Source organism: Fundulus heteroclitus, chromosome 2, assembly GCF_011125445.2.
Source record: "Fundulus heteroclitus isolate FHET01 chromosome 2, MU-UCD_Fhet_4.1, whole genome shotgun sequence".
Classification (NCBI taxonomy): Eukaryota; Metazoa; Chordata; class Actinopteri; order Cyprinodontiformes; family Fundulidae; genus Fundulus; species Fundulus heteroclitus.
Window position 1 is genome coordinate 28,750,989 of NC_046362.1, and position 62,690 is coordinate 28,813,678.

General features: G+C 39.2%; 5 protein-coding genes across 6 annotated transcripts; 4 read left to right on the plus strand and 1 right to left on the minus strand.

Moving 5' to 3' along the window:
• The first annotated feature begins 7,567 nt into the window (after positions 1–7,567).
• si:dkey-12e7.4 (SDR family oxidoreductase) lies at positions 7,568–14,172 on the plus strand. The gene is made up of 6 exons (XM_021311815.2): positions 7,568–7,828; positions 8,055–8,106; positions 8,844–9,031; positions 11,893–12,057; positions 13,039–13,149; positions 13,379–14,172. The coding sequence occupies exons 1-6, from the start codon at positions 7,676–7,678 to the stop codon at positions 13,490–13,492; spliced, it is 783 nt and encodes a 260-aa protein (XP_021167490.2). The 5' UTR covers positions 7,568–7,675; the 3' UTR covers positions 13,493–14,172.
• A 4,571-nt stretch (positions 14,173–18,743) lies between these two features.
• Positions 18,744–29,146, plus strand: lcat (lecithin-cholesterol acyltransferase). 2 transcript variants are annotated; one of them, XM_036152127.1, is made up of 8 exons: positions 18,744–18,909; positions 19,024–19,227; positions 22,977–23,133; positions 23,241–23,356; positions 23,483–23,578; positions 24,380–24,604; positions 24,749–24,944; positions 27,695–29,146. In XM_036152127.1, exons 2-8 carry the CDS (start codon positions 19,074–19,076, stop codon positions 28,056–28,058), a joined length of 1,308 nt encoding a protein of 435 aa, XP_036008020.1. In that variant the 5' UTR covers positions 18,744–18,909; positions 19,024–19,073; the 3' UTR covers positions 28,059–29,146. The 2 variants fall into 2 exon arrangements, with proteins under 2 accessions (XP_036008020.1, XP_036008022.1); XM_036152129.1 differs by having other exon boundaries at positions 19,027–19,227.
• A 2,528-nt stretch (positions 29,147–31,674) lies between these two features.
• Positions 31,675–44,614, plus strand: pla2g15 (phospholipase A2, group XV). The gene is made up of 7 exons (XM_036152139.1): positions 31,675–32,001; positions 36,179–36,335; positions 37,311–37,429; positions 40,802–40,900; positions 40,996–41,220; positions 43,004–43,116; positions 43,254–44,614. Exons 1-7 carry the CDS (start codon positions 31,860–31,862, stop codon positions 43,653–43,655), a joined length of 1,257 nt encoding a protein of 418 aa, XP_036008032.1. The 5' UTR covers positions 31,675–31,859; the 3' UTR covers positions 43,656–44,614.
• A 2,183-nt stretch (positions 44,615–46,797) lies between these two features.
• usb1 (U6 snRNA biogenesis 1) lies at positions 46,798–52,196 on the minus strand. Its single transcript, XM_036152143.1, has 7 exons — positions 51,890–52,196; positions 51,151–51,293; positions 50,880–51,063; positions 49,626–49,679; positions 48,163–48,268; positions 47,742–47,822; positions 46,798–47,070 (listed from the first exon to the last, which is right to left on the minus strand). Exons 1-7 carry the CDS (start codon positions 52,045–52,047, stop codon positions 46,963–46,965), a joined length of 834 nt encoding a protein of 277 aa, XP_036008036.1. The 5' UTR covers positions 52,048–52,196; the 3' UTR covers positions 46,798–46,962.
• Positions 52,197–54,294: 2,098 nt separating this feature from the next.
• Positions 54,295–60,372, plus strand: znf319b (zinc finger protein 319b). Its single transcript, XM_012854692.3, has 3 exons — positions 54,295–54,604; positions 57,741–57,874; positions 58,156–60,372. Exons 2-3 carry the CDS (start codon positions 57,870–57,872, stop codon positions 59,999–60,001), a joined length of 1,851 nt encoding a protein of 616 aa, XP_012710146.2. The 5' UTR covers positions 54,295–54,604; positions 57,741–57,869; the 3' UTR covers positions 60,002–60,372.
• The last annotated feature ends 2,318 nt before the right edge of the window (positions 60,373–62,690 follow it).

Sequence of the window (62,690 nt, forward strand, 5' to 3'; positions counted from 1 at the left end):
TTGTAGGATAGTGACAGATCCATTGAGATAAATTAATTTTCAGATAAATCATTAGGTTTATGTATGCTGAAGTTATGATTTCAGTATTGACCAATGAGCTTTGTCAGTTAGATGCAAGGGACGTAGAAGAGGCTAAACGTGGGACTCATTTTTGACTTTACATGGACAGTTTATCACCAGCACTCACAGCAGCATTACTCTCCTGGCTCAACAGATAACCAACACTACAGTGGTTTAATGTGATGAGAAAATTAGGAAAGATATCTAAATTACACTGTTTTCTCGCATGCATGGTTAGATTAGATTAGATTTGACTTTATTGTCATTACACAGGTACAGGTACAGACCCACCAAATGTTGCCCACCAACAGATGCTTCAGATCATCCAACAAATCAGACAGTGACAACTGAGGAAATATCAAACAGTTTTCAAATTATGATTTGAATTATTAACGGAAAAAAGCTATTTAAACCAAGATGCCATTTTATGAAAAACCTGTTAACTCAGATAGGTTCACAACAACTGGCATCAAAGCATTTTTGATCACTGGCATTGAGTTTTGTTAATGACTGCTGATACATTTTTGCTGAAATATTCTAACTGAGCCATATTAGAGGGTTTTCGAGCATCCTATGTAAGTTCATTTTAGTTCTTTGTAATTGGATTTAAGTCTAGGCCACTCCTAAATTTTGTTTTCAACCAACTAGAGGTGGATCTGCTGATGTGCTTTAGGTCATTGTCCTGCTGCATAACCAGAATGCACGTAAACTATAATTTACAGATCAGGTCACATATTCTCTATTAGGATTTTCTGTTGGAGAGCAAAACTCATCAATTATGACAAGTCATTCAGGCCCTCAAAAAAGATAAGCCACCCCAGATCATTACACCACCACCACAATGTGTTGGTAGGATTTTCTTTTTTCTGAAAAGTTAGTTTTAAATCAACTGTGACAGGATGCAGACGCTTGTCAGTCCATAACTGTCCATTTGTTTAGGCGTGTCACCTCTGTGAAGTCCTTACCGTCCGTGGGTTATCTGCTGTTATCTGGTCTAACTGCTCTCTGCAGCTCCAGCCTCTCTAATTGCTTAATCCTTAACAATGGTACATTCAAGAAGAAAGAAACAAACCTAGTTATAAATTATATTTCTATTCTAAGGGTCTCTCAGATTCTGCAACCACTTGAAAAAGGGTTTAGTCTGAAAGAAGGTACTCCAAGAGATGTGCTTGTTATTAAAGATATATAAAAAAAATAAAAACTAATGACCAAACCAAAACCTTTTGGAGTTATTACATGGTTATTAAAATCTTATCTCTCTTTATGAATTTGCAAATAAAAAAAATGCAGGTCATTTAGTTTGTATTTAAACCTTCTCTGGGCCTCAGATTTTGACCCAGACTCACTGACTCTTTAGCTTTTCGAAGGTAACAGAGAAAAGCTATACATTCAGTTTCAGCATCATCTGATCTTTTGTGAATTTCTGTACACCAGCCGACTGGATAATATACAATTTGTACTCTTCTGATACAGTTCAGCTCTTAATTTGTGCTCCTAACAACTCATGTGGGAAATGCTTGGCTCCTCTGCTGGTTGCTGAACAGGTGGAGGCCGTATAAAGAAGCTGTCTCAACTTTTTCTCTAATAGTGGGAAATTACCCTCCAGAGAACTGTATAGAGAAGTTACCTCCAGGAAGAGCCATAATAAACTATGTGTTGATTTAAAGCTCAATAAAGCTAATGTAAAGGGCTTCAGGGAGTGACAACGTTCTGAAAGTGTTCAGTGACCCAGAGTAAAATCAGCCTTCCAAGTTTCTTCAGAGTAAACTATTCAAGGTGAAAAACACATGTTCGTCTGCTCATCAAGCCATACAGCTGCTGCCACAAGCTGCCAGATTGTCATCATTGTTTGTGGTAATCCAGCTTTCCTTGTTGCTATTATTCTGTTTCCTGGTGCCTTATGATATCTTACCTGGAACTCGCCTTGTGTTTCCATTAAAGCGTCTCCACAGTCCTCAGACAAATCCCCGGTCTGCTCCTGTAGCGAATATTTTACCTGGAAGGCTTTACCCTCCACAAGAGTCAACCACCATTCCTTTGAGCATTGCTTTACGTTTCTCCACCTGGGATCCACGGCGATCACTGGAACTGCAACACCGGACAACTCACGCACACAGCTTAACCGGAACCGTCCCCAGCATCTCAGTTAATTTAATCAACAAATAAATTACAAACAATCACAAAGTGCTTACCTCAGCCTTACCTGAACATATGTTGCTTTCCTTTCATCTCCTCTAGACGTTTCCCCGGCGGGTCGGCCGACTGAGCTGCAGTTATTTATTTTCCAACGGTTGCCAAAAAAACAGCATCATTCATTTTGAACGTCTGCTCAGTGTTTGTTTGTTTGTTGCATCAGAGTCCAGAGCGTTTGACAGAGAAAAGCACCGAGTACGGTCTCCAAGATATACAGCATTGTTCTCAAACTGTCAAACTTGAACTATAGGTTTGAAAATTAACTCACATTTTTGATTTGTTGAGAAAATGTACAGGTTCAGCAAACAGTTGTAGTATTTTCAAAATAAAATGTAAAGTGTGGCACTGAAGTAGCTGGAAGGCGTTATGATTTCTTCTTTTTTTTTTTTTACATAACGCTATTATTACTAATGGACAGACTTTCTTTGATTTAAGGTAGGGACCAAATATTGGCTTTGGTGTAAATGTGTTTTATAATGCCAGTTATGTTGTTAGCACCAGGGGAAATAAGCAGAAAGCATCTGATGAAGGACATGCTGTAAAGAGCTGGGTGGATACAAATAAAGAGTACATAAACCAAAAAAAATCAACATCTTAGTTTCAATGGTTTAGTGTAAGCAAAAGTGCTTTTCTACTTTTAACTGTACCTGTCTGACTATCGATCAAGAAGCGCCTCATGGCTCTGTCCTCAGACCCATACTCTTTATTGATTACATGACCGGTCAGACAATGGTCTTTAAATTTTCCCCCTATGTAATGGTGATGGTACTGAAACAGCAATTTCCCTCTGGCATTATTAAAGTATAACTGATTCTGATTCTGATTACACTGACTGATCTGATCAAGTGACCGAGAGACATTGATTTCTGGTTCTACGCGAATCAACTCAAATTTAGCAGCTGTCCTGGCTACAAATGCACTTCTCTGGATGGCTGCAGACCGGCTTAGCTTTCGTGCTCCACATATCTGGAACAAACTACCAGAAGACTGTAAAAGTGCTAAAACCTAGAGTTAATTTACATCACGGTTAAAGACCTATTTGTTCAGAGTTGCCTTTGTATGTAAATGTTTTAGTTTGTAGTCAAATTTGTCTTATATCATAACCTACTGCTACTATTCCACTGCAATGTGCTTTCCTCTGTATGTTTTTTTTTTTCTTGTATAGCACTTTGTATTGAAAAGTGCTTTAGAAATAAACTTGCCTTGCCTTAATTATGGATGGGTCATCCCTCCCCAGCCCTGCAACAGAAATTCTTTTACATGCTTTGACATTCTGACACCTGAAAACCTACCATTGTATCTTGTTACCCAGTAAAAGCTCTGGTATGGCTACCATATGTACAAAGCTTGGCTATGTGGGATTTAATGTGCGACAAAAGTGTAACAAAATTGTATTTCTCAACCTTAAAAACCTCCATGGCCTCCCTTGTAAGTACTTCTCTTACCTCTGCCGTCCTTAGGTCACACCCAGGAACCTTATGTCTGCTGACATTGGACCGCTCTCCATCCTTCGCACCAGATGAAAAACTGTTAGCGAAAGAGCTTTCAGTGTCACAGCAGCATTTCTCTGGAAAGCTCTTCATGTCCACATCTGCCACACTCCAATTCCTGGATATATTTTTAGGAACCTGCGCATTTACCAAGATTCTCTATTTATTTTATGTTTTTACTATGCCTATTTTTCTGAATTTGGCTTATTAATGTTAAAAAATATATATATATATTATTCTCACATTCTTACCAGTAGTGCCAATAAGAGTGGAGGACGTTGTAAAAATCCGTAATATAAAACATTTCAAGAGATTTAAGAAGACCTCATATAATCTAAAGTCATAGTAATAATTTGATGCACAATGAACCATGGAGGATTTTATGAATTAGGGTTTAAGTCCACTTTCCATCAGCACAGAAAATTTACAAAGCAGAGTAAACAGAATAGCGACAACACACCTCGCCCAACTGCTGAAGTTTATTTGAAGACAGTACCGCAGCACAGACTCTGTTCGGCCAAGTCATTAAAAACACTCTCCAGATACACGAGCACATCGCTGCACCACATATTGTACCAGCTCATCATCTGCACTGGGCGCCCGGTGCCAAACTAATACATCTGCAAATGGAAGCACAGGAGCCAAAAATCCAAATGAAGTGACCTGCAGCGGACCTGGGATATCAGCTGCTTCCAGGCACCGGGAGCTTTAAGGAAATCTGGATTTAAGGGAGGCTGCCAAAGAAACCATCTGTGTGCTGGGACTGCGTAAGCTCCATCAGCTGCGCTGTCACCCTTTACTCTGCTTCTCCATCTTCGCTTCAATATTTAAAAACTGACTAAGAGCAAACAGTAAATTCCCTTTGCTTTCGGTACGCTCTTAGTATTCATCAAGGCTGAACTATGTAGTCCTTAAAGTCACATGGATTAAAAGGAGGAAAAGTAAACATATTAAGAGTCCGTGAGTCCAGAGTCATAATGGGAATTTATTACAACATAAATATGTATTACAGTGTCGCGGTAAAAGGAAAGTCTGCCCCCTTTTATTGGACAGATTTCAACTTTGATTTCATAGGAGCTAATCTACTGAGTCAGCTCTCCTCAGAGTCAATAACGACTTGCTGCTGTGCAGAGATCCAGGGGAATCTGCAGTCTTAGCCCCCCCTGGATTAAATGTCTCCCTTTGACACACTGGGTCGTTCCGTGTTACTCAGCATACTAAAATGCCTGAATGGGCATTTCTGGATTTGTTTATTATTTATTACGAAGTATATCTGTTGCTAAAATCAAGCTTCAAATCACATTTGGTTGCTCTTGAGCCTGGAGTTTCACAGGGTTCCGTCCTTGGCCCTATTTTATTCATGGTTTTGTGCTTTCTTTGGCTCAGCTTTTAGGATCGTTTTGTGATTTCTTCTGCCATTGCTATTCAGGTTTTTATTACCCAAGATATCACCTTTAAAGTGTCAGAAGGGACGCTTTACATTTAAAACATTCTCTACCGCTTCGCTGTCTGCTAATTAGCTCCAGTCCAACAGGGATAAAAAGTCCTAATTTGTGCTCCAGAGAGTTTAGTAACCCAGGCTGTTGAGAACCAGGATTTGCTTTTTGCACACATCAAACCATGTTTTTATTGCATTTTATCGTTTGAATAATATCTTCAAGGCTTTGACGTGTCGTTCATTTCTTGTTTTTATCAGTTAAGACATTTTGGTACACTGAATACTATCACATCTGGAGCTGAGATGGAGATGGTTATACGGTACATGCATACATTATTTTAATTATGTTTCTAATTGCCTTGGTAAAACTTCTCGGGATCTTATGCAGCTTTTCCAAAATGCAGCTGCTCATTTATTGGTCGCATGTCTGAGTGTTACTGCTTCACTGGCTCCCTGTTCTTCACAAATACAGTTTAAGGTTCTGAATTGGACTTTTTTTAAAGTGGTGCACCTTCATACATTTCTGAGTCTCTCCAGCTGTAGGTCACCATGAGGACCCTGAAGCTGACTGATCAGGAGTTATCATCTATCCCTATATCAAGGCAAAAACTAAAGGCAATACAGCATTTTGAGTTGAACTCTGCCTTTTCATCTACTTTCTGTGGACTCAACAGCGTTTTTAAAAAAAATAACTAAAGATTCTTTCAAATTGGAAGCCTTGTGTCTTTTTCATTTTTTTCACCATATTCTAGCTTTATGTTACTTTTATTGCATTTAACCTTGAAGTATTTGTCGTGTTTTTCTCGTGCAGTTCTGCTATGAAGCACCAAGTGATCCAGAAATTGGCCATCTGGATTAAATCTTCCTAATAATTCTACAGTTTTAGATATTTTTCATTCATCTTTCACAAACATTCCCACTTTGGCATCAGGTTTGTTTGATCAACAGCTGAGTGTTTTTATAAACTTGAGGTTAAGTTTAATTCATCTAAAACCTAGTAAAGAGCGGATCATTTTTATGCTAAAGCAGAATTAATTAAGGTTGTACTTTTTATTCTAGATAGATAGAATAATGAATTTAATATTGTAAAAACGTGCATGAAAGAAAATCTGGATACAGGAACTAGGACAAGAACAACACTAGAAACCATTAATGAAGTAAAGAAACCACAGATGTTAAAAACGGTGGAGGTGTGACTGTGACCTGGAAAAAAGGTGAGTATAATCAAAAGACTGAACGGCAGCTTGACTGGGGACCAGAGGTGGGTAGCAACTAGTTACATTTACTCAGTTACATTTACTTGAGTAACTTTCTGAGCAAAATGTACTTTTAGGAGTAGTTTTACTGCACTGTACTTTTACTTTTACTTGAGTCATATTATTACTCAAGTATTACTACTCTTACTTGAGTAAAATGTTTGGTTACTCTACCCACTGTGAGTAACTTCATGAATAAAGATCATACTAGTTTAACCAAAAATGCACCAGAGAGACAAAAACCCAGAGTTTATGTTAAAGTGAAACCTCTAGTTTGTACACAGGCTTTGTTATTTTAATGTTATTTTCTGTCTGCTGAGCTCATTTAGCCATTTGGAGGTCAAATGAACGTACAGTAAACAGAAGACATTGTCATTGGAAGTACTTTGCACTGTTCTAACATACTGTATTAACTGCTTTAAATATTGCTCTCAAGCTTATTGTTGAAACAAATGATTTACAAAAGTGTTTCTTTTGTCTTTAGTGTATCTTTTGTCTTTAAAATACCAGAATGTGCACACAACTTTACATTTTTGTCTGTCCGATTACATTATTTTTAATTATTAAATAATCAGCTTTTATGATTAGTTACTCAGCACTTGAGTAGCCTTCTCACTGAATACTTTTCAACTCTTTAGTAATTTCTCGGTAAAAATATGCTAAAGTAGTGCTACTCTTACTTGAGTACCATTCTACTGTACCCACCTCCGCTGGGGGACCAAGGCAACTTGACTCATGACCAGGGGGGCCCAAGTCCAGTCTTTGAGAGATGCTTATCCTGCAACCTTTAGCTGCATCCCTTCTCCTACACACCTGAATCAAATGTCTGGGTCTCCTTATGAGCATGTGACTTAGCCACAGAGGCCCAGCAGCAAGATTTGATTCAGAGATGCATCTAAAAGTTGCTGGATAAAAGTTCTCGTGGACAAGACTTGGACATCCCTGCAGTACAACACATATAATAATTACAAGTACAACCAAACACTAATGAAAGAGAGCTAAATGTAGAAATGATTTAAATAAATCACAATACCAGAACCAAAACACAGAAAGAAAACTGACATAACGAGCATCTCTATTTAGGCTCGTTTCAGTGGCGCCACCATGCCCCCTAGCGGAGGAGCCGCGGCACTGCAGGGATCAGATTAGCTTAAATCAGGCCGGGTACTAGAAATATCCAGACATAAAGCTAACGCTCAAAGGCCGGAGCGTCGGTGCTGGGGCGAAATAACGCAAGGATGAGTGGTGTGGCGAATTTTAAAAACTGCGGCTCTGTGCTGATAACCGGAGCCAACCGTGGACTCGGGCTGCAGATGGTCGAAAGTCTGGCGAGTGGAGGTTTCCCACCGGGCAAGATCATAGCCACGACCAGAAACATCTCCGGTGCGCAGGTGCTCTGAAACATTTAATTAGTCGCTTACATTTAATAACCTGCTTTAATTCATTCTTCTGTTAAAATGATAAAATAAATCTGAGCCACTGCGAGTTTATGAGGATTTATGACAGAAAAGCTGCACTTTAGAAATTAGCTTTACCAATAGTCACCACCAGATGTCGCCATTGTGCTCCCCTCCATAGCTCCCTCAGAAGTAACTTTTTGTTTGCTTTGACTTACAGAAACTTCAGGAACTGGCCAGAAAATACTGCAACGTCCACATTGTAACCTTGGGTAAGAATGGGAAGAGATAACGTTCATGTTGTTGGCAAATATAGAAACATGGGGTATGTGTGGGAAAACTGCGTTTAAGAGATTTTTAAAAAGTCCAATGAGACGCAAGATGGATAAGATATTATCATTGTGGCTTAAATTATTACAAATTTAACATGACACTAGAGAGGAGACGTGACTAAATGGTCGAATGAAATGCTGCGTCATAACAACTGTAAAAATCTAAACATCCAAATATTATTTAATGTGTGTCTTTGTTCTGGGATTTTCCAGATTGGGTTTTTAAGACATGATGAATGTAGAAAATCAGAAAATAACCACCAATATATAGACAGATTGACGGACAAACCATGGATACAGGTGTTCAGTTGGCAACAACTGATCGAAGGTTTTCTAAATAACATGGAAGTGAATGAAATTCAGACTTTTATGGACTAAAAATTAAGTACAAACAAAACTCAAGGACTAAAAGAAATGGCAGCAAAGAGATATAGAATGACTGTCAAGTCTATCCATTCATCAGTCCATATAAACTTTTATACTTCTTTCCATCCTTCACCCCATCAATATATCCCTCTATTAATCCACTTATCCTTACATATTTCAATTCTCTGAATCCATCCACACGAATTTGACTCTGGGAACATGGAATTTGTAAATAAAAACAGATCCGTTCAGTTGTGATTAGTTTGTTTTGTCCCTGTTTAAGTTGCAGTGTTTGTGTGTTTCTTGTGTAGATGTGGTGAATCAGGAGAGCATAGAGAAATGTGCTGAGGAGGTGGGCCAGCTGGTCGAGCAGGAGGGTCTGAACTGCCTGATAAACAACGCAGGGATCAACGTCGTGGCCGACTTTCACTCCGTCACTGCAGAGAAGATGATGGAGAACTTCCACACCAACGCTGTGGCTCCTCTGATGATAACGAAGGTAATCTGAAGCTTTTCAGAACCCCGGCGGCGAAAACAACAAAAGGCTCTCAAAGAAACTCACAGATCTGCTTCCCTAGTTTGGAGCGGGTCGTTTCTGATTGTGCAGGACACCAACACACACACACAGAAACAAAAAAAAACGACCTTGATAAAGAGTTGTTACAAAATCCCAGAGCCCTGAGCTGTCCGCATGTTATAAATATTAATTAGAAGTTTGGGTTCTGGTGGGCCTTAGAGGACGGGACAGAGGCGACGGAGGAGCAGCACCCCGTGCAGTTGAAAGTATGAGCGCTAATCAGGGGCACTGCCAGCAGCGCAGATTCTTGCTGACACAAAGTTTGAAGGACGCTTTTGTTTAAACTGCAAGGCCACAGCTCTGCACAGAGTCCCTCTGTAATGGCGGGGAACAGTGACTCACGTCGCGCAGAAATCTGCGGCCGTTCTCTGGCTGAGAGATCGAGAAACTTTCTGCTTCCATCTTGTAAGAAACAACAGAAAACTAACGCATTTGATGCTTGCAGCCTCACATTTTGTCTTCATTATCTGGGTTTCGTCTGAAGATCTAACAGTCTTTTTGGAAAGTTCTGAATATATCCTTTTACTCACAAACAGAATGATTAATCAGAGACGAACAGTTGGATGCAACCTTTTAAAATGCTGTTTTCTGTGCTTTACATAATCAATCCCTTTTTGGAGCTGTGGCTGGAAAACTTTAAGGGGAATTTTTAGATGCTATACCATAAGAAAACATTAACCCATTAACCACTTCTCACCACTGAGCTATATTATACACTGGAGTGCTATATATTTACATATATGTATGTAAATATATATATATATATATATATATATATATATATATATATATATATATATATATATATATATATATATATATATATATATATATATAAACATATACACATACTTATATATTTAATACCAATAACATGTAGAATATTTCAGCTCCTAATTTCCTAGTAGTTGATAGTGTTAGTACATCCACTGACTGTAGAATTACCTATGAAACATTTTCACACAGCCAGAAAACTGCTTGTTGTTGCAGCCAAATCCTATGGGATTCTGTGACAGTAGGGAGTAGCAAGATGGCGGCCAGTGACTTCAGTTTTTTGGCAAAATCAGCACTCCAGTGTATAATAGAGATCAGTGCTTCTCATAAGTAACGAATGCAGTCCCTTGAAAAAAATGTTTCCCAACTTTCCCAATTCTGAAACATTACAGACGTTTATTTTATTGGGATGTTTGTAAGACCGAAAGCTGTTAAATTGTGAAATGGAAGCAAAATGATTACTAAAAAAAAACTCTGAAAAGTGTTGCATGTATTGCTTTTCAGCTTAACTTTGTCAATAGTTAGTTGTTTCAATAAAGAGCATCGTTGAAAGCTCATCTTTAAGTTTTACTGTTACTTGAAATGGAATTGGTGTTAAACACAATTTACGAATATAAATCTAAAAAGTGTTTCATGCGTCTGTATTCAGCCCCTTCTAACTGATGCCTCTAAATAAAATCCAGTGCAATCAACTTCTTTCAGAAGTCACCTCGTTAGTAGCAGAGTCCACCAATTCAATCTCAGTATAAATCCAGTTGTCATGTGAAGACTCAGCGGTTTGTTAAGGAACATTAGTGGATTAAAAAAAACTTGATTAAGAACATTTAACACACCCGACAGGTCAGGGATGCAGCTTTTGGAGAGGCTTAAAGCGAGGTTAGGTTAGAAAGCAATATCCAAAGATTTATCGGCTGCAAATCCACGAAGGCATGGCTGTCCACGTAAACTGACAGGTTGGGGAAAAACGAGCAATAATCATAGAAGCAGCCAAGAAGTACACTGCAAAAACGGAACTAGAAATAAATAAAATTTTATTTAAAATGAGTGTATTTGTCCTTGATTTGAGCAGGTAAATAAGATGATTTGCCAATTGAATAATATTATTGCACTTAAAATAGGAACAACTCATCTCCATCATCTTATTTCAAGTCCAGGATGTCTAAATATCTTATTTTAGGGGTCAAAATATTAAAATTAAGGTTCAACCTTCCAGAAGCACCACTTTAAATACATCCAGAGCTACAATGAAAAGGTTTAGATCAGCGTATTCATATGTTAGAGTGGCCTAGTCAAAGTCTACACCTGAATCTTTTAGAAGGTGTTCATCGGCATTCAGCCCATTCTGACTGAGCTAGTCGGCCGACGTAGCTGGGCTAAAATTAAACGTTATTGAAGCTGTTAAGAGACATTCCTCAAAACACTTGCAGCTGTATTTGCAACAAAAGGTGGTTCTACAGGGAACTTATCCAGAGAGGTACAAACGAGTGGCACACTTTCAGATTTTTATTATTATGGTCATGCAATACCATCTGTTGGTTTTTCATTTAAAAGTGTCAATTTATCTCATTGAAATTAGAGGTTCTAAAGTATGAATGCTGTAAGTTGCATTATGCCTTTATTAACTAAACATAATTCTATTTCATATCAGGGGTATTTTTTAAGAAATATGATATGAAATTTCCTGACGTTTTGGCTGTATAATGATAATGGAGGGGTCATGAGGCCTGCTTTGAATGTTTATATGTCAACCTTTGAAATCTAAATATGAAAAGTGAAGTAGTTAGCTGCAGTGTGAGCTTGGTGCCACTAGGGGGAAGCACTAACACATGGTGTGTGCATTTGAAGGACTAATATGTGTTGCTATTTGACTCTGGTGTCTAAAAATCTAAAGTTATAAAGTAGCTGCAGCTCTTTGAATCTGCTTGCGTTCGACATAAATCTGTAAAATGAATTTCTTGTCGCAACTCCAGTTCTGAACCGCGCTGTTTTTCTTTTGCATCCTCTGTCAGGCATTCCTGCCGTTGTTGAAGCGGGCTGCAGGCAGAGGAGGGTCAGGAACAATGGGAATCCAGAGGGCGGCAGTTATTAACATGACATCTCTGCTGGGGTCTGTGGAGCTCAACTGGGGCGAGAGGGCCAACAACTTCAAATGGTACCCTTACAGAACATCCAAGGTACTGTTACTGTGGGGGTGGAACATCCAAGGTACTGTTACTGTGGGGGTGAGAACCTGAATCTCACCATTATGATCCTTTCGAAGTTTCTTTTGCTCCAAACAGTTATAGAAAATTAATCAGTAACAATGAATGAAAAGTGAAAGACTTCCATTTTATTAAAATGAGGATTAAAGGACCTGAATATACTTTTTCATTTCAATTTTGCTTAAAATGAAGAGAATGAGGCAGTCTAGAGTGCTGTTGATAGTTGTTTTGTTGAATGACGATGCATTAGAAAAGCCAAACTCAGGCATCAACGTAAAACATAATGTCCGCCCTAGACAAAGGTAATACATTGCAAAAATAGAACTAAAAATAAGTACAATTTTCTTAAAATTAATGTACACTGCAAAAAGGGAACTAAAAGTAGGTCAAATCCTCTTGAAAACAGTGTATTTTTCATTGATTTGAGCTGATAAATCAGACTATTTGCCAGTAGAATAAGATTTTTGCACTTAAAATAAGAACAATTCATCTCCATCATCTTATTTCAAGTGCAGGATGTCTAATCATTTTATCTTAGGGGTAGAAATTCTCATTCCATTGGCAAATCATTTTATTTAGCTGCTCAAATCAAGGAAAAATATACAAATTATAAGAATATTTTACTTACTTTTAGTTCCCTTTTTGCAGTGTAGTTCTCCTTGATCTGAGCAGGTAAATAAGATTATTTGCCAATGGAATGAGTACTTTTACCCCTAAAATAAGATAATTAGATATACTGCACTTGAAATAAGATGATGGAGACGAATTGTTCCTATTTTAAGTGCAAAAATCTTATTCCATTGGCAAATAATCTTGTTCACCTGCTCAAATCAAAGAAATGTACTCTCATTTCAAGAAATATTTTCTTATTTTTAGTTCTACTTTTGCAGTGTAGTGACCAAGCCTGTGACTTAACTGAGTTCAAAAAGCTGCTGCGGCTTCTTGCCTCCCCAGAGCGCCTTGAATATGGTCAGTCGCTGCATGGCTGTAGACCTGGAGCCTGATGGGATCCTCTGCATGGCGATACATCCCGGCTGGGTCCGCACCGACATGGGAGGCTCTGAGGTGAGGCCCTGCTGTGGGTACTCTTGGTGCCTTTCCTGTGTTTATAGGAAGCTCTTAAAGAGCTCTTTGACTTCATGCAAAATAACATGAAATGTGCTCTACGGGATGATAATTCAAGCTGTGGCAGCTTGAATTAGTGGGCAGATGGTGCTTCTCCGTATTCTAGGGAGCGTTAAGCGTCCTCGATAACTTGCAGTCTTTTTTTTGGTGTACGTTGTCTTTGTTCCAGGCTCCCCTGAGTCCTGAAGAGAGCGTCGCGTCCGTCTTGTCTGTGATTGGTGGGCTGACTGAAAAGGACCACGGTTCATTTCTGAACTTTACAGGAGAGCAGTTGCCATGGTGACCTGTTGATCAGCTCGTTAATGAGCAGGATCCTAACGACTCTTTTCGTCAGTGTGGATTGATCTTGACTTGGGAGAAAAAAAATAATGTGTTGTTGTTGTTTTTTCTGGGTGCTGAAAACATCATCATTTCAGCAGTTTTAATTGCAATACCGGCTGTGAAGCTTTTTTTATTTTATTTTATTTTGACAGAATCTGGATACAAGGTTTACTTCTTAGTCCAGCTTTAATTCACATGATCTACTGCTCCTAATACGAACAAGGGTAATGTTAATAATAAGCTTTTAAATGAGTTATTTTGAGCAATAAAAAGCTTAAAATTTATAATCGCATTTTAGTGAAGCACAGAGCTTGTGTGATTTAGTTTTCCTCTAAAAAGTGTTCTCATCTATAGTTGTCTCAGGAGTTTAATGCTGTTTTTTTTTTGTCATTCTTGCTGCTGTCCTGGGGCTCAATTTCTAACATTTTTTTCTCACCTTACCTGAATTGACAACACCGAATTTGGGGTTTATTGTCCTGACTTGCTGTGCAGGATTAACTCAAATTGTTTTTGGTGTTTTGATGACCCACGTTCAAAACTATTAAATGAGGAACTGCAGCAACAGAGAACTTAAATGCTTGTTTTTGGTGAGATTGTTCATTTATTAAGGATATTTATTTGAAATGCTGTCTATTAAATACATATTTAATTGATTGTTTGTTTCAGTATTTATTTATTTATTTAATCTAGGCACTAAAGTTAAAGTTAAACTGTGAGACTGTTTCAATACAGCCAACTGTAAAGGAAATTTTATGTCTTTTGAAATGTTATGGTTACCATTTACTCCAAGTTGTTTATTTTTCTATGAATACTAAAGTACACTAATAATTTCTGCAATAGTGTTGAACTATTTTTTGCACATGTTGCCCATTCTTTATTAGTAACTGTTTAAAGATGTGCTTCCATCATTGATGCTGTGAAACAATATTAAAAATTTCCATCTTATCCATCTTATTTTTTGCAATATTTTAGGTGATAATATGCTGTCTTGGTGATAAGTGCAATGTGATTGTTGGGAATCAAGTCAGGGTTAATGATCGTGGCAAGATTTCTGGATTTGTCAGCGCTCTTTAAACCAATGAACTTAAGGTGAGCACTGACTTGTAATTTATCCTCTTTTGGCCCAAAAATTAAAACTTCAGTTTTGTCTTTATTTAGCCGAATAAAAGTTTTTACACATCCAGGTGTTAATCTGTTCAATACAATCAAACAGTGGTTGTACTGAACTGTAGTCACCCGGTAAAAGACTGATACAGTTGTGTGTCATCAGCATAATTGTGATAGTGTATTTTATTGTTCTGGAGAATTTGAGCAAGTGGAAGCATGTAAATATTAAAGAAGAAGGGACCGAGGATAGAACCCTGAGGAACTCAAATGAATTAATTGATTGATAGTTAGCTATGAACACAAAAAAGGTCCTATCTTAAAGATAGGATTTAAGCCAGCTGAGCACGGTGCCACATATACCAACCAATTTTTCTTGTTGAGACAGTAAAATGCCGTGATCAAACGTGTCGAAAGCTGCACTAAGATCGAGTAAAGCTAGAATTGAGATTTTAGTGCAATCAGTATCAAGTAGGAGGTCATTGTAAACTCTCACAGGTGAAATTTCAGAACTGTGATGTTTACGAAAACCTGACTGATAAACATCAAAACTATTGTTCAAGTCCAAAAATATGTTTAATCGTTCAAAAGCTGGTCGATAATTACTGGGTATTGATGGATCCAGGTTATTTTTCTTAAGGAATGGTTTGATTACTGCAGTCTTGGGGGGCTTGTGGGAAGGATCCAGAAAAAAAGTGACTTATTAATTATTTGGATAAGGTCAGGTGCCAAAATATCCGAGATCTTTAAGAATAAAGTAGCTAGGCAACAGGAAGAGGATTTCATACGATGCATGGGTTACTGAATGAAAAGGATTCATCTTAATTAAATAATAATAATAATAATGATGTAAATGATAATGCCCCAGCATTGTTTTCACACACGTACACTTTGTTGTAAGTGCTTTGCTTCACAGCTAAGCCAGGCCGCCATAGATTTTGTATGTCGAAATATTCTTCAGGATGAGCACCACAAATTCAGGAGACCACATGTTAACAGGATCACCCAGCAGCTGGTTTCTATTGAACAGCATCACCTGAATGTGGATGTATTGGATGTTTTCTCACATTTTATTGAGGTGTGAGGAAAAATTCCAGGAAGAGACGCCGACCCCAAGCCCCTTTTTAAACAGATGGACATATGCTATAAGTTAATGCCCTGTAGTAACCCCAGATGGAAAGCTTTACCCTCCTGTGTGTGTTCAGCCTGCACTTAGATTGTGCAATCAGCCGATGCAATAGGAGGTGGACAGTGGTAGGTTGATGTTACTGTCGCACTCAGCTAAAAAAAAATTAGCCAATACCCAGGACTGGGAAAATAAATTAGCCTCGGGTTAAAAAAAAAAAAAACGTATCTCCAGCACATAAATGGCATCTGTTCTTTAAGAAACACCAGAGGTGCATCATCTAGCTGCTATACTCATCGACTGTGTTTAAAGTCAATAGCTCTTCGCTGTTTTTCATTGATTTAAACAAACAAACTGTAGAGAAACGGCTAGTATTTAGGGATGAAATAAAGCAATACATGTAGACTATAATACTTACAGATACACCCCTACTAATATCAGCATAAATGCCATTGAGCATTCGGTCATTCCTAAAACCAGTTTGGATGGATGTTAGGGACACTTGACTGAAACAGCCAACTGTATACACTGCAAAAACGGAACTAAAAATAAGTAATATTTACTTAAAATGTGTGTATCTGTCCTTGATTTGAGCAGGTAAATAAGATGATCTGCCAAAGGAATAATACTTTTGCACTTAAAATAGTAACAACTCATCTTATTTCAAGTGCAGGATGTCTAATTATCTTATTTTAGGGGTCAAAATACTCATTCCATTGGCAAATAATCTTATTTACTTGCTCAAATCTAGGACAAAAACACAAATTTTAAGAAAATTTTACTTATTTTTAGATCCATTTTTGCAGTGTATCCAAGCTTGACCCATTTAGGGTTGATTTGAGGTGAAAGTCTAAGGTGACATGTGCTTCATTCAGCGCTGGAGTCTGGCTGGGCGTCGGTAAAGAGGATGCACACCTTGAACTCAACCCTAACTTGGCAGACTGGGTCACTAAGACTAAAGGTTGTGGTTTTCAGGCTGCAGTCTGATCCCACCAGGTGGCTCTCTGCCAAGCAAAAGCACCGGTTTGTGTGTTTACTGATTATGAGCCGGAGAAGATGAGTGGAGCAACGGCGCTGTTATTGAGAGCTTAGGCTCATTCAGCTGTTGAGCATCAACAACAGCCCCTTCGCGTTCATCTTCTTGATGCCGGGTGGAGAGCAGCATGGTACCCTGGCACTTAAATCTCCAATTAAAATCAATGAAAAAGAAGCAGGTTCAGGTTTCTGAAGGCCAGTGTGGTCATCTCGCAGTGATCAGTTCACAAACACAGATTTTGTGTACATGAGTTCTTCTGGGAAAATCAGAGCTCAGCGTTCAGGTTGAAGTATATTTTCCCATGTGTTACCTTCTAATCGCCTTTCAGCTTGACAGCAGCAAGCAAACTGCATAAGGGTCCAGCAGGGGTCCTGTGATCTCTGTCAGATGCAAAAGGATTTATGACCACAGACGTCAGGGTGACAGGTCTTTAATCGTTTGCTCTTACGTTGATGCAGTTCTTAAAGTCGTTCGGATCCATTTCTAAACTCCTGATGATTCCATCTGTTCAAGCAATTGTACAACAATGGATATCACTGTATGTACAAGACACAAATCTGTTTCCTTCAGAGAAGAAAAATGGTTTTAAGTGTTCCAGACTATGTAATACGCTAAGGCTACAGCCTACCATAAAAGAAGGAAACTTGGTGACAGCATCCCTGCCAACACTGAAGTAGAAACATGGACTGAAAGGCTGCCAATCAAATTAGGTTTCACTTGTGCGATAATTTAAAAGCAATTCTTGTATAGGTGTAATCTTTTTATAACAAATCTCAAAGCTCATGTTTTAACTTTGGCCTTAAAGAGCAAGCAGCAAAAATGCCTAATGTTTATTTACTGCTCCTGGTTCAATGCTTTGTTTTTGTTATATCTATATGTTTTTATTGGTTTTAAAGCAGCACCGTGTTGCCATACGTGACCCATTCGGCTACAGACCCGACCCTCTCAAGTTACACAGGCCTGGGGGTTCCCATGGTGGGTTTCAGGACCCTCCATGGCGTCTCAAAAGATCTCGTGCGGTAGCGAAATGGCTTGTTGTTGGTGGGCTAAAGAGATTTAGTGTTTCCTTATTTGTGAAACCTATACTATCAGAGTAAAACTTTTTTGTAAGGGTTCTTCTGAAAATACTAGTTTATTGTTGTAATTTTATGGTGTTGTTGTTAAAATTTTCATAAACAATTAAAATTCCAGCCACCAAAAGGGGGTCGCCAGTCTCTGGCTCTGTTATTTTTGGGGTCATCGGCTGAAAAGGAACATCTGATATAAGCTATGCAAGTTTCTGAGAAGGGCAGCCCGCACGGAGCATCTACACACAAAGTGATGTTTATATTGACCTGATCAATCATTTAAAATATCTCAAATTAAGCTTATACTTGTGTCCAAAACTTACACGGCGCTGCCTTAATTCTTAGGAACTTTTGTTGCCTTTAATGAAGGTGTATAAATACATTGATTGATTGAAGCCAAAGATACTGCTGTACTGGACAGGAATGAATGAATGCGGTTCAGAACGTTTGGGCAATTATCAACATTGTTTTAAAGAACAAAAACACACAGACTGACAATAAATAAAAGAAAGAAAGAAAGAAAGATTCCCAAAATGATTTAGTGCATAAAACAGCAACACTTATTCTATGCTTTTTAAGGTATCTCAGTATGTTTTATTCCCTCTGAAGCTGGGTTTTCCCATGGCCGTGAAGGCAGCAGCAGAAAGTTCATGCCGTGCAGACGCATCTCAGCTGGAGGCCTGTAGGGAAGCTGCTACAATCTCACGCAAATGTTTCACTCCATGAAGCCAGCTTGAAATCCTGTTTTTTAACCAACCGGAGCGCAGATGAGCGATTGCTCGCTCTGTTGGATAATTTGTCCCATTTTTTTTCCCCACCCCACGAAATTCATGCGCCTCGGTGGATAAACGTGTGTGTGTGTGTAGGCTTTACCGCAGCGTCTCATTTTTTTTTTTTGTTTGTTTGTTAATTATTGACATCCTGTGTAAACAAAAAACGCGCGTGGTCCAGATGACCCAATAGGACAGTGGGTAACACACGCATTTTCTCTGCCTCAGCCGGCATTAATCACCCCGTGTTGAAGTCGTTTAACTCTTATCTCCAGTGTGAGTCAGCTGCGCCTGTAGTCTAACTTCACATACGGTAAAAAAGAATCGCCTCGGTGTCGGTGACCTCTCTCTGCGCCCCCATTTCTTCCTCCTCCTCCTCCTCCTCCACAGCAGCTGCTCACAAAGCGCCGAGCGGCCTTCGCAGCTGGCCGACAGAGAAGATGGGTTCTGCGGGTCGCCTGTTCTGGGCGCTGCTCGCTGTGGTTCTGCTGGGGCTGCATCACTCCGCCGGCTTCTGGATCGTCAACGTGGTTTTCCCTCCCAGCAGCACCAAACCCAAAGCACCGAGCAACAGCACGTCGCCGCTCATTATCGGTAAGAGTCATTTTAAATCCACGTTCTGTTGTTGTTGTTGTTAAAACAGATGTACAGTGCCATTCAGATTGTAGTGTTTAGCAGTTGTTACAATTCCTTTGGCCGTGTGCAATATAGCAAGAACCACACAGCATTTCAACGTTTTTATATTTTTATAAACCCCATTCAACCCCAACTATCCCTGTGCCGGCAAAGAAAAATAAATAAATAAATAAAAGTAAAAAATTGGGAGAGAAAACAAAAAAAAAAAAGGGGGGGGGGTAAGAGTCATTTTAAATCCACGTTTTATTCCTCACAGAAAGAAATAATAAACGCTTTGGGTAGGGGGGGGCATTTCATTTATGTGTTCAAATTGTATTCTTACATCTTACATTTGCTGCTTATCTATGTACCTTTCGAAAGTAATCTGTGATCATAATAAATTTGCGAACGTCTCTGTTTTATACTGACTTTAGTGTGATAGACAAACGTCATGTGTAAGTTTTAAGCGGAAAGATAAGGTGCAACCACAAAACAGGCGAAACATGTTCTTCCACCTAAAATAGTTCTGAGAATCAACGGAGAGGGCCAAGCAGGGGCGGTGCTAGCTATTTGGGTGCCCTAAGTGACCCCCACCACCACTACCACATCCTCTGCTCGACCGCGGATAAGTGGTAGACGATGGATGGACTCCAGCGGTCCTAAATGTATGGAAAAGTTACAAGAAGAAAGCCACGAGAAGTCTTAAGTCAGGTTTAGTAGAACATACTCGGGTCAGATGAATTAATTGCTGAGTATGCTATGTGTGGTGGAAAAACCAACACATCTTGAGCACAAAATCCCAACAACGAAAGACGGTGGTGCCAGCATCAACCTGTGGAGACGGTTTTCATCAGCAGCGAACAGCGACCTGGTCAGAGGTGACAAGAAGATGGATGAAGATAAATACAGGGGAAAGAAAAGGGGCTTTGAGGTTCACTTCCCAGCAGTGCAACAAGTCTAACCATTGAGTCAGAGCTGCAATAGAACAGTTTAGAGAACATTCATGTTTTAAAATGGTCCAGTCAAAGCCCTGACCTAAATTCAATTAAGAATCAGTAGCAAGACTAGAGAATTGATGTCGACAGGCACTGATCTCTCCAAAAAAAAGTAAAAAACAAAGCAACTGGAGTTGTTTTCCGTGGTTGAAGACGTTTCGCTTCCTCTCCTGGAAGCTTTCTCAATTCAAAAAGTCTGGAGTAATGTGGAGTAACAAGCTTTATACAATTGGCAAACATAAAGCTTGTTACTCCACATTACTCCAGACTTTTTTGAATTGAGAAAGCTTCCGGGAGAGGAAGCGAAACGTCTTCAATTACGGAAAACAAGTCCAGTTGCTTTGTTTTTTACTTTTTTTGAAATGACCATGACCTGGATGACTGAGAATCTTCACCAGCACAGGCACTGATCTTGTACCTTTGTGTGCAATGGTTTGTCAACGTTTTGACCCAGGCGGGCAGAAAACGGGTTTATGCCAATTTTTTTTCAGGTTTTTGTTTCTCCACTGCACCACTTTGTGTTGGTCTGTCACACAAACACTCTTAAATGAACTGAAGTTTATGATTGTGACATAAACAGGGGAAAATCTTCCACCTGAAGACACATCCCAACTCCTCAGTGTTTTTTCACATTTCACTACAAGTTTAGATCAGGATGCCGTGGGGATATCTGTCGCATTTGTTTAACCCGGACAATTCTCCAGAACGACTTTCACCGAAATCGTGTTTTCAGGGTCTGATGCTACAACACCTGACCCCCGGGGAATGGTCTTCCTTATTTGGAGCAGGACCAAATAGAGCAGCAGCTACACGGTAGATGGTAAATAGCAGCTACTCTTCAAGAGCTCAAAGGGCAATTTCTTTTTAAAAACAAGTCTAGATGTTCAGTACAGGGGAAAGGGCGATGACTCAGCCTTCATTTCTTTGTATTTACAGTTTTTGTTTGGACTTTTGGTGATTTTTGCTTTACTCTTTAGTTCAGTGCATGGCCAATTTCAGATGCGTTTTTAGCTCTGATTTGCATTGCTGGACACAAAAAGGCACAAATACTGCATAATTGTCCAAGTGATGCGTCTACACACAACAAACCACTTATGAAAGATAAATCTAGGATAAAATCACAACTGTTACATGAAGACTGGGATTCACTAGATGATCAACCAAAGTATGACACAACTCTGAGGCCCTGTGTCAGATCTGTGATGGATTATTTTAGCTGTTTTTTAGTTTTACTTATTATTTACTTATTTAATTCAGTTCTTAAGTCCTAACCTGACTCTTGCCAGATGGATTTCGATGCTTCCGCAGAGCTCCACACATCCACCTGGGATCGCTCCATTGGAGATGTATTTCAGAAGGAGGGGCCTTATCAAAAATCCTTGCTTATGATTGGATAAACCACTTGTTCGTCATCTTTACCGACGTGCTACTTTAACCTCTCACACTGAAACCAACCCATGACGCTGACGTTAGGGAAGATCAAGCTCTTGCCAAACCTGGTCCGTTTGCAAATGTGAGATTTGTGTTTTTGATCAGCAGTGGGTTTGGCATTGGATCTCTGCCATGGCTGCAATGTCGTTCTAGTCTATTTCTCATTATTGAATCATTATTAGGGTTGTTTTGGGGACTCTTGGTTTGGGTATCCATCCACTCTTTGTGTAATTTTTCTTTGGAAGGCCATTTCCAGAAAAAAGTTCAACCTTGTTCCATGTCTTCTCCAATTGTAGATTATGTCTCTCACGATTATTCGCTGGAGTCCCAAAGCCGTATAAATGACTTGTTCCAGACTGATGGATGCCATTGACTTTTTTTCTGATCTGTCCTTGAATTTCTTCAGAATTGTGTGTCACATTTTCAGTGCTCTTGTAGCCTACTTCATGTTGTCTGGGTGGCTCAATTGAACCAATTTATTGATTCTACAGGATAGCATAGATAGTCTAGGAGAATAGCTATGCTAGTCTAGTTAGCTTTCCCTTAAGAAATTAAGTCATCAATAAAATCTCCTTTTTTAATTTACTCAAGTTGTCTTTGTTGGATGCTTTTTGTTGATGATCTCAAATATTTTGGGATGACAAAAAAAAGAAAAACAGAAGACAAAACAAATCCACCAAATGTTATAGATTTATATTTAAAACATCTGTACAATGAGAGCAAACTGCTGTCAGGGTTTTTATTATTTATTGTAGCTCGTCTGTTTTATGTTTTACACCTTTTGCGTTGGTCATCCCTTTATCTTCGTTTTTGTCACCTGTCTGATGTGTTCTGGTCATTTCTCCACTTTGTGTTCCTGGTTCCCTGTCTGCCTTTAAGCCTTAATCATTTATGTAATAAATCTTCTCCAGTTCATTATGCGCCTCCCAAGCTTTTGTCTGTGTTCCGGTCTTCCGGAAAACCTGACAACTGTAACCAGAGTCAGATTGGTTGTTTTTGTGCGCAATCTTCGCCAGAAAATTGTGATTCTGATTGAGATCTTTTAAGGGTGCTCGTCTTTTTTGTTTGTTTGTTTGTTTGTTTTTTCTTCACTGGACTGTATATTATTTGCATCAATGTCACTTGAAATTGAGTTAACAAATATTGCATCCAAGTAGTCTTTGGCATATTCTCTAAATTGGTGATGAGATGGCAATTACTATTGCTAGTGTGCAGCTTTGATCAATCACCAACTAACTGCTTTCTACAGACTTTGTTTATAATTCAACGACGTGAGGTATGTTTATGATCTTTTGTGTTTAGTACCAGGGAACCTGGGGAACCGCCTTGAAGCCAAAATAGACAAACCAACACTGGTCCACTGGCTGTGCTACAAGAAAACTGAACACTGGTTTCCTCTGTGGATCGACCTCAACATGTTCATGCCGATAGGTGTGGACTGCTGGATAGATAACATCAGGTAACGCCTACCTTTTTTCTGCTTCCCTGCTCTACATTAAAATAAATCTTTAGTATTTTTGCTTTGAATTATTTAATAAATATATTTGGTCACCTCTTTCCTGTCAGACTTGTTTACAACAGGACAACACGGCGCTCATCCAACTCACCAGGGGTGCAGATCCGGGTTCCGGGGTTTGGGGAGACCTACTCCATAGAGTTTCTTGACCACAACAAACTGGCCGGTGAGATAAATTAGCCGGGGTTATTTAGGATCACTCCTGCTGTGACTCATACTAAATGGGACAGGGTTTTTGTGACATTTGAAGTGCCTTTGAGAGTAGACTGAGTCTGATGCTGATCTTTTCCAGGTTATTTTTATTCCATGGTGCAACATTTGGTCGACGTCGGCTACGTCCGGAATGAGACGGTCCGTGGAGCGCCATACGATTGGAGATTGGCACCAAGTAAGCAGCACAATTATCCATGCAGCTTCATCTCCTGGGGTTTTACACAGAACATACATTTATCTAACGCTTTTTGCGTATCATCAGAAAACGTGGAAATTTACAGACACGGGAACGTGTAGTCCAAGACTACAAACAGAAGCTCCACTGCGTATCGAGAGGAAGAAAGCAAAACATCTAGTTGATTTACAGGACAAGGTCAACTAGATCAGCTCAAAAGAGTTGCAGCTGTAACTGCAGTGAAAATCGAATATTTACCAAAACAGATGTAATGGTCAAAGATCAGGGATGGGTTTGCAGAGTCATTTTTTTCCTATGATCCACACAGGGTCAAATATGTACTGTCATATTCAATAGATTAGAATATGCGCTCCGATGAGGCTCGTTTGTTAATGTAGTTTAGACCATTTTAATACATTCATTAAAAGAAAATTTTGGTGCATCAAAGCATGCATTTGAGTAAAGGTAATCGACTATGTGTGGTCTTGTTTACTATGAGATTAAAGAGAATGTAAAAAAGGGAGGTTGTTAAAAGACAATTATATTGTGTTGTACCATTTTACATTGTAAGATTTTTAACTTTTCTGTAATAAATTCGCTCTTCTTAAAGTTAAAAAAGCCGCTATCTGCACAAACCATCTGTGCTGGTAGGCCAAACCTTTCTTGAATTACCATTGGGGGCTGCACAGAATCAGTCCAGGGGCCACAAATGGCACTTTAGACACCCCTGTTCTATAGTGAAACTGGTCGACGGGTGATTTGATCCATAAATAACCCATCATGCCCCTCCGATCTTCACAGATGAGAATGCTGCCTATTTTATACAGCTGCAGGACCTGGTTGAGGAGATGTACAACCAGTACCAGAAACCAGTTTACCTCCTGGGTCATAGCCTGGGCTCCCACTACGTCCTCTACTTCCTCAACCACCAGCCGCAGGCCTGGAAGGACAAGTACATCAGGGGCTTTATTTCCCTTGGAGCTCCATGGGGTGGCGCTGTTAAAGCGCTCAGAGTCCTGGCCTCAGGTAACGTATGCTGGAACAGGAACGGCAGCAACAGTCAAAATTATCTTTGTTGGAAGTGAAGATCAGAAACACGATATTTTTAACTTGATACTAGGTCAGGATGTGCCTTCTTCTTCTGTGTTGTTCACTTCCGTCTCACTGCAGGTGTAAATAATGGCATCCCAATGATTTCCAACATCAAGATCCGTGAGGAGCAGAGGATGGTGACCACCAATCCCTGGATGCTGCCGTCAGAAGAAACTTGGCCAGAGGACCATGTTTTCATCTCTACTCCAAGCTTTAACTACACACATCGGGACTACAAGCGTCTTTTCACAGACATCAACTACGAGGATGGCTGGTAACCACCTTTCATGCCCTTTTATAACTTCAAATCGACAAAGTGGTGCCTGTAAAACACACCTTATGGTCGGAGGCATTCGTGTTTTGCCTTGCTTCTGGTTAACACTGATATTTTTGCTCTTTCTCTGCACTAACTGCTAATGCACTGACGCACTTATAAAAAACGTTCAAGTGCTAAAATCTGAAATGACTTTTCCTGATCTCTGTGGTACAGCTGTACGATTTATCAGGGCAAATCTATAGAAACCAAAGACAAAGATGTTTAAAACCAGACATCAGCATCATGGTTATCCTTAACAACTGAGGAGAACATAAATATTAACATAATTTAAAATGTTGCTGGATTTCAGTTTTTTTATATATTTTATCTATTACCGAGGTTATGTTCATTTTGTAGCAATAATGTAACACTGTGTCTGGCCCCAGAAGCATGAACACCCAAAACACAATAACATCCGACATATATACCGACAAATCAGTCCATGATGGAAATAAAACACAACCAGCAATGACAGTCAGCGTATTAGCAGGATTACTTTGAGTGCAAATCACTAGATTACTGGACATAGGGATGGACAAAAACTTTATTTTGACAATATTGCATAAATTGTTACGTTCTGGTACTTTTTGAAGTATGATTTGCAGAACATGACTGTCATAGTTGACTGCAACTACAGATATCACTAGTGAGCAATGACTGAAGCTATGAGCATTTTACCTTTTGGGCGAAGCAATGGACTGGAAGGCTTTGTTGCTTCATTTGGCTTGAAGAGTTCATCAGGCGTCAGGAGAGAAACAGAGAGCAAGAAAACAAATGGAGGAAACCAGCAGTTAGAAATAAAAACCAGGCAGTTTACATTCAGAGGAACGTGTGGGGATAAGTGAGGCAGAGACAGGTGAAGGTAATCAATGAATTAACTTATCGTGCTTTCTTTTTGCCTCTGAGGTCTGAACTAACAAGTCACAGATTACGTCATCTCTGCCTTTTTGCGTTCCAGTTTCCCTCTTGTAGGAAAAAACATGGACGCTCGTACTGTCGTTAAAACAATAACAATTGGTACATTTACATGGACAAAAGTAGCAATAAAAATGTGTCATGTAAATAAGCCAATTGGAAAGTTGTGATTGGATTAAGCTCAATCGGAATTAAATTGATATCTGAATGAGAGGGGTGGTTTATGCCGATTGATAATCCGATCGACATGCATATAAACACTTGTCATGCTTAAATTATTCCCAATGTGGCAAACTTACCTGAGTACTCATGTGCACCCGACGCAAGCGTGACATATTTCCGCGTTGGTGAGTGGCAGAAATACGTCGGGAAGCAAAACTGTCAGGGCTCCCGATAAAACATCTCTGTTTGAAAAAAAAAAAATAGAGCTCAAAACTGTTTTGTTTCTCATTCAATAACGTTTCGAACGTAATTAGAACATTGTGCAAGTCCAGCCTAGGTGCTCGGTAGAAAAACAAACTCGTATAATATTGCTTTGTTTACTATTTTTTGTAGTCTAGCAAAGACGGAAGTAGTTCTTTGGTGTTCTTTTTAGGGGGATTTGATAACTGCGCAGGTCAGAGTGGTTCTATTCTGAATAAAGCCAGTTAACCACAGACATTATGATTGGATTAATTTATTGTGTGCCCTTATAAACGGTACAATACAATGATTAAAACGAATACGTTTTAATCTGATCGGGAAATTTTGTGTATGTAAACATAACTATTGACAATAACGCTGTTCTAAGAGCTATTTTGTGTCACGGAAGCTGGCCAGCAATACGTTAAAGCTGGATGGAGCTAAACACAGGACAATTCTTGGGTGAAGATTTACCTTCCAGAAATGAAATAAAACAACCTTAGACATATAGTCAGAGTTAAACCTGCCTTGCTTTCAATGGAATAGTACAGCATATTCATGTTAGAATGGTACAGGTAAAATGCAGACCCGAATCCTTTTGAAAATTACTTAAAAATTAACGTTCACAGACACTCTCCGTCTGGCTGACCCTGAGCTTTTCTGCAAAGATTAATAATTAAACCCTGTACCTGGTTAGCTACCAGCTTTGCGAGGAAGCTGGAGGTCTTAGAGAAAACTCATGCATGCACAGGGAGAACCTGTTAACATAACACAGAAATGCTCCAGGTGGTATTTGAACCCACAATTTAATAATCCATTTAATAATCCGTTGTCTAGTAGCAGTTTGAATGGTTAGAAATGTCACCTCAAGTCATGGAAAAAGCTTTGAAGCTTCTTTGTTGCTTTCCTGAAGGCTTTCCACATTCTAATGAAATGGCTTTTGAGTTCATCTAAACTTAAAGACGATGTAAAATAGTTTCGGTATGCTTTTATTTATTTTAAGGATTAAAACCTTTCCATTTTTTGATGTTATTAAGCTGTGGTGTTTCAGTGCCCTCTGCTGGTGATGGAGGTTAAATCAGCTCTGAAAGGCTTTGAGCAGCTTCCTGTTGTTCCCTGTTTCTCTAAAACAAAGATGTTCAATTTTTGTTTTATAAAATGCTTTACATCTAGCTATTTAAATATTCTTTTTTGTTGTTGTATATGATGATGTTGGGAGAATACAAATGAAAAACCTTTCAAACCTCTTTATAATATTTTGGAAACAAGTGAAAACTTTGAAAGCAAGAAAATCAAAATCATGTGGGTCATGTAAGCAGCAACAGCAGAAAAAAAAGCAATATTTTTTTTAAAAAAAAGATATAAAACCTGTCTCTTTTGCTGATTTGCAGGCACATGTGGGAGGACACAAAGAACCTCACCAGTAATCTCTACCCGCCCGGTGTAGAGGTGTGGTGCATGTACGGCGTGGGGCTTCCGACGCCCGTGACCCACATTTACGAAGAGGATTTTCCCGACGGGGACCCGGTGGACTTTGTTTACGCCGACGGAGACAACACGGTGGCGAGCTTTAGCATGGGACTGTGCAAGCGCTGGGCGGGGCAGCAGGAGCAGCCCGTCCACGTGACGGAGTACAGGGGTCTGGCCCACCTGGACATGGTGTTCCACGAGAAGGTGCTCAATCAGATCCAGCAGATCCTGGAGGGTAAATCCGACGTGCCCAAAGAAGTCGATGTCCGGTTGGATGTAAAATAACAGACATCACAGGGCTGTGTTTGGTTTAACCTACAGATTGCTGGATTCTTCTGTACAAATGTAAAAAAACAAGCATATGTCGGGTCATTAAGTTCAGCTATAAATTGTTCTGGACTGGAGGAGTCTGACTCTGTCCCTCTCATTTACACTGAACTATTAGTTCATCTGTACTCTGTTTATTTCCACATTTACACCATATCAGTGTTATTTTTAAAGCATGTATTCATCTAACTCAATGGTACCAACTGTTTTGTGCTTTCGATGTTTTGTGTTTTCATTAGTGTTTGTATTTTTGTAGAATTCAGAGATAAAGTTCAGTAGATTTGGCAGTTCAGTGTAAAAATTGCGCTTTATTTGTGCAAAAACGAACTTTTACATTTGCATAAGATGTTCATAGATGCATAAGATGAAGATAGATGTTTCACATCTCTCAAACTGAGACCAAGGATTCTCCAGTGTAGTCCAGATTGAAAGACGACTAAAACAAGTCAAAAGATTTTGCACATCACAAACGTCTATAAAAACTTTGATTTTCTGTGCTGATTCTAAGATTCTTCGTCCAACCTTATTTGTCACTGTTCAGAAGCATAAATCTGAGTGTAGATATGAACAGGATTAAGCGAGTTCCGATTTTATTCTATCAAATTTCTGGCTTTTATAGATCAACACTCATCTAACTTAAATAGCATGTTCTCTTGTTTTACTCATTTTGAGGAGTGGCCCTGAGTAACTCTGTGTCACATCATATTTATACCTCATGGAACCAGGATGTCACGGATTACTAATGAATTAAAAACTAAATCAAACACTTTCATCAACATAAAAAAGTGGGAATTGAAGGAAAGTTTTAGTTTATAAGAATTGATAGTTTAACCCTATTGGCTTTGTTGACAGTTATTGTATAATCTAGATTATTTTTCTGACAGTGAATAAATGTACACACGTTAGAAGTAGATTTTTTTTTCTTACACTTTTCTGTGTGACATTTGGCTTCTGCAGTAAAACAATTTCATTTAAAGTTTCTTACCCACGTTTACCAGGGTAAACGTGTGGAGACCGTTGTTTCCTCAGATATAAACAGCTAAGCCGCCAGCAGCAGCGCTCTCATTTAATCGTAAATTGGTCCAAAGCACCTGCTGTATAAACACAAATAATTTGTGCCGGTGCCCTCACAATCTCAGGGGTTGCAACATTGAGCCATTTGGATATGCGTTTGTGACACATGTTGGGTGTTTACACTGTATTATCAACTGGACTGATGCAAAACCCACAATACATCCCTTTTCAAACTCCATCTGGTGCTGTTAATGCTGACAGTTGGCTGTTCAGACATCTACTAGATAACAATATTGTGCAACTTACGATGGCATGCCAGCGTTTTGCAGACAAAATTTCTATACCCATCTCTTGATTGCATGTGGACCAAATTATGTTAAAATAGGACAATTTCTTCTGAGGGGCTGTTTTTTTTTTCACTTAGTGTATTTTATCATATGCTTACCAGCATTTGAAGGAGATTGATAGGGATCATATTGTGGGTTTGGGTGAGAACTAGGTGTTTTGCAACTGAAACATAATGTTTAAAGGACATTGCAGGATGATCTATGAGTGTTGGTGCCTTCATGTTACCAAAAGTTCCTCTGTGACATTTTTGTGCCCCATATGCCAGGTCTTTGTGGTACAAGACCAGCTAGTCTGGAGAAGCCAACAATGTGGTCCCTTTTAAACTATAATGCTAACTGTTGGGTGCTCAGGAAACTGCCAGATAACACTACTCCTGTATTCACGTCACCACCATTTATGCCCTCTGTCTGCTATGGACATACAATAATTTATAAACTCAAATCCTGCCTGCATGGTGACCAAATTACAGGAGAATTATATAGGTATGTACCGTTTTTACAACTCCAAAAATGGTACATACCCATAAAGGAATGCCAGTTTTTTGTTAAAAAAAGTTGAGAACATGATTTTAAAGGGTTTTTCCACCTTTCGTGTACTGCATAATGTGTATTTAAATTTAAAAAAAAACTTCAGTTTAAAGGAAAAATGTAAAAGAATAAAACATTGCAATACATTTGTTTCAGAGGTATGCACAAACTAATATTTTGTTGAAGCACATTTTTAATCGCTTTCAGCATTCAATCTCCTTGAGTTCACCTATGCCAACATTTATAGAGGATCTGGTTTTACCTAAACAAAATTCAACTCTGAGTTCCAGTTCCTTAACATTTGTATCCTTTCAAATGTCACAAATTATGTAAATTGATCTCATTGTAAAATGTTTCAGTCAGAATTCAAAAAATCCAGAGCAATACATTCACCACAATATAGTGAAGATAGTAATAGCTAGAATTAATGTATTAATGTATTGACAGTCGCATTACAAAACCTGATGAAATATTTCTCCAAAACTGATAAAAAATACAAAACAGAACCTGATCCAGGAGGCCAACAGCAACGCTGCAGGAATTCCTGCCAATGTCTGGTGATGTTCTACATGAGACAACAACCTCCTATTCTCCCCCAGGCGTTGAGACTAAGGAGCAGGGGTTCAAGACGGAAACATTTTTTTCCAAAGAGAACCTCCAGGCCAATTTAAAATCTCAAATCATCTCATCACATTTGTTTGCAGCATTAAATGTCAGACATATGGAGATGGTACTGTTGAAATGCTTTACTTTTAATGTTTTAAAATTTCATATGAAGCAATATTGCTTTGGTAATGTAGTGTTATATAAAACTGATAAAATCAACAATAGATGGAGTGCCTTGTAAAATCAGCCTTATTTTAATATTTATAACATAGACTGAATATCCTACACTAAATATGCATTTTACAGTTTGTAAAAGTACAAAAATCAGGCAATAATTTCTCTCTTTGCCGCCTAAACTAAACTCAGTTTTAAAACCAGACACGTTGAATCTAAATATCTGATTTAAGAAAATCTGGATGTCAAAGAAGCAGCGAAATGGAATTTTCCATTGTTTCAGTTGTTTGTCGGTTCTCTTACAAAAGCCCCCTAAAATCAATGTTATTCTGTTTTTCTTTTCAAGCTACGTTTTCCAACATAAACACAACACACACACACACACATATATATATATATATATATATATATATATATATATATATATATATATATATATATCCGTGTGTGTGTGTGTGTGTGTAAATGTGACAGAATTAAAAGTTAAGGGGGAAGGTATTTACAAAAACGTGAATGGATTTCATAGAGCTTTGCTCCCCATCAATGAGTTTAAAAAAAAATCTAACTAGTGATTTGACTAAATACAAATAACGTATGTAAATGACGCATAAATAATAGTAAATAGCCATTTGTCCCTTGATCTGATTAAGGTTTGTCAGTGCTTTGGAAAAGAATGATAAATTCCGTAAACTCAAATATTTTTATGCTCCAGTTTTTTTTTTAATCTGTTAAACAATAAAAAGCAATTTCCAGACGATTCATGACTGCGTAGGAATCCTGTGTGTCGCTGCTGGGAGGGGGGAAAAAAACCCACATCTGTATCGATTATTTGTCGCTCCCTGTTAAAAGTTTAACCATCTGTGCCCCTTGATCAAATCTGCGGTCGATTACTCAGGCCTGCGGTTCGATTAGCTCCGCAAGCTGCACCTCGTGATGGGCAGTTGTTTACTCATCATCGTTATCCGAGGTGCGCTGATCAGATGCTCGGAGGCATTTAACCACCAACAGAAGCGCCCGGCGTCATAACCCGCTAACACCCCCCCACCAGAGGAGCCATCGGAGACCCACCGGCTATGACACATCGGGAGGCATGGCGGGTTGGCAACGGTTAACAGCCCTCTGCGTCGGCGTGTTGTTGTTGTTGCTGTTTCTGGGTCTGAGCGACGGAAGACCAGCAGAGAAATGCCTGCAGAACAAGTCCTGTCAGAGCCGGAGACCCCCAGTCGTCCTCAGTAAGGCGTACATTCTTGTGTCATATCCGGATAGCATCTTTAGAGTTTAAACTAAACGCACCCCCAGGCATGCCGGGGAACAGCTTGTTCCAAGTTAAGAGTTGTTGTGAATTTTCTTTGAAAAAACCCAGTCTGTGGAGTTCCGTGTTGAGTTTGGAGGCTGTTGAAGTTAGCTTCCGATTTGTGGCGCTTATTTCAGGATTTTTAATCATTCTACCCTTGGTCATGCGTAGAAATTAACGTAAAATCCTCAGCCTGTTCTGTTCTTACGTCATTAAACGTTTAAAAGGCGTTTTAACGGCCAAAACTTCCCGGTGCATTCACGTACGCCTCGCACACCAGATAACTCCAAAATTGTTTTTTTAGAATTAAATGTGATTAATAACATCCTTGGCCATTTTGAGATAATGTCGTTGTTTTGTGATTTTTTTTTTTATCATCCGAACTTTCGGTCAGCTGTACGTAAAAACTAACTATTTCATCTTAAAAGACCTTTAAAATGACTTTTAAACGATGCTAAGTTCATGTGTGGGGGTTAATGGTTATTTAACTACTGCATTTTAAAATAACCTCCAGTTTACACTGAAACTTGTAAAAATCTGGAAACGAAAATGACATAAAAAAGGAAAGAAAAAAACTTGGTTTGACAAATCTTTAGAGATCCTGAAATGTTCAACCAACTATCTTGGATTCTGATAAATGATTGTCCGTTTAGTGATTAGAATTAATGTCAATAAAATGGCATGTGAGAATCTCTTTTATTAAGCCCAAAAGTCCCATATATGTACACAGTAGGACATTTTCACCATTTAGAAACAGCAACAGAAGATGAAATGTCACATTCAGCTTGCAATGCTTTATGAACACTGTAGTTGAATCCTAAAATAAAGGTATAAATTATGCCCAATTATAGAATTGGAACCAGGACCTTGCTTGCAACAATCAAGCTTTGACACAGTTTGATTATTATTAAAATAATCTTCAGGTAAATCAAATACATTTTTTTTTTCCAGATAAAAATTTCAGCTGTAAGCTCCAGCTTAACAATCAATGTTCAAAATGAATGTCACTGGGTGATAAAACTACAAGGGAAATCACCAGATCACATGAAATTTTCAGTCTTTTTGAGGTTACTTTTTATTTATTTATTTCCTGGGCCCGATCAATGACAATCGTAGCATCTAATGCTATGCAAAGAACCACTCCTGGTTTAGAATGCTGGTGCAAAGGTGATGATAAGGTTATTTTTCTGATATGATTTGATTAGATTAAGTGGGAGCATTTTATAAAGTGGCCAGTACAGAACGGACTGGAGTTCTGGTCAGACTATTTGATCAGGTCAGTGTCCACCAGTAAAAGCACATGTAAGAACTGTCAAGAAAGATCTGGGTGATATTTAAGGCTGGAGTTATTTTGAATAGGGATATAATTTTGTACATCTTTACTTGAAACCCTTTCCCTTTTTTCCGGAAACATCAGAATAATCGATTACAATGTTTTGTTTTGTTTTTTGTTTGTTTTTTTTTAGCTGTAAGTTGAATTTAATTTACATTTGGATTTTTTTTTTGTAAGACTGAAATACTGAAATTCCTAAACATACAAACTGTGATTAATAGACCTCACTTTGATTTGTCAAATAACCAAAAGGAAAATGTAATTATGCTTTACAAATCTGGGCATATTGATTTCTATAATGCTTCCAGATCTTTTAAAACACATCTGGATTTTATAAACATTTACGCTATCGGTGAAAATAAAAACAGTAAATTTAATACTTGTCTTTTTTATTTTTTATTTCAACTACCTTAGATAGGGTTCATCTTAAACATAAAATGGCGCAGACTGGTCAAATCTGGATTAAATCATACACTACTAAAGGCAGATTCATTCAAAGCGTGGAAGCTAAAAAAAAAAATTGTGAGACAAGAAAAAGTGATGATTTCAACTTAATTTAAGTGAAGCCATAAGGTGGGGAAAATTTTCAAAGAAAGCCTTAAAACTGCCCCTGTATGAACTTTTGTAAACTGTTTAAAACTTTAATAAAACCTAAACTGTTTTAAAAGAATCTGTAATCCATGTAGAATAATTCAGTCCAGGTTGGGACAGCCTTTAATTTACCTACAACAACTGTTTGATGGAAGAAAATAAGATTTTTTTTCTTCTTTTCTTTTCCATTTTTGTTTTGTTTTGCGTCTCATTTTCAATCTCTTCTGTTGCTAATTCAGTGTCAAACCCTTGATTAAAGTAGATTGAACATACAAACACATATGTGTGTTTTAGACATACTGCTCGTTTAAGAAATGCAGAAAGAAAATCATGTTAGACCCGTTGTTTGTCACTTTTTCCAGTTTACTCTCCAGAGATCTATTTACGCTTCTCTCTGTTTTACATTATTCTTCCAAGGAAGAACAATCCAGAGACGTGAGGGATGACTCAAGACCCGTTTATCATGTCTGTGAGCCTTAAAGAGTCCAGAAGTCTTTGGGTCATATGACTCCTCAGCACAGCAGCCACTTAGCTTTCCTAATTACCCAGTTGTGGCTTTTGAGACTTTTCTACTATCTCACCAGTACTCAGTCTCTCTTCTTTCAATTTATGATTAAAACCATTTTAGCCTAAAGCATCGCTCTTCTGCTCAACTCTTTGGGATTAAAAGAAAAATCCTCTCAGTCAGTGGTTCAAGTGTTGAGTTTGGAGAAGTTTATCTGTGTTTGTTCAAACCACAGGCTTTGTGGTTTGAACACGAGCGCGATAAGACTCTGTGTAGCTGCTCTGATCTCCGGCGTGTTGTCTGATAAAACTTGTGCAAAAGTGAAACAACCACCTGATAACATAATATTTAGTGATTTAGTAGACATTTATTCCCAAGAACCCTAACAATCTGGGGGTGGGCGTCTTTCAGGGAACTAAAAAGTCTCTTCAGCGTGGATAACTCTGTTAAATCAAGGATTGTTTTCAGAACTCGAATCAATGTGGCGTCTGGGTTCAGAGAGATAATTCTGAGTATCCTGTGATTTGCTCTGTTTGTGCAGCAGCTGGGGGAGAAATCCTGCAGCAACCTTTGGCTCTAAGATCAATGTATACAATCAGACCTGAAGGCTCCATGTTTGACTTTGTGTTGAGTAAAGCTTTCAGGATAAAGTCTCACCAATGGTTACATGCCAGGCAAAAACACAACCCTCGATTTAACTTTCTTTCTTTACTTTTCTAAGCCACATTATGGCCTGAATTGAGCAGCCACATTTCCACATTAAGAAGCTGCAGGGATTTATGGTTTTGATCAGTCAGCAGTTAAACGGTGGGTTAGATAGTCAGAGAAAGGTCTGTTTTTGTGTGAACAGAGGGGTAAAATTAAGTAAATGGAAAATATTAGAAGGTTAGGGTGAATGTTAAGGATAAAAAAAAAAAAAACTTTACAAAGTCAGCCACAGAGCACTTAAAGTTTCATAATTCAAAAACACCCCGTGTAATTCTGTCATAATTCAAAATGATTCTGTTGCATCAGTTTTTTTCTTTGCACTCATCCACTGTTTCTCAGAAAATATTTATCTCTTCATTTTATTCCCAGGCTTTGTCATTTACATAGTGAGGCAAAAATTTGTTCAGAGTGATTTAAAAAAAAAGGGCCTGTACACCAATATAAAATAAGAACAGACAAAAATGTGCTTAGTGTAGTATAGCAAGGAGGAGAATCAAACAGATTAACAGGCGATAAATAATGGTAAAAACATAATAGAGTAACAAAGGCAGGATAGAAAATAATAGAAAAGTAATATAGAAATAAATACAGGGCAAAAAAAATATAATACACAAGACAATTGTAATTATAAGCCATATAATTAAACAATAATAATTATAGTTATAAAAATTGAGAAATAAATACACAAAAAATATCTATGAAAAATAAATAAATAGATGCTGGACAAAAAAATAATAAAGACATAACAGAGCAATAAATAAAAGAAAAAACGGAATATTAATAAATAAAAATACAAAAATTGAAAATTAATTTAAGAAGAAATAATGGATAAATACATGCAGCATAAAAACTAAACTAAAACTAACAGAAACCAATCAAAAAATAAATATAAATGAATAAAAACAGGATAAAGCATATTATTCAACATTTTCTGATAGTAAACGTTTAGAGCTGAATTGTGGGGTGACTCTGTTTCAGTCCCGGGGGATCTGGGGAACCAGCTGGAGGCGAAGCTGGATAAACCCAGCGTGGTCCACTACATCTGCTACAAGAAGACGGAAAACTTCTTCACTCTGTGGCTCAACCTGGAGCTGCTGGTGCCCTACGCCATCGACTGCTGGATAGACAACATCAGGTGGGCCGAGTCAAGAGGGTTGTTAAAATGGTGTTAAAATGCCAGCGACTGTATTCCTTACTTATTCTAGCGGACTGCAGTGTTTCCTGGTGGTAAAAGCTGAAAAGGGCTGTGGAGGCAGTTTAAGAGTTTTCAGTGTTGTTGTTTTTTTATGCATTATTGAGGCTGAACACAGTGCTGCAAACCAACCCTAATTTTTTAATATTTCTTCTTTCAAGCAGGCTAACTTTCTTAAAGTCTCTCAAAGTGTTTGTGAAAAGCAGACATATAGGTTTTATAGTTTTCTATTGGACTTTTTAACTTATTTTACGTTGGGATGTGCTAAGAATTTAGATGGAGAGGAGTCGGTTGAACTTTATGATCATCCAGGAATGCAGCTAGCTCTCGTACTTACCACAGTTTTTGGTGTGAAAGTTATCACTGGGGAAATTTGCTTATACATTTTCAGCATCACAAAGGTGTTTTTAAAATTGTTGTATTGAATAATGTTGAATGTGGAAACGCTAAACTGTAATATTTTAAACTGTAATTTTACAGGATTTATAAAAACAGGGAGACAGAGAACGGCGATAAGAATATTTATGATGTTCAAAATACTTAAGTGGTTTGAAGAGAAATGATCTGGATGTTTTTCACAAGATTTTAAATTTTTTTGCCACTTTTGTATCTTTCACAACAGCGAAATTTAAAGGGGGAAAAAAACTGCAATTGTGTAGCAATAATTTCCTTCAAGCTGTGTATTGATCAAATGTCCACCTCTGCTGGTTAAAAACCAAACAGTTGCTCACATCTGCTTGGTGGAAACAAAAACCACAGTTGGAGAACTTTCTCTTACACATCACAGACAGTGTGGTGGACTCTGCGACTGAAAACGGGAACCGTCTCTGTTCGGAAACTCGAAACTCGGCGCTCCACGCAGGTGTAGAACTGATCCAAGTCAAATGTGTGTGTGTGTCTGTGTGTCTTCTTCTGTAGGCTGATCTACAACAGTACCACACACACATCCGACGCCCCACCAGGCGTATATGTTCGAGTCCCGGGTTTTGGAAAGACGTATTCCCTGGAGTACCTGGATCCCAGCAAGCACAGCGTGGGTGAGTTCAAGACCCCCTCAGAGAGTCCTCTGAGCTGCAGCACCCTGCAAGGGAAGAAGCTTGGACTGAACCGGGCTCAACAAAACAAAAATAACAAACCTGAGAAAAACTTCCTGCAAGCTTCATAAGTACCACAAAAAGTACGGAATAAAACAGAACTAAAAATAAGTAATATTTTCGTGAAATGAGTGTATTTTTCTTGATTTGAGCAGGTAAATAAGACTATTTGCCAATGGAATAAGATTTTTCCACTTAAAATAGGAAAAATTCATCTCCATCTTATTTCAAGTGCAGGATGTCTAATTATCTTATTTTATGGGTAAGAATACTCATTCCATTGGCAGATAATCTTATTTACTGGCTCAAATCAAGGACAAATACACTAACTTGGAGAACATTTTACTTGTTTTTAGATCCGTTTTTGCAGTGCTTACATCATTAAATTAGTTAAGGATTATCTAATTCCTAGATAACATTAAAGAAAAACAGGAAACATGTTCTAAATCTTGACTTTAGTGTCATCCTCATCTTTTATCAAGCGCTGAAAAAGGAATGGAATCCATTTTAAGAGAAAGGAATCAGAACCAGGCTACGAGCGGGCATCTGCCTCGACCCGCCGGGCGCTGAGACAACAGGAAACAGAGAGAATGACGGGGATTTGGCCAGGAGCACATCAGCATTGAGTGTGTCTGCATACCGGATGGGTCAGGATTTAAGGAGAAGTTTAAAGCTGGGTTAGAGTAAAATTCAGTATCGCCAGTTTTCTAATTCTCACAGAGCATTGTTAAAAACATTGTCTGAATAAGTGTCCAGCACGACCGCACTCCTAGACATGGCCGTCCACCAAAACTGACAGGCTGGGAAAGGAGAGCGTTTATCAGAGAAGCAGCTGAGAGATCCACAGCAGTGCAACTTTTAGTTAGGAACTCTTCAAATCTGGCATTTTTGGGAGATTGGGAAGGAGAAAGCCATAAGAAGCCAAAAACCGTGAAAAGGGACACAAGAAACCTTTTGGAAGGAGGTTTTCTGGTAGGACTGCACTAAAACTAAACATTTTGGCCTTTAATATTAAATTCTGTGTTGCGGAAAATTGCACTTTAGTTTGTGCCTCCGCAGCAGTGAAATCTGTGCTGGAAACATCATGCTGTGTGATGCTTTTCTTTAAAGAGGGATGGGGAAGTTGATGAATATTTATGGGGAAGATGGAAGGCACTAAATACAAGTAATCCTGGGGGAAAAAACTGTTGGAGGCTGTAGATGATTTAAGAAGTCTCAAAGCTTCTCCTTCCAATAGAACAGCGACTTACAACCAGAGCCACAGTGGAAGGGTTCAGATTAAAGCATATTCGTGTTTGAATGGCCTAGTCCAAGTCCAGACCTGACTCTAGTTTGGGATTCTGTGGCAAGAGAGTCTGACTGAGCTTTAGATATTTTTCAAAGTTAAATGGTTCAATTTACGGATCGCAATTTGCGAAAGCTTGCCACCACAGAGCCGGCTTCTTCCCCCAGGCCGTCACTCTGATGGATGCAGTGAACACCTCTCAGTCAGCTAGTCTGCTGTGAGTTAGCACATTTCACTATTTTAACCTTTTTTAAGAAAACATATTAGGTGTACACAAAAACTATATGTGCATATTGTTCATTTTTATCTTATTTCCTCTAAGTATATATGTGCTGCCTGGCCCAGAGACAATGACCACCCGGATTTAATTATGCAACTACGTAAGAGCCTGCTATTGGATAATAACTGCATGTGATCATGTCTCAGCTGGCAACAAGTCATTTAACCCCAGCTGGTGCAATGCGTAACTTCTGATTTCTTAAACAATCATGTGGAAAGACATACCCTGCGGTCCTGGAAAAGATATTTAAGAAGAGTCAAATTATTGCCATGCAGCAAGAAGTTAAGTTTGTTTGTGTAGCACATTTCAGCAACAAGGCAGTTCAAAGTGCTTCACATCATCAAACACATCAAAACGGTCACTGGGTTGTGAGACCAGTAGCAAACATTAAATTGTGTTAAGTGAAAACATCAATACGCATCAAATCTAGCGGTCAATGTTCCTGTTGTAATGGGTCGAAAGCAACTCTAAACAACAAGAGAAAACCTCCATATGCGATTGCAAAAACTGCTACATGGGGAACCATCGTCTTCGAGGAAGAAGTGTGGTCAGGAAAAAAAATCCTGTATGACTGTGATCGGTGATTACTTAAACATTTGGCCAAATCAAAACAAAGAAAAACAACAGTGGAACTCAGGGCTATGTTTACTGGTGGAAGTGAGAGCGTCTCCACACGCAGAATGTAAAAGGAACTATGGGGACTGGGACTGAACAGTCTAGCTGTAAGAAAACCACTAATCAGTGAGGCTAACCAGAAGAAAAGGCTACATTTTGCTGGGCAGCATAAAGATTGGACTCTGGAGGACTGGAAGAAGTGTAAGAAGAGAGGAAGGGGAAGTGATGCACCCACCATGCCTAGGTGGTCAGGCCAAGGTTCAGCAACATTTTCACACATGGATTGGCCACCATAGAGTCCAGACCTTGACCCAGTTAAGAAACTTTTGGGATGTACTGGAGAAGACTGCCCAGACTCTCCCATCATCAATGCAAGATTTTTGTGTAAAATGAATGCAACGCTGGATGGAAATAAATCTGGTGAAACTGCAGTAGCCTCGTGAAACAAGGCCACAGTAAAAGCATGCTGTAATCGAATCTAAAGGCAGTCCAGTGAAACATTAAAGTGTGAGACGTTTTTTGGTGGCTTCCTTTCTTTTGGGCCAGACGGTTTAGTTATGCTTAATGTCTTTACGCTGAGAGCGCATGAAGCTGGCGTCAAATTTCTTGTTTCTGCACACAATTTTTGCCATGGGACTGAATCTGATTCTTACAAATTTCAGTCTAAAGAACCAAAAAAAGGATTAAAAAAAATCTTGTTTTCGTTTCTTTTTAAATATTTTTATACTTATAATGTCTTGACTGAGAGCAAACTGGAACCAAAGTCCAATTCTTAGCAATTAAAGCTGATTCTGCAAAATGTGCAGTGAAAGATGGTTCTACAAAGTATTGACTCCCAGTAAAACTTCACAAAAATGTGTGGTTTTAATGTGACAAAATGTGGAAAAGTTACGTTTACAGTACAGAGTACATACTGTTTGAATCTCTCTTTCCTCTGGCATGTTATCAAGAAAAGAATCGGTGAATAAATGGACATTTTAATCTCAGAGACCAGCTCTAGTGTCTGTTACTGCAGGCATGATCTGAGTCCAGCTTTCAGCTCAACATGGCTAAATCCTTGTTTTTTGTTTTTTTTACTCTATAACACAACCATGCGGTGTATCGATCTACTACATCTCGTGTTTGCGTCTCCCAGGCATGTATTTCTTCAGCATCGTCCAGGCGATGGTGGAGTGGGGCTACACCAGAGATGACGATGTCAGAGGAGCGCCATACGACTGGAGGAAAGCTCCGAGTAGGAACCAACACAAAGTTAAAATAAAAAATAAAAAATAGTCGCAACTTAACCTGTGAACCGAGCTTCAGTTCTGTTATTTTTTCTTCTTCTAGATGAGAATAAAGACTACTTCCAGCAGCTGCAGCAGATGATTGAGGAGATGGCAGAGAAGGCCGGGAGACCCGTGGTGCTCATCGCCCACAGCATGGGGAACATGTACACGCTGTACTTCCTCAACCAGCAGCCGCAGGCCTGGAAAGACAAATACATCAAGGCTTTCATCTGTCTGGGACCGCCGTGGGCCGGCGTGGCCAAAACCCTCCGTGTGGTCACGTCCGGTAAGGGAGAAGCGGTAGAATGAAAGCTGTGGTGACATTCAGCCGGTCTACAACTGGTAACGGTCAAGAATATGAGGATTCAACAAGAAACAAAAACGTATTGCTTTAAAGTAATAAGTTTATGCTTATGGAAGCATAGACAATATCGAGGCGTACAATCAAAATGCATGCAAAAGTAAAATGGTTTAGTCTAGGTTCTTTTTCATTATTTATTTTAAATTTCTTAAATGCAATAGGGGTGTTTAGCTCTTTCAGTCCTGCTGCACGAAAAGCAACTAAATAAATTAATCCAGAAGTAGAAACACAAACAGAGAGGAACAAATACAGATCCCTGGGTCACCCCTTAACATAAAAGCTTGTGTGAGATTTTTTCATAGAGAATAACCGGTTCCACAAATGAGATTTTAAACACTTTTAATCTTCATTACCATTTTTTTTTTGTCTTGCACCCATTTAAAATGTATTTCTTCTTCAACATAACCCTTTGCTAAATGTTATCTTCATTCTTTTTTTTCCTTCTCTATCAAAGTATTTTATCTAATCAAGACAAAAATACAAGAAAAGCTAAAAAAACAAAAAGCGTAAACGTTCCTATGGTAAGGTAATGGCACCAAATTTAGATTACAGGCCTCACTGATTGTATTAGCTTACTTTTATTTTCATTTCTCGACCAAATTATTGTTCCCGTACTGTGGTGCTCCATACATTTCTTAAAACAAAGTTACATCTCATCCTGTTATTGCCGTTAACTAGATGGTCTTTAGGTCCTGTAGCTGTAAATACAAGCCCATGTCGTTACCCGTCCACCACCACGCTTCACAGTTGGTAGTGGATGTTTGTGCTCATTTCCTGGGTCTATTTTGGTCTCATTTGTTCGTTTCAGTTTTATTTATATAGCGCCAATTCTCACAACACAAGTCAAATTCAATCAAATCCTCCAGACAGATTGGTCAAAAAGTTTCCTCTCTAAGGAAACCCAGCAGGTTGCATCAACTCTTGACAAGCAGCATTCACTCCTCCTGAAAGAGCGTAGAGCCACAGTGGACAGTCGTCTGCATTGTAAATGGCTTTGCAGCAATCCCTCATACTGAGCATGCATGAAGCGACAGTGGAGAGGAAAACCCCCCTTTAACAGGGAGGAAAACCTCCAGCAGAACCAGGCTCAGTACAGGACTGTCTCAGAAAATTAGAATATTGTGATAAAGTTCTTTATTTTCTGTAATGCAATTAAAAAACATGAAATGTCATACATTCTGGATTCATTACAAAACAACTGAAATATCGCAAGCCTTTTATTGTTTTAATATCGCTGATTATGGCGTACAGCTGAAGAAAACTCAAAAATCCTATCTCAAAATATTGGAATATTTCCTCAGACCAAGTAAAAAAAAATAAAAATTATAACAGCAAAACATTTGATACTGTAAGATTCATACAGTATCAAATGGCCTTATAACCATTTCCAGATATACACGCAGCAATAACTGCTTATCTAAAGTTATTTCTGGCATCTTCCAAACCTGACGTCACGTTAACGCACATCTTTGTGCTCCAGCAAATTAATAAATCTCTTGTTTCTGTATTACTTTGCACAAAAGTGACGGTTGGTAAATCGCGGGGTTTAATTCTTATGGAAGCAGAAAGGAAGTGTTCTTCCACCTAAAAACCCCCAGGTAGCAAACTATACATTTATCAGGAAGCCAGATAGGGAAACTCTGGTGCAGAAACAATCTCCCGACTTTCAGTTCTCTGTGCCTACGTTTTCTTTGTTCCCCAAATTCAGGTGACAACAACCGCATCCCGGTCATCAGCCCCCTGAAGATTCGCTCACAGCAACGTACTGCCGTCTCCACCAACTGGCTCCTCCCGTATGACCACTCGTGGCCCAAAGATCAGGTCTGTAAACCGGGGATTTGTTGTTTTAAATTTGGGCAAATATTTAAAAAAATTTTAATTTCCATGAAGATTAAAGATCTTGAATCAAATCTCAGCCTGCTGCCTTATCTAATATTTCCTTCTCCCCAAATCTCCAGGTTTTCATCCAAACACCCAGCGCCAACTACACCGTGAAGGACTATGAGAAATTCTACTCGGACATCGGTTTCAGGGAGGGCTGGCTGATGCGTAAGGACACCGAGCCGCTGGTGTCCGACCTGACCGCCCCCGGCGTCGCCGTCCACTGCCTGTACGGCGACGGGATCCCCACGCCCGAGTCCTTCCGGTACTCGGACAAGTTCCCGGACGTGGAGCCCGACGTGGTGTACGGCGACGGGGACGGGACGGTCAACCTGCGGAGCGCCGTGCAGTGCAAGCGGTGGGCGGGGCAGCAGGAGCAGCCCGTCACCCTGAAAGCGCTGCCGGGCAACGAGCACGTCAACATGCTGACCAACATCACCACCGTGGCCTACATCAAGACCGTGCTGTTCTCGCCGTGAAGCCGCCCAACGCTCCGACCACGTCTCAACGGAAAATGTTCAAATTTGACCTGAGAAATCCTGAATCCTTCTAGGTGTGAACTGATACGTGTCACCCTTTGTTTGTTGTTAAAAATGTAATGCTTTTTCTATTGGTCTCAGATTTTCACAAAGTCTAGATTTTACCCATTACTTGTTATAGGATAAGAGAACGTGTGGAGAAGCAGGAACGGTTTATTATTTCTCAGAGAGATTTCTGTAACAGGAATTTTCAAGCACAGCAAGCCAATCATGTTGTTATGATTTTGCAGATTTGTATCTTCATTTCGTTTGACTAATTTTGATATTGTTGTTGTTGCTTCGTGTTTTTTTTTTTTTTTTTTTTCTTTGTCTGCCCAGCCAAGCTGTTGTGGGCTTTTATGTGGACAAAGTGTTACAGGAGTTACAGACCACCGTCATATCAAGGGTTTGATTTTCAGTCAAATGAAAAAACAATTGGATGATCTGCATTTAAGAGCGTTAAAGATATTAGGAATGTTTTGTGATGGTGGAAAAGAGTATTAAAAAAACAACTGGAACTGCTAATCTTTTTGATCCGTTTTCCTGTTTGACTGTTTTTTGTTCGGGTTTGGTTTGAATCGGGTGCCTTAAAAGGCTCTAATTACAGAAAGCTGGAAGGAGGAGACTCTTCCCGACTATGTGACGTCCATCTGATCTTTTCCTAGACGTTTTTATACTTTTCCTTGTTGTTTTTGTCATTTTTTTGTGTTGTTTTAGCGGATGTTAAATGTTCAGACTGTTTAGGAAACCCATCTCCTGCTGAACAGATGTGGGGGGGACCTGAGTGAATGTACTGTGCCATGAACCCTCTCTGACCAAAAGTATATATACTATGAAGTTTCACGTCTGCTGTGAGCAATCATAAATGTGTGTCACGAACAAGCGGCCTTCTGTAGAGTAAAATGCTTCAAATGAAACAACCACGACTCAGAGTTTTCCTTATTGCTGCAGCTTCTAAAAACTGATTTACAAATACAATAATAAATAAAATTTCCACCTTTTATTTTTTCCATTTAATATTTGTGAACCCTTCATATTGCTACCTTTTTATATTATGAATTAATTTTTCTTTGTCTCAAAATTACTAAGTATTAATATTACAATATGACATTCTAGACAAAGATCAGGAAGCACATGCCATTTTTCTCACTTAACTGTTAGCTATATATGACAAACTAGCTCTTAATTATGACTAGGGTGTCATAATTGTGGTATTCTGCCTCATTAGATACTAGCCTAATCATTTTTTTTTTGTTAAACCATCACATAAGTAAGACACAAACACTGACTTGCCATTATCAAACTAAAGAGATACCAGGCTTTAATTCTGACCTAAATATAATCTGTCTCAGTTATGAAATTCGGTTCAGTAATTTTGATCAAGCTATCTCATATTCATAAAATTCTTTCTATTTTTACCTAACTGAATTATTACATACTGTGTCCCACCTATGAGTGTGCTATCTGAATATGATGAGATACTATCATAATAGTTACTTAGCAATTAGTTATATCAAAAGCATGAAATTTTAGCTCATATTTATTTTTTGACTGGGTTGTTTGGTAACTTGGATCAAATTGGGATGCATATAAGCGGCCTGGTATCTGTCTGTATTATTGGATTCAATTGTTTTTTGTTCTTGATAAAGTGCCTTGAGGAGATGGGTTTTGTGAATTGGCGCTGTGTAAATAAATTGAATAAATTTGAGTTAGCTCGTTATGAGCTATCTAAAAACAAGGTTTGAACCTTTGGTAATTGAAAAATGATGAGGACGTTCTCATAATTATGACGCATCTATCAGCTTACCCATAATTAAACCATTCCTGTTTAAAACTTTGAATTAGCTATCTCAAAGTTTATTAACAATGACCTAGATACTAGCTGTTGTTTCATTTTTATGAGATGGAATCTCATAATTGTGACTTTACTTTTAGCTATCTTATAATTCAGAGATTGCCTCATTTACTTTGTTAAAGGAAAAAAAACTATTAGTCTTTTTTTTAAACGTGGTTACACAAATATAGTTTATAGGGGACTGTTGTTGACAGTTATGTCTGTAAGAGAACTAATGTGTAATTTTAATGTTTTATAAAATGTAAATGATTTTTATGTATTTTGTGGATAGTTTTTCCTTTTCATTTATCTTCTGTATTTATTTATTTTTTATGTTTATATCAGGTATTTGAAGGACCACTTTGAAAATAAGCTCTTGGCTTATGCTTTCATCCACAGTGAGGATACTGGACTGGTCACAAAGTGCTAATGTTTGTAAATATATTAAATTCTACATCTCAGCTGAAAGTTTTGAGATATTTTGTCTTAAATATGACTTACTAATTAGTTTTCCCATATTTATTATATTGTCTCATATGTGGGACATAGCTATTTGCTCATAATTATACTTAATACTTATGACTTAGATAAAACACTATCTCATCGTTATGAGATACCATCTCTTATTTGGCATCGCTATTTGGCATCTTGTAGGTATGAAACACCTATATTTGTGATGTGGCTGTCTCAAAATGATGACGTCTCATAATTATGACTTGGTTATTAGATATCTCATAGTTAAGAGTCTAGCTCAAAAATATTACCTAGCTGCGCGCGTTCTCACAATTAGGACACAGTTTAGGAATTTTGATGCTTTTTTAGCAATGAGACAGCAATGGGCCGAGTCCTTATTGTGAGACAGGCAATTTAAAATCTGCTTTAAATCACCACTCAGCTTTCAGGTTTTACCCCTTTTCAAATTATTTTTGGTTTCTCTTTAATATCTGAATAGGTTTTAAATAGTCAATAGTTTTTGTTTTTCTTTTCCGACTGTCATGTTTGTTTCAACATTGGTATTAATTGATTTTTGTCTAGATTTCCTTTTCCTCTTTTTAAATTTTACGGCGTCCTTGTATGCAGAGTGAAAATGCTTCCTCGCTCTTGGTCATATTATCAAAGTGCTTCCTGTGTTTTTCTTGTAAATATCATCCTGTGAGTCACTGAGGTTACAGAGCTCGTTAAGAGCCCAGCTTCCTTTCAGAGATGCATCATCCAGTGTACGCAACAAAACTTAGCTTCCAAAAGCACCAATCACAAAAAAAACAGGTGTAAAACAAGAAGGTTTAATCAAATAGTTTATCTTTGATATAAAAATAATCTGTGTCTCTGAATTGTCCTTGGAGGCTGTATGGTATGATACAGCAAAAGCTGTGATCTGTAACATCTGGTCAGTGTTTTCGTCGCACAGACCGCAGCTGTTCAGTCGTGAGGGTTTCACGGCTTCAGGGGGAAGCGAAAAGTCTTATTTCCTGTGCTGCAGCGGACTTCTGCACAGGGCAACGTCAACAGAAACGGTCCTTCTTCCCGATTATCTACCAGACTCTGTAACAAAGAAGGGAATAAATAAATAAATAAATAAATTCTTATTTTAACTCATTACAACCAAAATCTTTAATGTATTTTGTTGAAATCTTATGCGATAGATCAATATAAAGCAGCACAAAATTGGCAAATGGAAGGAAAAGGATGTGTTTTTTTAAGTACTTAAATAAAATTGTTGGTGTGCATTTGAGTATAACCCCCCTTTAATCGTATACCCCTAAATAAAACCCAGTGCCCGTAAATAGTAGGGCTGGGTATCATCTAGGATGAGCCGATTCGATACGATTCTCGATATAGCTTTCTATCTCAAATATTGAACTTTTGCTTATTGCTCCTTTAAATAGGCCTGGAAATATGATCAACTTAGTAAATATAAATATAATTTCATAAAACTGATTTAATGGAATTATTTAAAATGGCAATAATTTCAGTAATCAGTGATTTTGCAAAAAAAAAAAAAAAAAAATCAATAGTGCAAGATTATGGTACTGCAATAAAAATTAGAACTTCAGAGCAAATTCACTAAAAAAAATGCCAACATGTTTCACTCTGTTCCCTCTTCGTAGTTAAAACTGGAGAGAAAATCCACATTTTAATTTTATTTGGGTACCGATGGGTTTTGGGACGTAAGAGATTTTTTTGGATCAGATAGAGGAATAATGTCTGAGCACCTGCAGCTCCTCTAAGATCTCCTTTGTCTTCTCTGTGAGATCTCCCACACACCAAGCCAGACTCACGTGGAAAGATGGTTCCTTGAGGACAAAGCAGAGAGAAACTTAGCGTGCTTGTGGTAAGAAATCAATGCAGCAATTTAAATGAAGTAAAATGAATGATAAGGTGATATCTGAATAAAAACTGATAAAACAACACGTCGTCACGGCTTCAGTCAGAAAGCTTTGATGGTGGCTGTGAAAGTCAGCAATCTTTATTTTTGGCTTCTAAATTATAATAATAATGATCTAGTTTTAGTTTGTTCACAACTTGATTTGGGTTTTCAGATAATTTGCTTCTTTGGCCTTTTTAGGATTTTCTATAAACATTGATTTAAAATGATATTAAAAAAAATAAGGTTTGTGTGAAATTTCTACTGACCTTATAGAAAGTGTCCAATCCAAAGTCTGTCATTGTTTTGTCGACAACCCGGACCAGATCCATCAACTGAGCGTGCCCGGTGGACACTTCCATCCCCAAGAATGTCCTGTAGGGGAATGACATCCAAAGACACACAGGGAGCCAAACAATAACAAACATTAAGGAACCACTGGGGTTTAAGGCACAGATAAGTGCATCTTTAACCAGAACATGCTGGTTTTAATAAATACGTCACTGACGGGAATTAAAACTTTCAACCAACGTGAAGAAAATAATCCTTAAACAATGCAGATTGAACAACATTTTGGAATAAATTCCATCAACAGAGATTCTCATAATTAGCTCATGATTATAAACTGGTATCTTTTTGACGACTTCAGCTTAGATAAAAACCAATCATCAAATCTACTCGTTGATAAAAACTGAGAAAGTCATCATTAACGTGCATAACATAAGCAAAAACATACAGAAAGTTATCGGCAGGGTCACCACGTAGGGTTAGGATCGGGGAGGAAATATTTAGCGAATGGCTAGTCAAACTAACTCAGTCATAATCCCCTGCAAAATGGACAGTTTTGGCTTTGGACCAATCAGAGAAGACTTTGAGATCCTGAAAAAATATAAATCTGCATCAGTGAATTTGCTGTGCGCTCATAAACGTTTTTACGTGATCTCACAACATATTTACTGCTCATGATTATCCAATGGTCTTGCTTGAATACATAATTATATCGTGGTGATTTCATAACTTGGATGGGTTGTTTTTTAACTCAGCCTATAGAAAGTTTGACAAAACCTAAACACGATACATTTTTTTATCCAAACATTAATTATCTATCTGAATTTTTAGCATGTAGTTGTGCTTTTTGTAAGAAAATTATAATTTTTTATGATTTATAAGTTAGTTAGTTAATTTTACTTTCATTCAAACAGGAACCACTTCATTGAAGCTTTTACAAAACCAAACACTTACACCATAGTTTCTACAAACAAGAATCCTAAAAACGAAACAGGAAGAGGTGGCAAAGTATTTCTCAACAAAATTAAAGATTTATTTTCTGTCCCAATTATACATATTTTCATGGAACCCTACAAATTTTCCATTTTCAAATTACATATCTTTTCAGACTGATTTTTTTAATGTTAGTTTCGTGTTTATGACATTATGGACATTTGAGTACAAAATATTCACTTAGTTTGGTTTAGTTTATTTTTATATTTATTTTTGATATCCGGACAAAGTTAGAACATAAACTCTACAATATAATCCTCACAAAATCTATATGTAACTAAAATAAAGATGACAAATGCAGGTAGATAAGATCTATTGTTGTTTCTGTATTAGTTTAAAACCAAACAGACTGAAAAACAGTTTTTATCCCAGAGTGCTCAAATCAATCAGCCAATCAATTCATTTGAAGGAAGCAGATGAATTTGCATGTTAAACAGTTTAAAGACGTTACCTCGTCCTCTCAGCGTTGCAGTAGACCTTCAGTGTTGCTGCTGTACACACAAACCTGTCAATAGGAAAAACCTTTAATGAGAAGGTCAACACAGTCAGCATCTCTTCATTTCATCTGTTAATGATTTCTGATTTTTGTTTATTTTGTTAAATCGGCGTATCTTGTATGGGTGTTTCTTCTGTCCACACGTCGAAGACAAATCTCCCCTCTCAAAAGATGATGGACAATAAGTTTTTTCCTCCTGTCTTTTTTAATGAACAGAACAGAATGCTCTCCATTCATTCTCTGTGAAGATTCTTTTAAATGTCTTTATACTTCATATTCTACAAATTCAACATACAGCCTTAGTCAAAACCAGTTTAAGATAACCTGTCAAGAAAGTCTTTCGCAAGTAAATATCTCCAAAGAAAACGAAAAAGCGAATATAGTGGAGGAAAAAGCTTGACCAAGAAAAATCTCAACTTTCAAAATCTGGACCAGACGTTTTTAAAGCTTTAAGGGGATGTTGAAAAAAAATCTAATCTAAAACTCAGTCTGCCAATTTTCACAACCCACATACACACCATTTAGAAGAAACTTGGCAATTAAAGATGATCTATGGTCGACTCTTCAGGATTCTAAGATATTCTGCCGTTGTTTCTAGTAATCTCTGACTAATCTAAGATGAAGATAAAGCCAAATTAAATTGGCTACCTCTCTGATGGGATTTAGAGGAGAAAGAGGAAATCTATTTGTCATTGCAATCGTACATTCCAGCAAAATCATGCCCGGTTATGGCATGATTTAAAAAAAATATATCAGCCTATCTTTCACAGTATTGAGCACAGCATTAAATCCTAATTAAATTCCCAACCCCATTTACAGAAATACGCCTACAAACTTGCAAATAACTTCCACTGTACATCGCCGCTCCCTGAAGATGTTAAGTGTACTTCCCCACACCGGAGGGAAAAACATATTTCTAATATTAAATTATAGGTTCAGAGCACCTGTTGCCATTTTTAGCACCATACTGTGCACTGGGTAGCACAAATATACCGTCTACAAAGAAGTGAACGTTTTTAACATACGCCTTGGTCTTTTTATACGATTGATGTATGTCACTTCTCATGTAAGCTAACAATTAGCAGGAAAAAAGTTCAGATTTTCCTCTGAAGTTCTCACCTGAATTCTACAAACTGTTACATTTGGAAACACCTTAAGCTATGATCAAGAAGTCTAGAAATGAAATCAATAAAGGAGTCCCAAGCAAACCTTCTGCAGGGAGAAAGGCCTGCCTTGAGGCTTTGTATAAACGGCTGGATCCAGTGGTGTCTGAGCACCACCGTCTGAGACACACTGAGGTGGAACTCCTCCTGCCGGGTCAAAATCAGACCATGAGCCTCCAAGGCTGACAGCACCTCCTCCAAAAGCTCCTCAAACTCCTCCTCGGGAGAGTCTGGCACAGAAAGAAAGTATTAAATCAATCAGGGATCAGGATGCAGAAGAATAAAGAAATAATTGTTTTGTTTTTATTGTTTCTTACATGGCAGATAAACGTAAGTGGCCCAGTTTCCTCTCTCGTGCTTGAAGGTGCGGACGCGTCCACCATGAAGGGAGCTGTCTTCGGTCTGTGAGTCGTGATCGTCATCAGGAAACATGCTCAGGAGGCAACCGGGCAGCGGCAACCTGCAAAATATCCACATGTTTTAATTTCATCTGAAATAATAAACAAACAGACTCAAGGAATTACAAATTAACTTTTTATTCCTCCTAAACAATTAGTTTATTGTTTTCCCCACCCCCCCTTTTTCTTTTCCGCTGTCAAATATCTTTTCAGAAGCCAGCCTATTAACCAAATGGTTTTCATTTGCATTCTAAAGCCTCATTAAAATGGTATAATATTTTACAGATTAAAGAGATTCAGATACTTTCTGTTGAGTGTATGCATTTTCTGTGACAAGAACTGCTGCCAATCTTGTTCATATGTCGTTTGGGTTTCTCATAACTATATTTTCATCACATTTTAACAGTGAGAACATGTATGAGCTGAGGTGATGTGACAGAAGAGCTTCTGATAAATGTTGATGGGTGAAACTAAATAATGAAAGCAATAAAGTTGTAGAAATATGATGTACCTGGAAATATATTTGTTTTAAGTAGCAAACAAATATGCAGATTTGCGACACAAAGTTTCACTTCATCATCATTGCCTCCCACGTCTTCCTTCCTTTTGCACTTCCTGATTCATCGCGTTTCTTTGTCAAAAACTTCTTTGCTCAAACCTCGTTTTAGGATCCAGCTCCTCGGTTCTGGCTTTCTTCTTCTCCGGAAGGTGCCGGTTACCCTCATCATCCTCCGCCGGCCGTCGGCTGCCCCGATTCGGCGCATCCCTTCCGGGTTCACCGTCCTCCTCCGAGCTGCTGCTGTAACCGACCAACATCCCGAACCATCAAGGCCCGGTTACCTCATAAGAGACCCGGTGGTCGGACCCAACCATGGCTTCAAAGCCACAAAAACGAGCGACCGAATTTCCGAAAAGCCTGCCCCACTTCCGGTATAAACAACCGCTTGTTACCATAATTCACGTTCGAGTGAAACAAGCCACCTGCCGCTAAACCGTTCCGCTTATGTGTTGCTTTTTGGAAGAAAAAAAAAAAAAAGAAAGAAAGCATAAGTGCTTTGCTCCATTGGGTAATTTCTCAGATTTAGATCCAGAGGCTAATTTCCATCTGCATGCCTGGGTATGTTAACAATATAAAACAAGATTATGACACTAAATAACATGATTTGATCAATTACAACTCAATGAAGAGAATAAAAAGTGTCAAAGCTCAAAATAATACTGAAGAAAAAAACTTTTTCAAATGCAGCAGTCACTATGAATCAACATAAGGACACAGTTCCCAATCATTATTATGATTATAAATTACATTACTCTATTTTTTATGTAATGTTCCTTAAATTTGTTGGTGACGTATTCAAAGTATAAGCTGCCCTACAAAAGAGGCAGTAGGTAAACATAAACACTACATAATAGAGAAACAATCTTGGCTCACATCACTGTGGCTTGATAGGAGAACATGACCCATTCTGACTAAATTGTTACTCCGTTAGAAAATCCTGGATTCAGGTGCAAAGCATGTGGCCTTAGGTCATGCTGGTGGAGTTCTGTCATTACTTATTTAGGGACAGCAAAGCTATTGAGTGAGAACAGCATCCTCACATACATACAAACTCCAGTTCTTGTTATTTATAAACTATAAAGGAAATAGAGAGTCATAATAGATGAAGAGAAGGCGGAAATAGTAAATCAAATTTAATTCTTGGGTGTGATTGTTGCCTACAGAATCTACTGGAGACCTCATATTAAATATGTTCAGATTAAACTATCTAGAAGCATCGTCAAAACATTGTCTGAATTATAAAGTGTTACACATTCTCTACTGTTATCAAACCGCTATGCACGCTGCAGAAAGGAGCCATTAGGACGGTTCTTAAAGCTGGCTTTTAAGACCACACTAATTCATTATTCATTTATTCTTGCTAGCTGAAATTCTCCGATCTGGTAAAATTTCAAACCTCACAGTTAATGTATAAAGCCAGAAATAAACAGCTATCAGACAGCATACAAAAACATTTTATTGAGAGGGAGGGTATAATTATTTATAGGGACAACCTAAACTTCAAAATCTAGCTCAAACTGGGTGTCTATACACACTCGTACAATGGCTGTGGTCGTATGCTACAGGTAATAAGTGTTAACTTTGGATGCAGATGTGCATAGACACATGTGAATGTGTGCATATGTATGTTCATATGTACAGTATATTGATTTTTTTTTTTTTTTACTTAACTGACTTTGGAGTAGTAAGGACTCTTGAGCAAAGTAGGAATTAGGATGCATGTTGGTGTTAACGGCTATAGGAAGGAGAAGGGAAACGATTAAATAAGTTTCACTTCTACCTACCCCTTTTCAGACATAATCACTATATTACACATGTAATATAATTAAGTACATATCTAGCTAAGACGTATTTAATGTTTTTATTACATTCTTCATTTATTTTTTTACTGTGTGTTGGAATAATTATGCCGCTTAAATGCTGCTGTTATATTCTGCCTACTTTTTTTTGACTGTTCTAGTTAAACTGTAACAGAAACATCATTAGTTTAGGTCTGTCATCCAGCTGTTTTTAATATTTGCTTTTAGTTTCCATTTTGCCATGTTTTATTTCGTTTCAATCTTTCTACATTTTATTCCAACTTGCTTTTATTCCGTTTTTTATTCCCCTATTTTTTAATCATGTGAAGCACTTTGCGTTGTCTCTGTACTGAAATGTGCTGTACAAATAAATTTGCCTCGCCTAGCCTTGCTGTTATATTTTGCCCAAATGGAGATATTTGCATCATCTCAGATCCTGTCAATATATACATTTTACATTTCAGTTTTTACACTACTGATTGTTGTTAAGTGACTAATTTTACTAAATGTTTTATTATTATTGTTATTATTATTCATTTTAGATGTCGTTTTGATTGTGTAGTTACAGGAGGATGCTCACCGTATAATTTGTGACATAGCGTGACATTGCCTGACAATAAACGGGAATTTGAGTTGAATCGCAAACCATCACACACAGCATGTTGTGTGTGTGTGTGTGTGTGTGTGTGTGCCAATTAACGCGTGTGTGTTCATGTTCCTGTGCGCGGCTAGAGGGCTCCGCTGCTAGCCCTCAGCTAGCCTCTAATTAGCAACAACCATCCTCTTCTCGCCCGTCGAGAGGATGCACCGTGAGCCCGAATAATGACGCCAAACGGTGCCGTTAACGGTTGATTCGGGACCGTTTAATAACCGCCACGTTTTCGGTCTCCAGGAACCTCAGAGCTCCGTGTGAAGAGGGGGGAACCTCCGGTTAATTTGTTTGAGGGGGGGAAACAGCTAGCCGTCGTTACATCGAACCGGGATTTCCCTTTTAAAGCTCGCCAGAAAGCCCCAGGTATGTAAATGTGTGTTTAGTTTTGTTCGTTTGCCCTCAGGAACGTGTCAGCGCTGTTGTGTTCCCGGAGCTAACGCGGTGTTGTGCCCCAAAAATAACACCCCTGCCTAAAAAAAAACAAAAAACAGCCACCCCGCCGTAGAAGCGCACAGCTATAGAAGGGGGGCAGCTCTTGAAACAATAGTTTGAGTAGTAATTCAGAACGCATGTGTGTGTCTATACAGCGGCTCCAGACAAACAATTTGAAGCTTCAGCATTTTAATGCATCGCCAAGGAAGCAGCGAGGGAGCTGTGCTTAGCCGGGGTGCGTTTTTCAGCGCAACACCTGGCTAGCTTCCTCTGTTAGCAGGTGGCTAGGCTAGCCGGCTAACGCTCCCTGGTTACCCCGATCTTTCCATGGAGACGGGAAAAAAAAACAACCGTTACGATGCGCAGACTCCGTTCACCGACGTTTTTTACCGCCAATCTTTCAACGTTTGGATTTGTGTCGATAAGCTCGTTGTAAAGAGACTTTTTACATATTGATTTTCAAAGAAATCCTTCACCCCGTTGCTGTTACCCGGTCCTTTCGTTGGTATTGATGATACAAACATCCCACAGTCTTCCTGCAGGGAATTGCAGAACAGGTAGAAATTTAATTAACTGTATTATAATGTAATTCGGTGCAGTTCAAATAGCTTATTTAGCACAAAACTTACTACTATGGTCTTCTCAAGGACCTTTTGGGACTAAACACTTTTTCCTTATTTTTTTTTTTTAGAAACAGGAGTCAATGTCATTGTAGGTCCAAGAAAACCCCAAGAGGCCAAATAGGAACATGCACGGGGCGACAGTGGGAGTGAACAATTTCCTTTTGAAATGCGAGAAACCTGCCTCGGCGAGATGAGGTTTGGAGTCGAGGCAGATGGTTTCGCGAAAGAATAGCCGCTGAGAAAAAGAAGAAACACGAGTTAGTGACAGTAGTGAGTCACCAAAGAGGAAAAGGAACCGTCTAGACCAGAGGCCTGCAACCTTTACTGTCTCAAGAGCCGTCTTGCCTGCAGTCCACTTGAATTAAACTCGTTCAGAGCCGCAAATGTTGCCTTGCCTTTTGGAAAAAAAAGACAAGTTGAAATTTTTGATAAAGATCTACTGTAGAAAATATGTTGTCATCGTTAAAAAAACACCCTTTTATGTCTATTTTGAGGTCTTAAAAAAAGAGGATGGATGGGATGTTATTTGTGGATAATGATGTAAAAAAAAAAATCATAGTTTCTAACTTAATGAAGAACTATTGATTTTAAAATTAAATATTGCTGGCACTTTTAGCATCATTCTGTTGTGAAAATTAAAAGCAATTATTCCAAGAAAACTTGCATTTATTATCATCATTACATTTAAATACCATAATAAAAATATAATTTGTAGCCAAAGTTATTAAGAGCCACTGTAGAAGGTCCAAAGAGCCACTTGCGGCTCCAGAGCCACAGGTTGCAGACCCCTGAGTCAGGGGAAAAAAAGGGGCTCATTAATTACTGACTCCCAGTTGTCCATTACAGCCTAATGAAAAATAATTACAGTGGCAGTTTAGACGAGTTTAACTGCGTCTAGACTGCTACTGCGTTTAACTATTACAACACACAGATGAGTTTAAGTGCATCACTCTAAAAAGATACTTGTCATTTTGTCAGTATTGCATAAATGAAGGCGCAATCCTGCAAAAATAAATAGAAAAATAAAGATGATATTGTATTAATTTGTTCCTCTGTTTTGCTGCAGGTTCTGTCATGGTTTGCTTTTGCCAACAAATTTTCCGTTGTGTCATTTTTTTTCAAAGACTTCAGGCCTAAGCTGAAATGGCAGGATTTTTCAAATAACAAGGGGTTTATTATATTTTTTTTGTAAAGCCTGGCATATACTGTACAATATTTTTTAATTGTTGTACTCACATACAGCTCAAACTGTACGACGAAACCGCAGCGTTTAAAAGTTCCCAGCTCACAATATCTGTTACACTGTACGGCCCAATGCAATGATGCGATCTGACTGCTCACACTGTACGTCCAAAAACCACACGTCAGACTCAGCCCCGTAGAGAGATGGCGCTACTCAGACTCGTCTATCCGGAAGCCAAACGTAAACAGTAGAAAAAGAAAAAGACGAAAGTGTCGATACTTACTGTTAAACATGAGGCTCACTAAAACGAAACGTGCTGCCTTGGCAATTCTATGAGTTGCTCCTCCGTAGTTTGACTCCATGTCAAACGTACCACAGCCATGCTTCTCTCCACGTCTATGTCTTCGTCTGAGGAAAAGAAGAATTCCTTGTTTACAGATGCGCAGTGTGCGAGGTTGGGCGCAATCGGCTCGTAGACGTTCGTAGCTCTGCTTCAACAGCAGGATGCTCTCATGATCACCTCATGAGGGCCGACTGAATTTCAAACATGTTTGATTTTCATCCGAGAGGATCGTCGGGAGGTGGTCGTGAGTAAGGCTGGATGATAATACAATAACGATATATATCGATCGATAGACGTATGGTTCAATATAAAAAACGGGTCAATAAAAAGTTCAATAAAAGAACAGTTCATTCTAGCACTTGTAGGTTAATACTACAGTCATTGCATCCTCCCAACCAATCACAAACCCAGGAAAGCTCCATCTGCCTTCAGAGAGTTCAGAGAGCCCGTATTTTTTTTTTCTTTTTTAACACTTACAGTTTTTGTAAAAAGTTGGTTGAAAAAAGGGTTGTGTTTGAATCAATTTATCTAAAAATAGGTCATCAAGCAACAGCATAAAATGGCCAGGGCTGCACTTAAAATGTATATTTTGAATTTTTTTTTAATAATTATCAATATCGATCAATATTATTTCTATTTTGTCGATATGCTTTTTCTATATATCGTCCAGCCCTAGTCGTGAGAGGCTAATTGCCCCTCGTTACCCCCTGTAAACTACACGACGCAGGATGAAGCTGAAAACCGATCGGAAAACTTTTTCGCACGACTGAAGAATCGGCCCAAAAAGGGCAAAAACTCATACAGTGTATCAAAGGCTTAAGCAGTCAGCCAGAATGCTGTTTCTTGATTACGTACTACATGAGGGCTGTGTTTCTCCGTGTAGCGTTTTTTACATTCTTTCTTTCTTTTTTTTTCCAGATGTGACCCTAGAATAAAGCGAAAGTTGTGGATTTTTTCCTTCCATCTTTCCCAACATCTGCTTTTCTCCAGCGGGTGCCGGTTAAAGCCTTCAGAGCCTCAGTGGCGGCCCCTTCGCCGAGCTGAAAGATGGAGTGAGTTATTCCTTTCCTTCACACATTCAGAGACCTGCAGGCAATTAAGATAAGATAAGATAGGCTTTATTGATCTCACAATGGAGAAATTCACTTGCCACATCGATTCATACAAGAAGGTGCAGAGTAGGAAAGGTACATTCAGTTATGTACAATGAATCTTCATATATACAATATATATATTTGATATATATATATATCAAAAAAGGATACAAAAAAATACAAAAAGAAATAGGATAGGATTACTCAAAGTCTCTCTCTCTCTCCCTCTCTTACTTTAGCTGGGCCGCTCCTGCCAAACTGAACCCGTACTCTCGAGCCCGCATGACGGAGGCCTGGCAGCAGCATGCCGTCGCTCCGCCCCCGGCCGTCCACGCGATCCCGGCGGGAGCCGAGAACTCTTTGAGCTGCGCGGTGTACGGGATCGTGCTGCAGCAGGACGCCTCAGCGCTGCAGCAGCAGCAGCAGCATGGAGGCGGACAGCAGCACGCTGGAGCTCAGCAACATGCAGGCGGACAGCAGCAGCAGCAGCATCCTCCTCAGGCCCAGCAAAGCTCCCTGCAGGTGGGAACGGAGTCGGGACACAAGTGCGGGACGTGTGGACACGACATCTCCCACCTGGCCAACCCGCTTGAACACCAGTGCATGGTGGGTCAGGACCGGTCGTTCCAGTGCACCCAGTGTCTGAAGATCTTCCACCAGGCCACAGACCTGCTGGAGCACCAGTGCGTTCAGGTGGAGCAGAAGCCGTTCGTGTGCGGCGTGTGCAAGATGGGCTTCTCCCTCCTCACCTCTTTGGCCCAGCACCACACGTCCCACAACAGCAGCAACCCCATGAAGTGCTCCATATGCGAGAAGACGTATCGGCCCGGCTCCTCCGGCAACACGACGCCCACCTCCTCCAGCAGCTCCCAGCCGTCCAGCAGCGACGGGGCGTCGGCGAGCAGCAGCTCGTCCATCCTGCCCTTCCCGTCGGCGCGGGACCGCCCGTACAAGTGCTCCGTCTGCCAGAAGGGCTTCAAGCACCTCTCCGAGCTGACGCGGCACGAGAGGGTGCACACGGGGGAGAAGCCCTTCAAGTGCGACACGTGCGACAAGGCCTTCAGCCAGTCGTCGCACCTGCAGCACCACCAGCGGACGCACAGCAACGAGAGGCCGTTCAAGTGCGCCGTGTGCGAGAAGAGCTTCAAGCACCGCTCGCACCTGGTGCGCCACATGTACGTGCACTCCGGCGAGCACCTGTTCAAGTGCAACCTGTGCGAGCTGCACTTCAAGGAGTCCTCCGAACTGCTGCACCACCCGTGCCACCCGCAGGGCTCCCGGCCGTTCCGCTGCGCGACGTGCGGCAAGGGGTTCAAGCGGCCGTCGGACCTGCGGCAGCACGAGCGCACGCACTCGGAGGAGCGGCCGTTCCACTGCGACGAGTGCCAGATGAGCTTCAAGCAGCAGTACGCGCTGGTGCGCCACAGGCGGACGCACAAGGACCCCTCGGACCGGCCGTTCAGGTGCAGCCTGTGCGACAAAGGCTTCATGCAGCCCTCCCACCTGCTCTACCACCAGCACGTCCACGGCATGGACAACCTGTTCAAGTGCGCCTCCTGCCAGAAGGAGTTCAGCCAGTCGGGGGAGCTGCTCAGACACAAGTGCGGGGAGTCGACCAACTCCTCGCCCGACAAGCCGTACAAGTGCGACGTGTGCGGGAAGGGGTACAAGAAGAGCTCCACCTTGCAGCGCCACCAGAACTCCCACTGCCAAGAGAAGCCCCTGAAGTGCTCGCTCTGCGACCGGCGCTTCCTGTCCTCCTCGGAGTTCGTCCAGCACCGCTGCGACCCGTCGAGGGAGAAGCCCCTCAAGTGCCCCGACTGCGAGAAGCGCTTCAAGTACTCGTCGGACCTGAACCGCCACAGGCGCGTGCACACGGGCGAGAAGCCCTTCAAGTGCGACCACTGCAACAAGGGCTTCAAGCAGCGCGAGCACTTGATCAAGCACCAGAGCACCCACTCCAGGGAGGGCCAGTTCAAGTGCGTCTGGTGCGGCGAGCGCTTCAGTGACTTGGGCTCTTTGCAGGATCACACTGTGCAGCACACGTCTGATGACGGCGGCTACAGCGTGCCGCAGTGCATGTGAATAACGATTTCTGTTTTACACCGAACGGACAGAGCCATCGGCGCTTCGCCCTCCACCCACAGGCTGTTTCTGAACCTCAACGTCATTCATTCAGCGTCGCTCTGGACCGCAGCTGGTTACTTTCCCAGATATCACGCAGTTGGTCCGGTTGAACAGTCAAAGCAGGAAAAAAAAGTTATTATTCTGAGTCATTTCTCTAAACTTTAAAGCTACTGAGATAGAGGAATTCTATTAAAATGTATTTTTTTTTTTTTAACAGAACTAAAAGTGGATATTTTGAATAACATTGAACAAAGAAATGCGTTTAAACTAGGGCTGAACGATTTTGGAAAATAATCTAATTGCGATTTTTTTTCTTAATATTGCGATTTAATGCGTTTTTTTTTTTCAGTTTAATATATCATAAACATATACAAAAAACAAATCATTTTGTTTCCTCGCTGTGCAGATTAGGTGCTAAAACACCCACAGCATCTAAACTCGGTGCAGAAATGTTTGCGTTCTGCCTACGATATATTTCAACCAAAATTGCAATTTTGACTTTTCTCTGCATTAACCACAAGCAACAAAAATAGCGTCTAAATAAAGACATTTGTAAACAAGGACTATTCAAAACAAGATCTTTTAATGTTTCTATTAATCAGAATATTGTTAAAGAGAACAGCTTTTAGTTGATTTGGACATCAATCCTTGTTGAACATAAAGTCCAACCAACAAGCAAGTCTATGTATTAAACTGATTGACCTGTAATTAATAATATGTATGATTATATAAACTCTAAAACAAGTAATACAATTAGTTTATCTCACTGCTGCAACTGTTATCCCTTCCATGTGGAGGCAAACCCACTTTAACCATTTTACCGACACCTAATGGACGTGGGCAATTCCCTAATTGTTACATAGCTAAAAATTGCAGACTCTGCGATTTGGAAATTGCGTTTTTTTAAATCGCGATTATATTGAAAATGCGATTAATTGTTCAGCCCTAGTTTAAACTAGAAATGCACCAACCGATTACACGGAGATCCGAATCGGCCGACGGTCTTTTAATTGGCTCTGATCAGACACTGAAAGATCTAACTTCCTCCCCTCTAAACCAGACATGCACAAAATATTAAATCCTATTTGTCGTCACAATATCAATTTTTTCCAAAATTACAATCGCAAGGGGCTGTTTGTGTGCAATATTTGGTCGGTTGTTAAATTTCAAGGGACATGCATTTTCACTGCCCTGGTCGCACAAACGTGACAAAGATTCCTGTCGACGGCCCACTTAAGCAATTTCTCTGTTTTCTGTGCGACTCCAAACTGCCTCCACTGTCAAACAACCTTTAAGGCGTCAGGACGTTTGACATGTTTTGTTGGTCACGTGTGTGACGATCCTTGGAGAGAAAATTAGAATCGGTCCAAATTGGAGTCGGTAGCCCAGGCTCAAAGAAGACGAGACATCGGTCAGGAAAGGCCAGATCGGTGCATCTTTACTTAATATCAATCTTTTTTTTTATTTTTACTTTTTATCCCATTGAATCATGGAGGATTTATTACATATAGATCATATCAGTAGACTAAAATATTCAGCTAAATTAAATGTATTTTTAAAGATGGGTAAAGAAAATAAAATAATGATTTTAAACCTATATATAATTAATGGACTCCTTAAAATCCGTACTTCCTATTTATTTACATGCATTGCTGAAAAATGTGTAAAATCTGAAAGACTGCCAGTGTTTTCTATCTAGACTGTTAGGAGCGTTCCTGAGTAAAAAAAAAAAAAAAGACTGTTCAACTGGACCCTTTTGTTCTCCTGATTTTTGTCTCATATTTTGGTGTTTTATTAGTCAAACCCACATCCAGTGACAGCATTATGGAGGCTAAAAACGAGATCCATTCGACTGCAGGCGCCACTCTCAGGCCTTTTCTGATTCCCGCGCACCCTAAAACATTACATTTTTTTTATTTTTTTTATCAGCCTTAACCCCTAACCGTGAATAGAAACTTCCTTCAGGGTCATTCAGTTTATTGGGAACCGGAAGGCAACACGGGGCATCTAGGACAAAATGTTCTCCACTTCATTCATACATCCTTGCTAACTGTTGGGTACCAAAACATGTGTGCCATAACGCTGGTTGATCCTTTCAATCCTCCTAAACCATTTACTCTCTCTTTTTTTTATTTTTTTTTATTTAAATAATCTGTTTTGTCTTTTTTCTTTCTCTGTCTAATGTTTTTGCCTGTTTCCCCCCCCCCCCCCCCCCCCCCCCCCCCCCCTTGGGTAAAACCCGAGTTTACCCGGCAGAATCATTACCTAACAGTGCTTGAGGGTTGTGCTCCTCATCTACAGTCATTGTAGAAAGAAAGTCCACCCTCCTTCAGTTCTGTTGACATATCAAGACGTAATGATGACAAACTTGTCTTTAAAGGGTGATGAACAACCAAGTCATTAGTTGAAAAAAGTCAAAGGGGAAGAAAAACGGAGTGCACCCCTTGGTTCAGTCGCCTTTAGCAGAATTAACTCTCAACGAGGTGCTCAATGGCTGCCTTTCAGCCCAAATTATCACACCTCCACCTCTCCTTTTGTCTATATCATGCAAAAATAAATTTTTTTTTTAACTTTTAGCTATGTTATGAGACTATTCCTTTTATCGTGCATGTCTGAGTTAACCTTTCGGACCGCTGCCCTCTGAGCA

Coding starts and splice junctions, on each gene's coding strand:
- si:dkey-12e7.4 (XM_021311815.2), top strand. CDS start 7,676: ATGAGTGGTGTGGCGAATTTTAAAAACTGCGGCTCTGTGCTGATAACC. Junction 12,058..13,038: donor ACCCTTACAGAACATCCAAG/GTACTGTTACTG, acceptor TTGCCTCCCCAG/AGCGCCTTGAATATGGTCAG. Junction 13,150..13,378: donor CCGACATGGGAGGCTCTGAG/GTGAGGCCCTGC, acceptor TCTTTGTTCCAG/GCTCCCCTGAGTCCTGAAGA.
- lcat (XM_036152127.1), top strand. CDS start 19,074: ATGGGTTCTGCGGGTCGCCTGTTCTGGGCGCTGCTCGCTGTGGTTCTG. Junction 23,357..23,482: donor TGACCACAACAAACTGGCCG/GTGAGATAAATT, acceptor GATCTTTTCCAG/GTTATTTTTATTCCATGGTG. Junction 23,579..24,379: donor CGATTGGAGATTGGCACCAA/GTAAGCAGCACA, acceptor CGATCTTCACAG/ATGAGAATGCTGCCTATTTT.
- pla2g15 (XM_036152139.1), top strand. CDS start 31,860: ATGGCGGGTTGGCAACGGTTAACAGCCCTCTGCGTCGGCGTGTTGTTG. Junction 32,002..36,178: donor GAGACCCCCAGTCGTCCTCA/GTAAGGCGTACA, acceptor ACTCTGTTTCAG/TCCCGGGGGATCTGGGGAAC. Junction 37,430..40,801: donor TCCCAGCAAGCACAGCGTGG/GTGAGTTCAAGA, acceptor TGCGTCTCCCAG/GCATGTATTTCTTCAGCATC.
- usb1 (XM_036152143.1), bottom strand. CDS start 52,047: ATGTTGGTCGGTTACAGCAGCAGCTCGGAGGAGGACGGTGAACCCGGA. Junction 51,064..51,150: donor CACTTACGTTTATCTGCCAT/GTAAGAAACAAT, acceptor TTTCTGTGCCAG/ACTCTCCCGAGGAGGAGTTT. Junction 48,269..49,625: donor TGCAACGCTGAGAGGACGAG/GTAACGTCTTTA, acceptor ATTCCCCTACAG/GACATTCTTGGGGATGGAAG.